Genomic DNA, 66,988 nt, shown 5'->3' on the forward strand with positions numbered 1-66,988 from the left:
TATACCCTTTAGTTCTATAATATATAGTAGCGCTTCTATAGGTTCCTAACTCAAATTATAACCGACTATAGGTCGGACTAGCTAAGTAGGTTCTAGACTATACTATATAAGGCGGTAGGGGTAGAGCAGCTCCTATCGACGTTTTACTATCCTTAGATAGATAGAGGGACAAAGTAGGTTAATTAAAAGGTATAAGCGATCCTCTAGATCTTCGTTTCCTTTATATAGTATAATTAGCCTAAATATCTCCTAGCCTACTAGTTTACATTTAATAATAAAGACTTGTCTATAACTAGAGTAAGTCTAAACTACCTCCTCTATAGGTTTGATATAAGTCCTATATAACTTATTATAATCCTAATAGCGTTTATAGCCTCCTTAGAAAGCTATATTACTAAATTCCTCCGCTATTTGAAGAAGGGAATAGAGTAGACCTAAGTAGCTATTGTATATACGTAGTAGCGGTAATAGGCAAATATAAACCACTTCTATCGCTTAGCTAAGCAGTTCTAGGTTAAGGACGAGGTATAGCTCTCCCTATATAATATAAAGACGAACCGCCCTAGTAAGAAGCTTAACTAGCTAAATACTAAGTATAAGGTAGTTATAGTGCCTACCTCTCTAACAATGACGTTCAATGTACTAAGTGGCCTATATTCGACCTTCTATATTAACCTAGTTAAGCGAATAGCCTTCGACCTACTCTCTTTATAGAAAGTTATAGATAAGCAACTAGACCCTATATAGGTTATATTAGAGGAGGGTGTTCCCTAGTAAGAGTATAGGGTAGAGGCGATCCTTAAAGCTTAGATTATAAGGGGGAAAGGGAATAACTACGACGTATATATCAAGTAGATAGATTATAATAAACTAATGTAGGAGCCTTTAGAGAACTTCTTAGATATTGCTATACTTAACGAGTTTAAGTAGGAATAGAGAGATATTTAGTACAACGATAGGCTAATATTGAACTAAAGGAGGAAGGGGAAACGTTATATTTATATATAAACTACTCTATAAAGACTAATAACTTAGATAAATATAACTACTTAGGTATAGAGAAACTATAATATACTTAAGTCCAGTTATCCTTTTAAAACTAAATAGAACGTAGCTATATATAAAAAGATAATAAGACGTATAAGTAGCACTACCTACTCTAGCTTTATAACAAGTCCTATATCTAGTAGGTCCTTCTCCTTATCTTTAAACGAGTATATAGGTAGGGTAGGTATATACAAGGGCGGAATAGGTATATAAGGGGTATAGGGCAAGGGCGGTATATATACTTAATAGGCGTATAAAACGTCCTCTATAGGGGAGGATAGGCGTTGTCTATAGTATAGGTCGTAAAGGGACGTATATATATAGGGTAAGTAGCAGGGGTATGACCTCTAAGGGGTATAGATGGGCGAAGGGGAGGTAAGTATAATAATATACTTTATAAAACGCGAATTCGTCTTAAGGACAGTTGCTTAAGACTACACTATAGTATAGATAGCCTCTATAATACGTTAGTTCTCCTATTAGGAGGAATTAAGATATTGCGCTATATATTTAATAAGGCGACTATAGTATTATATAGCGAGATTGTCCTAAGGAGCCTAGTACAGAACTAAGGCTCCTCGCTAGCTTAGGGTCGAAGGTATAGAGGAGGTAACTAAGGACGTGTTAGAGGCAAAGGCGAAGTGTACTAGGGATTAGTATACAAAGGCTATACTAATTACGCTATAGAAGCTATATATAAAGGCGATAAATAGCACCTTTAAGATAGTATAGTAGACTAGCTTAGTTTTAGTTTTCTTATAAATAAGCTCTATAATAGCTTTATTGTCAATATAGAATTTAATTAAGCGTTTTAAGCTAGTATATAAAGAGGGGTTAGTCGCCTAGAGTGCTAAATCCTAGCGGTATTTAGTATATAACTTAGTATACTCTATATAGCTCTCTCTATATCTTTGGACGTATTTAACGAAGTTACTATATATAAGCTACTTAATATAGTTTAGGCAGATATCCCCTTCCTCTTTAGGAAAGGCGTTATCCTTGTTGTCTAAGTTACTTTCGATAATATAGCCACTAATAGCGTAGTAAAAGGAGTTGTTACAATTGTTATAGTTCTATCTAAGACATTGTTAGCTTCTAGCCTAGGGCTAAAGCAGGCTCGACAAAGGATAACGTATATTATAGTCTTAGTTGTCGTCTCCTCTAGGACAACGTCCCTCTCTATTACTACTAAGCGAAGCGACTATAGCCAATATTCTAGAGGGTATAGACAAGAACGAAGTAGGTAAGTTCCAAAAATATATCGCTATTACAAAGAGAATAGAAAGCTACTATAGAGGTCGAAGCAAGTAGACGAGATATATATAGGACGTATATATAAAGGAAATAGTAGGAAGCTAAGTATATATAAGGAGAAAGAGTTATAAGAATAAACTAGGTATATAGCAGGTTCTTATTAGGTTTATATCGAAGTTGAAGTAGTAGTATCGTAGATATAGAATAGTCGTATAAAAAAACGACGAATATTGCTAATAGGGCGTAGAACGAATATACAACAAAAATAGTATAAGCGATATAGGCGTTGCTATATATAAGAAAGTTAGGAAATAGGTATAAGATAGAGACGAGGTAGGAAGAGCTAATATATAGAGAGGATAGAGGATAGAAATACAAAGGAGAGATAGAGGCGTGTAGTAGAAGCAAGAAGAAAATACAGGGTACAAAATTTATAGAGGAGGAGGGGGTTTTAATAGTATAAGAGGGGGCTAGGTTATATATAATTAGTAGGTATATCTAGTACAACGTAGTTATAATATATAAATGTACAAAGTAGAGAAGGGCCAATTAGCGACTTGCTAAAGTAATATAAATAAACAATTCGAGCCTAAGCAATAGGACGACTATAAATAGCAAAGCCTTAGTAGGCAACTACGCTAGGCTACTCTAATAACGAGGTAGGCGCTATATAACTAAGTAGTAAATACTAGCGTCTATTATAGCTAGCGCTACACTAGATCTAAACTACGTTTAATATAGCATTATATATACTTTAATTCAACCGCCTAATAGGGCGGGGGGGGGTATATTATAGACTAGGCTATACCTAGGCTAGGTATATAGGGCTACGCCTAGGATCTATAGCAGCCCTAGGACGGACCTATAGCGGGCTCGCCTTACACCTAGAATAACGTCGGTCTAAACCTACTTCGCAAGCCCTTAAAAAACTCTGCGTATAGGGACTATAGCCTATACTTCTCCTTTTTCCTTCCTTAAGGTAGTTAAATAGAACATTATACACTTATCTACAGACGCTATAAGGCTAGCACGTTACATAGTCCAACTATATTACGCTAAAGCTATATATAATCCTATATAGAGTCTCTCTAATCAGTGTCGGAGTATACTATACCGCTACCCTATATAAAAAGATACTTCTAATAACCTTTATATAGATCTTCTAAGCTTATATAATATATACTTTATACGTCTTTGCTATAAGCTTTATAAAGGCGAACTTCTATATAGCTATCTTCGCCTTTACCGCCTTCTTATATACTTTAAAGGAGAGCTTACGATCTAGCTATATACCTAGGAACCTCGTTGATTCTATTAGGGTGAGCCCTAGTTAGCCTTTACCTAAGATGTTAACGACCTCTATATATAGCCGCTATACCCTTATAAAGTAGATAAGCTTGCTTTTTACTAGTTTAAACTATATACTTTACTCTATTGCCTATTTCTTATATTTAATAAACCTCCTCTCTAATATATAGTAGTACACTAGTATATTCTATTTAAATATAAAGAGGTTAGTATTATCTATATACTTAACTATTAAGAGCCTAGTATACGCCTCGAAGGTATAAAATAGAGGGGTAATAAAAAGGATAAATAGCGTTAGCGACAGTAGCGAACCCTACAATATACTTTGCTATAGAGTTGTAGGCTTAGCTATAATCCTATTAAAATATAGGCGTATTATACGATCTTCGTCTTTAGAAGTATAATCAACTTCCTTTTGAAGCCTAGCTCTTAGAGCGTATATAGTAGCTAGATCTAATCGACCTAGTCAAAGGCGCCTTTCAAGTCTAGTTGCAATAGCAAGGTATAGGCGCTATACACCTATATTGTCTTCACTATATCGGTTACTACCTAGATCGCTACTTCTATAGACCTATACTATTAGAAGCCTATCTATATCTCTAGGAGTAGCTTATATACCTTAGCTATATATATTACTTAGTCTACAATAGCTATTTCGATAATTTTACCTACTACACTAAGTAGCGATATTAGGTAGTATACTCTTACTTCTATTAATTATTCTAAAGACTTCTCTAGCTTCCTAAGGACAACTACCTATATAGTATAGAATCTATATAGGAAGTGCTCTAGCTTAAAGTAAGTATATACGATCGCTATAAATATCTTCGATAGCTTACCCTCTTTGTTATAGGCTTTAAGAAACTTATTAGTAAAAAGGTCTTTACTAAACGCCTTATTCGATCCTATATAGCTTATAATCTTTATAATCTTAGTACTATAGACCTTCTAGTTGATAGGTATAGTATTACGAAAAGACCTTTTAGGCTAGTCTTAGTTAAGGATATTATTGTACTAAGTCTATAGTATAGGGAGGAAGCACTCTACTAGTGCCTTAGCCTTCTAAGCGTATATTATAGTGCTCTAGGGCTTGTTAGGCCCTAGCTAGAGTACTAGCAACGTTAAAGGCTTAGGTCGTTAATAGTTTCAAAGTTATATCTACTTCTTAATATCCTATATTAGCTTCTACTCCTTCGACACTTTAATAAAAGAGTAGCGCTAATATAGTGTCTACAACTAGCTAGTATAGCGCTTGAAACGCTATACCGCTTTATAGTAGTATATTTAGGAGCTTGCTATATAGTTTAATCGCTAGGTATATTTAGCCCTCTTTACTTTCTATATCGCTTTGTTAACTTTAAGGTTTTACTATAGTATATAGGATCTTTAATTAAACTTCTAGTATAACGCTACTATATCTACGATACTAGTTAGTTTATATATTAGGATATCTACTATATCTTTAAGCTCCTCTACTATATTAACCTCCTTTAATAGGGTAAAGAACTATACTTTAACTTTATACCTTTTATAGTCTAGTAGTATATAGCTATAACCTAGTAGAATAATAGCTTTGCTACTACTCCCTTTTAATAGTACTTTAGCTACCTAGGGTATATAGTCCAAGCCTACTAAGTCGAGCAGCCCTAGCCACTAGGTATCGCTACCCTATATTACCTAGATATAGTTGATTATATTATCTCTATTACCCTATTAAACCTAGATAGATATACTATAAGGTATATAAAGCTTGAGCTTCTATTCTACTACGATCTAGAGTAGTATATCTGTCGACTAAGAGGTTCTATTATACTTATCCTATATTAGGTAGTAGACATTAAAGTCACCTATAAGTATATTATATCCTTTTAGCTCCTACTCTATTAGGGTATAGAGTAGCGATCGCTACCTTAGCTTATAGTTAAGTAAGTAGATAGACTATACTATAAAGGGGTTTAACCCTTCCTTTTTAAATATTATTGCTACCTAGTCTTCTTTAGCTTTAGTAGATTATATTGTATAGTCAAGGCGTTTACTTATATATAACGCTACTCTACTAGCGCTATATATCATTTTATACTACTCGCCTCGCCTATAGGCTAGGGTAGATAGGGTTGTAGCTAGATAGATTAGTAGCTCTTAGATCGCTACTAGGTCGAACTTGTCTCTCCTATCTAGCGCCTAATTAAAGTAATGTCTACTATTATTAGTATTCTAGTAGAGTACCTTTAGCGTTATAGCTATATACTTAGTATAGAATAGAGGCCCTTAGTTATAATTATATTAAACTATAAAGCTAGCTCTATATTTATATTGTATAGGGATGCTATATAAATAGCGCTCTCGTTCTATACCCTAGCTCCCTAGAACGTTTATAAAAGTACTTTAAACTAGAATAGGTCTATACTATTAGAGCGCCCTACCCTCTAGATATTAGTAGACTAGTCTACCTTAGTAAGGTACTTCCTTAGGCGCTACTCTCTTAACTTATCCTCCTAGCTTCTACGCTATATACTTACCTCTACTGCTATTGTTGCCTAAAGCTAAGGTATATAAAACGTAAATAGATAGTTAAGGAACTATTTTCTTATATATTTATACTACTATTTTATAACCTTATAGTTTATATTGAAAGCTATATAGGTACCTTTATAATTAATATACTTTAGCCAATACCTAGCTAGGTCGGTCTTTATAGAGCATTATACCTTCTATTCTCTTATAGTACTACTATCGCTATATACTATATAGGTATAAACTAGGTAGTATACCTCTTTCTCTTTATAGAACATTGCCTTATACCTCTATTTCCTATATTTAAAGTATAGGATTGTATATTATTATTATTATTATTAATCTTACACCGAAGAGGCACTTAATGCCTCGCCACTAAGGGCAAGCGGTCCCTCCACCTCTATATACACCACTCACGCGCAACGCTCACACTGCGTTCCCGCTATAGGATTGTATATACTACGCCTTTAAAGTGTTTACAAAGATAGATAATATAATCAAGTAAAACCCCCTAGTCGATAAGCTTTGCGACTTCTTTAACTATATAGAGCTCGATTAATATATATATTGTCTACAGTCCCTAATTGCCTTTAACGCTACCCTATAGTATATATAGCCTTATATATATAATCTAGACCTTATTCTCCTTCGCTAGGTCTACTGTTAGGTGGTTAAGGCTATCTCTATACCTCGTTAAAGCAGCTAGCCGAACGCCCTTCGCTAGTACTACAAAGGTATAACGTTTAAGTATTGTAGTCGCTTTAAATATAGCAGTAACCTATACCTTATTATCCTCGTTAACGAACTATATTTAGCGATCCTCTTCAAATATAACTACAACGTTCCTACTCTTTAGTAGCTTCTATACTACAATAGCGCTACTTCTACTATTTCCTATAGTCGCTCCTATTATAATTATAGCTATATTGACCACCTAGACTATATCCTTTACACTTCTATTAATAATATCTATAGACGTTTACCTAAGGTCAACTATAAGCTTATAAAATAGCTTCTTTAGTATATATTATATATAGCTTTCAAATAGCTAGAGCACCGTCGTTGTAGCTATACTCTATCTTACTACCTAGGCCTAGGTCTTTGTCTAGATACCCCTAGCGCTAGCTTATAGCCTAACCTTATTCCTTATCTATATAACCTCCTCTTTTATATAGTCGACGCTCTTATATAGCTTATATATATTATAAAGGTAGTTTAGCTTCTTTTAAAACACCTTATAGTAGTATATATATATAGTAGCCTATATATATAGCTATATCTCTAACGGCACTAGGGCGTAGAACTCCTATAAAAGCCTTGATCGCTTATCGCTAGCACCTTTGGTATACGTATTCCAATCGTTCGTAGCTCCTATAGGAGGGAGCCTAAGTCTTCGGTCGCGTCGATCAAGGTGCTTACGTATATTAGCTATAGTATTGTAACTTATAGCGCCTGCTATCGGGCTACCGCTATCGCTAATGCGGCCTATATAGCCGCTACACCCCCTCTATAACATTGTAGATAGGGGTAATTAGGTGCGCTAAGAAAGCTCGCGTTGTCGGATTCGATTTTAGCTCAACGGTTCCTTCGCAATCAGCGTTTAAGTACAAAGAAGCCTCTGCTTTAGAAATATATATATTAAGGAGGCTAAGTGTTATATATAAACTAGGCTTATAACTGAGAAGAGTAGCGAAGTAGAGCTATATAAGATATAGAGATATATATATTAAGAGAGGTGCTCTTCTTATATAAAGTAGGAAGAGTACCGAAGTCTATATATATATATAGGCAAAGCTAGCATATACCTTCTAAGTATAGAAAGCTTAGCAGATAGAGTTACGTATACACTAGCATGCAATACCTAGCCTATAATAATTTGCTACTATATTATTTTAATAAGATAAAAATATTATTATTATTATTATTATTAATCTTATACCAAAGAGGCACTTAGCGCCTCGCCACTAAAGGCAAGTAGTCCCTCCACCTTTATATATACCATTTATACGTAGCGCCTACGCTACGTTCCCGCTATATAGGGTAGGCCTCCCTAGTTCCTTCTCTCCAACTCGCTAGAACTCACCTTTCTAGCCTAGTAGCGACGGAGATATAGTGGCCTATATAGCCCGTTGTACACCACTTATATACGTAATACGCTCCTAGCGTAGGTGCTATAGCTGCTAGGCGCGCTATATACTCGAGAGGAGCGGCTAGAGGCCGACCTTCCTACGCCTCCTCTTCTTCCTATTGCACCTTTCGCCTACGCCTTAGTCCTTATAGCTAGCCGCCCAAGGCTCCCCTACTACACTATCCTAGCTACTATGCTCTTGCTATATATTTATAGAGCTTTCTGCTAATCCCCTATATCCTACTTCGCTTTCGACGTTTAGCTCGAACGCTAGCTAGTACTTCTGTAGGCGCCTAGTACATATTAGCTATTTTATAAGCCTCTAGGCGCCTCTCCTACTCCTAAATAGCGTAAGTAGCGTATATTGATCTTAGACGCGAGGCTTTCCTATAGTAACTATAGGGTCCTTATAGTATATTGTAAGGTAGGCGATAGTCTTAGGTACTTCGCTATAGCGATAAAGTGGCGTAGGTGTATCTAGCATCCCCTTCTAGAATAGGAATTGCCTAAGGCTAATGGCCCTAGTTCACGCCTATATAAGAAAGGAGCTTTACACTTTACTAAGATCCTTATATATTCATAGCACTTAGGTAGAGGGTTCTAAAGTATATAGGTCCACTACTTCTTTATAGCGTACCTTCTCTAGCCTCCTAGCGTCTATATAGCGTATCTATAGCTCTTTATATACCTTCTACTCCTCTACTATAGCTATATCTACGTTGGTATATAGCTATAGCTCTCTAGGTCTCTAATTATCGTCTTCGTCGCTCTTGCCCTACACCTCTACTACTACTACTAGGCAGTGTATAAAGAGCTAGTCCTTAGCCTATAGTTGCCTCTACTCTATAGGAGACTCCCTTATAGCTAGTCCTGCTACTAGGGTACGATATATATAGCGCCGCTTCTTTAACTTTGACGCCACCTTTATATAGACATTGCGTAGGAGCTATATAAGCCTAGTTTTTTAGAGCCTCTACTCAATATACGCTACCTAGCGGTTAAGATATAGATCGATAGGGGGTACCTAAGTCTTACTTTCTAGGTTATAGACTAGTATAGCCTTATATACGCTAGCAACTATCTAGAGGTAGCCTAACTACGTTGCGCTAAAGCTATATATAATTCTATAGAAAGTCTCTCTAATTAGCGTTAGAGTATACTATACCGCTACCCTATATAAAAGGACGCTCCTAATAACCTTTATATAGATCTTCTAAGCTTATACGATATATACCCTATATATTTTCGCTATAAGTCTTATAAAGACAAACTTCTATATAGCTATCTTAGCCTTAACCACCTTCTTATATATCTAAAACGAGAGCTTATAGTCTAGCTATACGCCTAGAAACCTTATTAACTCTATAAATATAAGTCCTAGCTAACCTTCGCCAAGGATATTAACGACCTCTATATATAGCTACTACGCCTTTATAAAGTAGATAAGCTTGCTCTTCGCTAATTCGAACTATATCCCCTATTCTATAGCCTATTTCTTATACTTAGTAAACCCCCTCTCTAGCATATAGTAGTATACTAGTATATCCTATCTAAATATAAGAAGGTTAGTGTTATCTATATATTCGACTATTAGAAGCCTAGTATACGCCTTAAGGGCGTAGAACAGGGGGGTAATAAAGAGGATAAATAGCGCTAGCGATAATAGCGAGCCCTATAGCGTACTTTGCTATAGAGTCGTAGGCTTAGCTACAATCCTATTAAACTGTAGGCGCGCTATATAATCCTTAAAGTAGCTCTTTAGGAGTATAATTAGCTTCTTCTCGAAGCCTAGTTCCTAGAGTATATATAGTAGTTAGACCTAGTCGACCTAGTCGAAGGCGCCTTTTAGGTTTAATTGCAATAGCGAAGTGTAAACACTATACGCCTATACTATCTTCACTATATTAGTTACTATCTAGATTACTACCTTTATAGACCTATACTACTAAAAGCCTATCTATATCTCTAGGAGTAGCTTATACGCCTTAGCTATATATATTACTTAGTCTACAATAGCCGCCTCGATAATCTTACTTACTACGCTAAATAGCGATATTAGGCGATACGCCTCTACCTCCGTTAGCTGTTCTAGAGACTTCCCTAGCTTCCTAAGGACGACTACTTATATAGCGTAGAATCTATATAGGAAGTGCTCTAGCTTAAAATAGGTATATATAATCGCTATAAGCACCTCCGATAGCTTACCCTCTTTGTTATAGGCTTTAAAGAACTTATTAGTAAAGAGGTCTTTACTAAACGTTTTATTTAATCCTATATAGCTTATAATCTTTATAATCTCGGTTCTATAGACCTCCTAGTCGATAGGCGTAGTATTACGAAAAAACCCTTTAGACCAATCTTAGTTAAAGATACTGTTGTACTATGTCTATAGTATAGGAAAGAAGTGCTCTACTAGCGCCTTAGCCTTCTAGACGTATATTATAGTGCTCTAGAGCTTGCTAGGTCCTAGCTAGAGCACTAGTAGCGCTAGAGATTTAGGGCGTTAGTAGCTTCAAAGCTGTACTTACCTCTCGATATCCTATATTAGCTTCTACTCCTTCGACGCCCTAGCGAGTAAGTAGCGCTAGTATAGCGTCTACAATTAGTAGGTACAACACTTAAAATACTATACTGCCTTATAGTAATACGTTTAAAAGCTTGCTATATAGCTTAACCACTAAATGCGTTTAGCCCTCCTTGCTTCTTATATTGCCTCGTCGACTTTAAGATTCTACTATAGTATATAGGACCCCTAGTTAAGCTTATAGCGTAAGGCCGCTATATCTATAATACTAGTTAGCTTATATATAAAGGTATCTATTATATCTTTAAATTCCTCTACTATATTGATCTCCCTTAGTAAGGTTAAGAACTAGGCCTTAGCCTTATACCTTTTATAGTCTAGTAACGCCTAGCTATAGCCCTATAGTACAATAGCTCTACTACTACTCCTCCTTAGCGATACTTTAGCTACCTAGGGTATATAGTCTAAGCCTACTAAGTTAAAAGGTCCTAGCTACTAAGTACCGTTACCCTATATTGCCTAAATATAGTCGATTATACTATTTCTATTGCCTTACTATACTTAGGTAGGTATATTATATAGTATATAAAGCTTAAGCTCCTATTCTACTATAATCTAGAGTAGTATATTTACTAATCGAGAGGTCCTATTATATTTGTCCTACATTAGGTAATAGGTATTGAAGTCGTCTATAAGTATATTATACCTTCTTAGCTCCCGCTCTACTAGAGCGTAGAGTAGCGACCGTTACCCTAGCTCCTAATTAAACGAATAAATGGACTACACTATAAAGGGGTCCGATCCTTCTTTTTTAAATGTTATAGCTATCTAATCTTCCTCCGCCTTAGCCAACTATATTATATAGTTAAAGCACTTACTTATATATAGTGCCGCTCTACTAGCGTTATATACTATCTTATACTAGTCGCCTCGCCTATAAGGTAGGGCTAGGGGGGTTGTATCTAGGTAAATCGGCAGCTCCTAAATCGCTACTAGGTCGAACTCCTCTCTACCTTCTAGTACTTAGTTAAAGCGGTTTCTACTACTATTAATATTCCAATAGAGTACTCTTAGTATTATAGCTATATATTCGGTATAGGACAAGGGCCTTTAGTCATTACTATATTAGGTTACGAAGTTAGCTTTATATTTATACTATATAGGGGCACTATATAAGTAGCGCTCCTATTCTATACCTTAGCTCCTTAGAAGGTTTATAAAAGTACTCTAAATTAGAATAGGTCTATACCGTTAAAGCGCCTTGCCCTCTAGATATCGATAGGCTAGCCTACCTTAGCAAAGCGTTTCCTTAGACGCTATTCTCCTAACTTGTCCCCCTAGCTCCTACACTATATATTTACCCTTATCACTACTACTACTTAAGACTAGGGTATATAGAAAGTAAGTAGATAGTCGTTAAACTACTCCCTTATATACTAATGTTGCTCCTTCGCTATCTTATAGCTTACGTTAAAGGCTATATAGGCGCCTCTATAGTTAATATACTTTGGCCTATTCTTAGCTAGGTCGATCTTTACTAAGTATTTTACCTCTTATTCCCTTGCTATATCGCTATTGCTATACGCTATATAGACGTAGATTAGGTAATATACCTCTTCCTCTTTATAGAACGTCGCCTTATATCCCTACTTCCTATATTTAAAGTATAAGATTGTATATACTACGCTTTTAAAGCGTTTATAAGGGTAGACTATATAATTAAGTAGGACCCTTTAGTCGATAAGCCTCGCTATTTCCTTAATTATATATAGCTCAACTAGTATATATATCGTTTATAGCCTTTAACTATTCCTAGCGCTACCCTATAGCGCCTATAGCCTTGTATATATAATCTAAACCTTATTCTCCTTCGCTAGGTCTACCGCTAAACAGTCAATATTACCTCTATACTTTGTTAAAGTAGCTAGCTAAACGCCCTTTATAAGTACTATAAAAGTATAGCGCTTAAGTATTATAGTCGCTCTAAATATAGCTATAACCTATACTTTATTGTCCTTATTAGTAAACTACGTTTAATAGTCCTCCTTAAAGGTAACTACTATATTCCTACTCTTTAGTAGCTTCTATACTACGATTATACCGTTTCTACTACCCTCTATTATCGCTCCTATTATCGCTATAGCTATATTGACTACCTAGACTATATTACCTATACTCCTATTGACGATATCTATAGAGGCTTGCCTAAAGTCTACTATAAGCTTATAGAATAGTTTCTTCGATATATACTAAGTATAGCTTTTAAATAGCTAGGGCGCTACTATTATAGCTACGCCTTACCCTACTACCTATACCTAGGTCCTTGCTTATATACCTCTAACGCTCGTCTACGTCCTAACCTTATTCTTAATTTATATAACCTCCTCTTTAATATAGTCGATACTCCTATATAGCTTATATATATTGTAAAGGTAGTTTAACTTATCTTAGAACACCTTACAATAGTATATATATATAGCTATCTATATATATAGCTATATCTCTAGCGATACTAGGGTATAGAATTCCTATAGGAGCCTCGATCGCTTGTCGCTAACGCCCTCGGTATATATATTCCAATCGTTTATAGCTCCTATAGGAGGGAGCCAAAGTCTTCGGTCGCGTTGGTTAGGGTATTCGTATATATTAGCCACAGTGTCGCGACCTACAGTGCCCAACGCTAGGCTACCGCTATCGCTACTACGACCTGCGTAGCCGCTACGCCCCCTCTACGACATCGTAGATAGGGGTAATCAGGTGCACTGAAAACGCTTACGTCGTCGGATTCGGTTTTGGCTCAACGGTTCCTTCGCAATCGGCGTTTGAGTACGAAGAAGCTCTCAACTAGATAAAAATATCTCTTGCTTAACTTATTATAATATATTAGTATTATTATTATTGTTATTAATCTTATACTAATAGGGCTCTCAGTGCTCTACCTCGAAGGCAAGCGGTCTCTCAACCTCTATCTACACTACTTATGCGTAGCGCAAGCGCTGCGCCCTAATTAAAATATATATGCTACTATTTTTAAAGCTTTAAATTATTAAGAGATAAAACTTAGCCTAACAACTTTATATACTCTAGCCTTTCTCTAGCTCGCTAAAGAATACCTTAGGTTAAATGTAAATACCTCATAGTATGTAGCTTCTAGCTAGCACTCATCTTCATAATCACTCACTTCTAGAGTCCTAGCTCCTTTTCTTGCGGGTTTCAACCAGTCTTCCCTCCCAGGCGGCCAGTACACTCTGCCATCTGGCCCGCCCATGGCGTAATCCTCTGCTGAGACCTCTCTGGCGCCAATCACCTGATACTCGTCGTCTGCGCCAGCGCCAACATCGTTCAGCCCGATGGGGTCTTCGTCTGGTGCCCTTTTCCGTTTCAAGTTAGCCGCAGGCTTCTGTCTCTTCTTGGGCACTGTCGGCGCGGGGTGGGATTCGTCTTCGCGCTCGTGCGGGATCATGTCGTGGATCAGTCCGAATCCGGGGAGCCTGAAGGCGCGCATGAGCTCGAAGACGGCCTGCTCCTTGTCCTTGGCCTCGATCATCAGGTCCATATCGGGCGGGCATGGCGGCAGCGTTGTGACGCGGGGACTGTGCTTGCGCCGGTCTCGAGGCGTCACAGCGCCGGGGCAGGGCTCGCTGTAATGCATTTTCTGTCTGATGCCCTTGCGCGTCCACGTGGCGGCAATGCGTGCCTGAAGCTCCGGCTGGCTAATGTCGAGAGTCCCTTCTCTGCACTTTGTTTCGTCGAAGATGATGTTGTGGTGGTGGTAGTCGAGGACCAGGGGGATGTTGAGCTCCTCGCAGATCGGGAGCAGATCATGTACGCTCCAGCCCACGTCGTCGTTCTCCAGCACGAGACGGGCTTTGATGGAGGGTGAGAGCTCGGCGTAATTCTTGCGGAACCTGTCCAGGGTTGCTGCCTTGTCCCCAAAGATGCCGCCCATGTGCAGGATCATAACGGCGTCGCGGTCCTGCTGCTCGGGGAGCCGGAGGAGCGACAGCACCTCGTCGTGGTACTCCAGGTCCCGGACAGCCGCGGTGACAACCTCTTGCCTGGGTGAGCCGAGCTGGGTGAACTGGCCGGGATGCATGGTCAGGCGATGGCCGAGCTCCGCGGCCACCCTTCCAGCTTCGGCGAGCACCTCGGATGCGAAGGGCGCCAGCTTGTAACCGTGTTCCGGGTGGCTGGCAAAGGGAAACATCTCAGAACTGAGGCGCATGAACTTGATGCCGTACCTGTCGTTCCACCTCAGCATCTTGACGATGTCCCGAGCATTGGCCAAGCCGAGGTTTTGGAGGAACCTCTCACCGAGCTCTCTGCTGGGCTCTTTGGATCGATCCGGCCGGTTCTTGACCGCATGTTCTGGCTGAGACGGATCGCTCAGGGGATAGCGGTGCTCGATAATGGACGACATGCGACAGGTTCTCGAGCAAAAGACGGGAGTCTTGGCGGAGCGGAGATAGGTGTTGAGGCACGCATAGCCCAGGCGGCCCTTCCACGGCAGCGGCAGGTAGTCGCTGTTGACCGGCGGCGGTCTTGAAGCACCCCGTTCAGGAACGTCGGGTACCTCCTCTGGCACGTCTATTCTCCGAGCCTCCAGGTCCTGGTTCTTGCCCCCGCTGAGACCCCCGGCAAAGTCATCCTTGTCTTCCTCGTCCACCGTGGGCAGCAGCCCCAATCTTGCCAGCCCCGTACTCTTCAAGCTCGCTTTTCTTACCGAAGGCGAGCGGGTAACCTGCTGGCCGGCAGTCACGCGCGTTTCAGTGAGCCGAGTGTCCTCTTCAATCTGGAGCTTCTGCCTCTTTGTCGCACTGCGCAGCCGGTGCTCCATCCTGGCGAGGCCCTCGATGGCGAGCTGCACGTCACCCTTCACCATCTTCTTGCGGTCCTGCATCTCCTCAGACCCCAGACTCTCGCCGCGTTGCTGCCTGATGCCTAGTAGATTCTCGGGTATGGAAGGCGCGTTGCCGCCGGGCTGCATAGTCTTTGACAGGCGGCGACTCGATCGACGGAGGTGAACTTCAGGCCGAAGGGGCGTCTCAAAATCGTTGGTTGCCAGCTCCAGGCTCGGCGGGAAGTCGGTCGACTTCTCTGGATTTCGGGCCATGGACGAGAAGCGGCGGGTCGTGCGGCAAGCGGGAGCGGTGTATATGTGAGGAGCGGGCAGGTTCGTGGCGAGCGAGGCAGGCAAGCAACAGTTCGTTGGAACGGGCAGAAGGGTCAGCCGGGGCACAAAGCAAAGGCGGAGAGCGAACCGTTGCAGGCACTGATACCACAAGGCGGTCGCAGAGATGGAAGCTGAGACACGATGCGGCCTCTGGAAACGGCAGCGGGCAATTGGCCAACGGTTTAGGGCGGCAGATGCAGATGGCAGCGGAAGGGTGGCGGTAATGGATGTCATCATGCCTGGAACTTGCGTACCTTTCTTTGCCGCACTTACGTACCTATTCCCTGGTTTGTCACCAGGAATGCAGGAATGCTCCGGGCTGAGAAGAGTTTCCGGCTGGGTGGCGGTCCAGATTCCAGCGGACAGTTGCAACCGCGACAATGCAGCAGAGGGCATCTCGTTTTTGACGGAGCCTCGAGCTGGGCGAGGCCGGCCCTCGGCCCAGTTGCCTCACCACAGCCGCTCGCCCCATGTTTCGCCAGCCGGGGAAGACGTGTCGAGGTTGTGCGCAATAGCTGATCCCTGCATCCGCAAGAATCTTACGGCGGCAGCGAGCGCGGAGCAGGACGCAGCTCCGACGCAGGCAAAGAACAGAATGCACTGCGGAGCACACTGCTTCCTTCCCCAACGCACACTTCTCCCAACGTATCAGCACATGGCCGCGGATGGTGACGGGATGCCGGGCTACGCGAGTGTGGACGCATGAAGCCGTGGCTGAGCGGGACGAGTGGACCAGCTGCATCAGGGGCAAAGTGGATGAGGTCATCGATTTGGGTCTTGGGGAGGACAAGGTGGGGACCGTCCATTGGCCGTTGAAACTTGGGGAGCAGTGATGCAGCATGCTCTGTATTGACGCAGCTGTGGCGCCTCTTAGCTGTGAGAATTGGGCGGTTTGCTGCATTGAGCGCTCGATCTGAGCAGGCGCGGTGTCCTGTAGTATTGAACGCTGCTGTGATGCATAACAGGAGGAGTCCACTTTCGCGGCGGGAACGGAGGTTTGATGTTAAGTCGGGACACAAACAAGGGGCGGCTGTATATAGTAACTACCTTGCGTACCTACGTGCATGTATATACCTGGTACCTCCATCTACCCTGTGAAGAATGGCCTCGACGTACCTAGGTCAAGTAGGTAGGTACCTTGTCTTCCCCTGAACATCATAGTATGTTGTCCAACGCTTACTGGCCTACCTCGGTAGGTAGTGGCATTTCGTCCCCTTTCTTTCTTTCTTTTTTCTCCTTTTCCTTTCCTTTTCTTTCCGTTTCGTTTTCCTTTTCGGCTTACCTATCCATCGAGACGAGCACCCGTATCTTTTTAAGGCACGGGACGCGCTAGTCCTCGAGCGGGCAAGCTGCGACGGTAGCTGGACGATCCTCAGGGGCAGGCCACCCGCCTCCGATCGAGTGAATCATGTGGATTGACAATAATTGATTGGTGTGTGGTTGGCGTCATCGGCGTCTCTGTGGCCGTGCCGTAGGGGCTACTGTGATGTCCCATGGGCGATCATTGCTTCGCGCTGCTCCGTCAGTCAAGTTAATGGATGACAACACACGGGAGTCTGGATCTCTGCACCTGCCTGCCATTCGCCTTGCCACGGCCAGGCCGTTAGTTAACTAACACTCGCTCACCCGACTGGACGGGGAAGCCGACGCACAAGAATGATGCCTACGTGCGCGCACATCCTGCGGGCTCGAAGAGGTTGTCGATCGCTTTTCCTCCCTCCACACCCCTGGCAGCAGTGGGCACAGAGCCCAGCACAGGGACGTCGACGCGCCGACAGCGCCGCTGTCCGAAGGGGTTGTGGGTTGATTTGACAAGCTCGGGGTTGGCGGCTATGGAGCCTCTCACTCGGATCTTTCATCAATTATGTACTATGCAGCTGGCAGATGAGCAGGGAGCAAGGTCCAAGGAGAAAATTCCAGGTGGCAGTTCGGATTCGGCTTGTCGCCGAGACAGCGTGTGTTTATCTGGTCCATCCAGCACTCGAAGTTGTCGCTCGAGTGTGTCCAAGTTCGGGGGCTCGCATGCGTCGGCTGTGTATGGATTGATGGTGGTGTAGAAGCTTGGCGCCCGCCCCTCTCCTCCCCATTGTCATCCTGCCCGCTGTCGTCCCGCCCCTGCTCGCACAAGTGCCCACCTCACCCATCTGCAATCCACTGTGGTGACTGGCACCAAGTGACCTGTCACTGCCTGACAAGTGCCCTTGCTAATCACAGCTGCCCACCAACATTGTTCATCACGGCCGCCCTCGGTCCCCTGGCCCCTGCAATCCACTTGCCGTCCTCTCAAATCTTCCATTGACAAGACATTCTTCTCTCTGGCAGTCCAAGGCACTTGTTAAGGCGCTTTCACCGGGTGGTCCCGCGCGGGGGTCTGAGCTACAGACATACACATCTAAACAGCGACTATGGTGGCGTTCCGAAAGCCGTGAACAGGCAGAAGGTCGCTCAGTGTCGTGCGGAAACGGATTGAGCAGGCCTAAGTTGTGTGTGTGCATGTAAGGACAAAATACATGGGCGGTTCAAAGAGCACGTCGGACCAAATGAAAAGGTTGTCAACGAACCGGGTGGGAGAGCTGGGACTCGACAAGAAGGATGAGAGGAATGAGAGGTCGGTAGCGCTTCCACTGGTGTTTGGGGCCAATTGACTCTCGGCCACGTACAAGATAACTGTTGCCAGTGGCGTCTACCTGCCTGGGCCCGCCTACAGGATCCTGGGGAGGTGACAACAGCAGCGAAGCATGACTCCGGTATAGCCCTGCGCAACTCACCATCGCGCATCACGGCCCTGGTGGCAACAAGGATGCGAGGGCTGTTGAGCGAAATGAGAAACCCCGAACGAAAAGATTGTCTAGCAACCTCCACTGACAACCTCACAACTCTCACAAATGAACCTGCTTCAAGCAATCCATGCAACGTACATTGTGGCTTTGCTTCCTGTTTCACCTAGCGGGGCAAAGGATTGCGTGGATGTCGCTGTTTTTTCTGCTTTGCCATGTTCGGTCATCATTGTGTGTTGCCATTTTCCTGGCCATCGCGTGGCCTTGGGATGTAATCGGAGAACTGGGCTGACCTGCTCGGTCTTTCTCTCTGATAGGGGGCACCCCTTTTTCCCTTCCGGACACTTCCCGCAATGTTCTTTGGGGCAAGTCAATTTGACCACATCTAAGCCTCTTCATCAACCGCGGTCAGCAGTCCCTCGCTCCTCACACCGCGCCATATTGAGAATCCAGTAGCATCTCCTTTGGTGTAGACAGAACCAAAGCCCCTTAAGCAGACATGCAGGTGTGCCATCACAAACTTGGGAAAGCCAAGTCAAACCCAGATGCCGCCGGATGGATGAAGAGAAGAAAACGTAAAGATGTATAATGGCCGCCCACCCGCCCCCATGAAACTAAACGTACAAACAAACCACCCACCCGCCATTGAGCAACTATAATACAGGCCGCCCGCCCACCCTCGAACGAAAAAAAGAAGAAAAGGCAAAACAGAGAAGAGGGGAACACGTGATCATGGAGAAAGGGAAGACAACAACCAACCCAGCAACAGGGCAAACGCAGAATGAAAATAGAGAAGAGAAGAGAGAACAGAGAAGAGGGTAAAAAGTGATACAGGGGGAACGGAAGATAACAACAACCGCAGAGTAAGAATACAAGCCGCCCACCCACCCTCTTGGGGAAAAACAAGAAAAGAAAGAACAGGCCGCCCACCCACCCTCGAAGAGAAAAAAGAACCAGAGAAGAGGGGAATAAGTGATGCAGGGGGAAGGGAAGACAACAACCAACCTAACAACCCAACAACAACACAAATGCAGAGTGAGAATACAGGCCGCCGGCCCACCCTCGAAGACAAAAGAAGGAAAGAAAAAAACAGGCCGCCCACCCACCCTCAAAGGAAAAAAAGAACAAAACAAGATCGGGGGGATAAGTGATACAGTGAAAAAGGAAGACAACAACAAACGAAGCAAAACACAACGCAGAACAACAAGCCAAAACACAGAAAAGCCCACCAACCCGCCCCTTCATCCACCCATCCATCCATCCATACAATCCATCCATCCACCAAATCCACCAGATCCTCCAAACCAACCAAATCCGCCAATTCCACCACCACCCATCACACCTCGATGCGACCCAGATCGAGACCTTCCTCGGCAGCCAGTTCCTTCATGTGCCTAAAGACGGCGTTCTTGTCCTCGGTGTCTGGACCGTCAGGGAACCGGAGGAAGCTGTAATGGAGAAGCCGCTTCACAGTGGCGGCGGCTTCGTCGTGCTCAAACTCCAGTTCGTCGATGTTGGGGCCGAGTTCCTCGCCGACGTGGACGAGGGCGCTCTGCTGCCAGCGCTTGACCCAGGAGGGCGAGAGCTTGCCGCACTGGACAGCGGGAGACGCGTTCATGAAGGCCGCGCCCGCCACGATCAGGTCCTCGCACACGGAGCGGAGGATCTCGCCGGGCATCAGATCGTCCACGAATGCCGACGGTGCTTCAGGGGGAGTCGCGACGCGAGTAGGCTCGGCCTCGGGGGGAGGCGTGGAGGCTTTGCCCTTCCCCTTGTCCCTGGGCGACGAAGGCTGCTGCGGCGAGGCCGTAGCGGCCTCCGGCGCCTGCGAGGACTGGGGAGCGACGGACTGGGCGGCGACAAGGCGTGCAGCTCTGGCCGAGGCCGCGGCCGCGGATCGAGCCTGCTGGCGCCGCCCGGGTCGCGACTTGGACTTCGCGGCGCCACGAGTCTCGAGAGGCTCGCGCGCCTCGAAGCTGAAGCTGATGGTGGCCGGTTCCGCGGCCGGCGCGGTCGATTGCGTATGCGCCGGGGCCGTGAGGCCGAAGATAAACGGAGCCGGGCCATCATCGGTCGAGGTTGGCGTCGGGGCTGAAAAGGCGGCGGCGGAGAACTGGAAGGCTGCTGCTGGAAGGCTGGCCTGGTGCTGCGGCTGCGGCTGCTGCTGGTGCTGCTGCTGGGGCGCGGGCGGCGGCAGGACTTCTGGTTCCGGTGCGGGGGCAGGCTGTTCCACCATGGCGCAATTGTCGTCGGACAGGCGGGGTTCGGTCGGCGGGACGAGCGAGCTAGACGGGCGCGAACCAGAAGTTGCAACCGGGAGTTGTGCGTTGTCCTTCGGAGTGGGCGGCGGGACAAAAGCAGCAGCATCAGCGGCAGGGAGAGTCGGGAAGGTGAGCCTCGGCGGCTCTTGCTCCACCTCCATGGCTGCGTCTGCAAGATCGGTCGACACAGGAGAGAAGCAAGGAGGCAGAGCAGAGAGCGCCGGAGTCGGAGAGCCCTGGCAGAGGAGCGGCTCGTAGGGCTGCGGTGACAAAGAAAGCGGTCTTGTCAGTGGTTGCTACGGAGTCGGACAAGAACGGAAGTGTCGGGGGATGATTGAGTTGGAAGGAAAAAACGGGGAGAAACACTCACAGCGTCCACCATCTCAACATCTTCCACCACAGCGTCGGCCATCTCGATATCCACCATGGAGACATCCATCACCTCGTCCTCGTCCTCCACCCAGTCTGGTGCGTCCACCATGACAATGTCGACCGTCTCCGGCTCGGCCGGCGGGGCCAACACCGCATGCTGGAAGGGGATTGTCTCAGGGGCTGGCGCGGGAGCCGGGACCAAGGCCTCCTGAGGGCACCAGTGCTGCAGTGGCGGAAAGAGGGGACCGGGAGCGAAATTCGGCGCCACCTGGGGGTAGATGGGCTGAATCTCCCTCGCCGCCCGAGCAGCAGCGTGCAAGGGCAGTTCAGGAAGCTCCCGGCGGACCGGACGAGGCGAGCGACGGATGGGCGCACGAGGAAGCTCCACGCTCCACGGAGTCAGGTCTCGCCTGACCGCCGCAAAGCCTGAACACGGGGATGTCGGTGAGCAGATTGTTACATGCACACAAACATGGTTGAATGGCGCCGAGATGGCATGAAACTCACCTCGAGACAACCACGGCGCGGCCCTCTCCAGGCGTTCCTCGTACTCTTTCTTGGCCTCCTCGAGGCGAAGCCGCTTCTTGTGTACCTCGATTCGCCCGACGAGGTCCCGGACGACCTGCTGTTCCTTGTCGATTGCATCTGACAGTTGCCGAATGCCGGTAGCGTTTGCGAGAACAGCCGAGCGGAGTTGCTTGATCTTGGCGCACAGGAAGACGGTCTTCAGATCGGTGGCGTAGACTATGTAAACAAAGCAAACGGAGCCCCCTTGTCAGCAAGCGGACAAAAACAAAGAAGAAAGGGCAAGAGAGCAAGATTGGAGTGGTGAGGATGGTTGGATGCGAAGACAGAGTAAAGATGAAAAAAGGAAAAAATCGGGCGAGCCAGCGAGCGAGCGACAGATGGGTTTGTGTCTTGCGATCCAGGCCTTCGACACGGCAGCGACGGGAGGCTTACAGGCCATGTTGGGGCGAGCGACAGGGAAGAGAGGTAGGCGACAGAGGAAAAGAGGGAGACTTACACATCTTGACGATCGTGGGTGGCTCGGCCCACTCGGTGTCGCGGTACTCCGCGTCGACGACCTTGGGCTGCCTACCGGGCGCCGGAAACGCGAACGGGAATTCGCACCAGTGCCGGTAGTGCTCCTTGCAGACCTCGGCCAAGTCGGCGCGGAGAGTGGCGAGCCTCTGCTGCTGCGTCTTGTAGCTCCTCCGCAGCTTGGCATATTCCGGCTCGAGCACAGCGCGACGCCCCTCATCGCGGAGGAGGCTGTCGATGTACTCGGGGAACTGCCCTGCGCTGCGGAGGTAGTCAAGCGCTGGCGCAGCGAGACCCGCCGCCCACGACGCAAAGCGACCTGCCACCGTCAGCAGCATCAAAATTCCCGGAGGGGGGCGACTCCGGGCGAGGGCAAGGGAAAGGGGGACGGCGAGGAAGGGCAGCAGGGTCAGAACATTACCTGCGGCCTCCACCAGCTCAACAAGTCGCTTCGGGAGCTGGAGGATGACCGCGGCGAAGGCCAGACCGGCGAAGAGGTAGAGGCCGCTCGTCGACGACATTGCTGGGGCCGGGACCTTGACGATGTCGAGTCGGAGCGGAGAGCGCAGAGGAAAAAAGCGGCGAGCGAAGCAGGCTTGGGAGCGTTGATCAAATTGTGTTGCGGTTGCAAAACAGCTTGATGAGCGCAGAGATCGGCGTCTTCCGATGGGGAGAGAAAGGGAAGGGAAGAGAGCGGGAGGGGGGAGGGGAGGGAAGTATTTATTCTGCTCCCCAGACGGTCAATGCACACTGGCAAATTTGCAGGTGTGCATTGACCGTGTTGTTGTGCTGTTTATTTCATCTGATGTCGTTGTTGTTTACTTCGTGGCCCTCATTCCAGGAGGTGGTCCTTCCCGGAGCTGGGCGGGCAGGCAGGTCTCGCGGCCGCCAGAGCTCCTGGGTCACCCACACGGGTCGAGTCGCCATGGCAACAAACACAGTACAGACTCGTTGCCAACGCAGTGAGGATGAGCTCCAAGCTGCCTGACAGGTGTCATCACGGTGGAAGGACGGGCGCAGGATCTCGCTCATCTCTCTGTGACTCGTCTGGCACCGGGACTCCAAGCTAGGGAGAGGGTTGCCGTCCACGCAAACGCGCTTTCTCATGAACTTGCATTATCTGGCTGCTACTTATTTTATTCCCAGTCTTGCAATGCGCTTCCTGCTGTTTCCGCCACAGCGGTTTCACGGGGGTCACCCACTGCCTGCACCCCTGGACTTGCCAAGAGCCTCGCTCCAGCTCAAAGCAGAGAGGGCACTGTCAACACAGTAGCTTAATTAGGTGGCGAGCAAGCTCTCTTGAACAAGAATCAAACTGCCTTCAACTGCTCAGGCAATTGTTACTTGACGTATCTGAGAATCAATTGCGTGATGCCCATCTGGGATTGCCCAAGGGAGACCCAACAACTGACGCTCCCCGCCAGCTGCTGGTGGGGGATACCACAGAGAGACACAAATGTGTATCCAGACACCCGCCAGTAAATAGCAATTGCTTCAATTTGACCAGACCCGGGGAAATCTGCGGCAAAGTTGCCGTTCTTCCAGTACCTCGGAGATCGCTGCTGAACGCTGGTTGCGAGCCGCTGCTCAAAGCTCCCAGCACCACGGCAGCGCACGCAATTAGCTAGTTACCAACAAAGCCAGTCAGTTCTTCTCAGACTGCGATTCGCAGCCTGACCGAAAGATCGCATTGCGCGCGAGGGAGGGAGGTTGGGTACTTGGGTACCGTCGGTGTTCGGTAAGCGGCTCTTTGCACAAACGAATCGCCTCTGTCGCTTCAACGACCTTGTGGCTTCCAATTCGAAAACCTAAGCTTCCGTCCCACGCACACCAGACCTCAATCCGAAGGGAATTACGGCCTCTTCCAAGAGCCGCGACCTCTCTGCTTCATCAGGGGTACATGTTCACGCGAGACGACGTTGACTTAAGGTGGTATCCGTGCACGAGGCGCGGCGATCAGCGGGTCACGTGGGGGCCATGTCGTGCAGTGCCCCGGATCTGGATCTGCAACTTGGGAGGCCCCACCCAACACCCCCGGCAGTCGGTTGCCGCCGTTGTCCTCGAACCCCAGGTGGTCAAAACGTTGGGAATCGATATTTGTCTTTCTTTGACCCTGCAAAGCAATCATTTTTGGATTGTCTAAATCTTCCTTTCGTCTGTTTGTTTTTTTTTTTTCGTCTAAATGAACAATGCGATGTGTTGAAATGCCCGGGTGTTGGTTTTTCGGTTCGCGGTCACCGATCGGCAACCCGGCAGCCCGCGGAGCTGACCCGCCCGATCCACCCCCACGATCTGCTTCCCACCTCGATTGTCGCCGGTTACCCCGGTTACCCTGCGTCCCTTCAGGCTCTGTGCCCTTCCCAACACAATGTTATCACCTACCTGTTTTCTTACCTGGGTTCCTTGCCGTTCACCTGCGTCTTTCTTTTCTTTTTCTTTTCTTTCTCCCCCCCTTTCCTCCTTTATTTCTCCTTTTTTTTCCAGTTCCAGTTCGCCGGTTATATTGCGAATCCACCTCGGCGCCCCTCCCGTTTCTGGACCTCCCACACACATGGCTCGGTAGGTGGCTGTGCGTGTAAGTACCAGCTTTACTCCAGCTGTTACCTTGAGAGTGGCACAAATCTCTTCTTGTATTGTCACGGCTCAACCTTACGACTTATTTCACGGTCCTGTCTCGCCTCAATCCAGTGTCGCCAGGGTCAATGTCCAAGCCGCCAGTTAGGGGCTGGTTAACCACCACGGCGACCGCCGCCGCCTCGGCCTCGCCATCCTGCTTGCGGATGACCATGATCTTGCCGATCCTGACGTCGGTCCTTTACCCACAACTGCCCCTCGCGGTCAGCACGCCGGCCCTGTATCCGAACGTAACCAGCGTGGTCCCCAATTGCTGCAGACTGAGGCCGTGGTCGAGGCACAGCGTCCCCGCCGCCGTGCCGTCGACCCCGACGGGGACGAGCAGCTTCGAGCTGCTCGTGCACCTCGGCCGTCGTCATGCCGGACTTGACCCTGGCCGGGACGATGACGCCGTCGCCCAGGAAGAGCGGGATGTCCGTCAGCCCCTGGTCATCCACACGGACCGCCCCCCCCCCCCCCCCCCCCCCGCTCGCCTTGATGCTTGTGCGTGTAGAAGTTGTAGAAAACATCGCCGGGCAGGTAGTCGTCCACGCTGGTCATGCCTCCCTCCCTGACGGGGGCGACCAGGCGGCCGGGGCCGTAGAAGTATTGCAGCTCGATGCCAAACGTGTTGGCGCCGTCGGGGTAGACATGGAACATCGGCCGTGACTGCACCAACGTCACTGTTCGGGCAACCTGGTGAATGACGACTGGGACATGCCAACGGGGGGAGGAAGAACTCGGGTATACTGGAGTCGTATATGTTGTGGACGTTGTACTCAGCTAAACCGTTTGCGTGGATGACGTTCCGAGTTGACCGTCTTGTTGGAGATACCGCCATGCTCGGCGTTCCACGAGTCCCGGTGCGCTGCCTTGTTGTGGTGGCGTACTTGGGGAAGAGCAGATTGCGCCCCGGAAGACCCATCCACTTGCCATCTGAGAACTCGGAGCCGTTGCTGCGCTTGAGGAAGATGCCATTCTCGACGCCCGGTAGCAAGCCGCATTGTTCGCATACGCCACGGCCGGTTCCTGTAGCACTGATTGTTCTCGTGTAGGTGATTCAGGAGGCTGCGTATGAGTAGCAAGGGGAACATCTCGGGGTTGTTGGAAAAATGATTTGCGTATCGGTCAGCAAGGGCGCTTGACACTTGCAGATGCTCACCGGGCCTTGTCGCTGACCCTTCGCTTGTCTACGTAGTCTACGTCCGTGAAGGCGACCTCCAGAGGGATCTGAGCGACTCCGTAGTTGCTCACCATCTCGGCAACCTCGAACATGTCCCGGTAGCCGCACCGGCAGTTCTGAAACCCGAAATCCAAGTATGGAGTCATGGCAGGCCGGCCAAAAATCTCGTAATACTGTCGTGAGACGTCGCCGGGCTGAAGTAAAAGTCCATGACGCCGCCAAGGGTGTTGTATTTGAGGTACTACCCGGATTGCCCGTCCTTGTCGATCTTGATGTCCATCCCGCTGAGATCGAGGAGGAGGACGCCGTGGGTGCTATCATTGCAGTGTTCGAAGTAGATCAGGTGGTTGCTGTACAGGTTTGCACCACTAGGGGTGCGGATGTATGAGGTCGTCTTGAGGCGGTCCCTGCCAGAAAGACTTGGAGTCAGCGTTTGTGGGCGGACGGATCTCCATTTGAGATGCCCCTGACTTCGTATCGGTAGCCTACGGAGTCAGGAGGGAAGGTAGAGACAGCACTGACTGGACGTGTAGGTGACTTTCCTGGCGCAACTTCTCCAAGTCGGCGGCGTATGTGTTGCAAGGAGCGCCAGCAAGCTGCAGGTCAGCCGCGGGCCTCGTCGCATATTGTTTGACATTGGAGGCTTTGTAGCCTGGGCTCTTGCTCAACGGTCCTTCGATCGAGGAGGGCTCCAGTTGGGGGAGAGCAGTGCCCCGCCAGCAGAGCGAGACCTGCGAGACGGAAAGCAATCCTCTCCGAGAATCTGCAACCGCTTTTCCGTTAGGTTTCTTTCCTTCTCTGTTCTTCTATCCCCCCTTCACCCCATTTGCGTGCAGCGCTTGGTAAGGGAAGGGAAGAGAGGGCAACCGCTATTTATCCACTCAGCGACAGACGCATCGTTGAGCCAGGTAAGGTACCTTGCGTCCATGGTGGTCGACTTTGAACTCCCCCCTCCCCGTCTTTCAACAACTGGCGTGGCAATCCTTTGCATCGCTTCTTCCGATATTGGCAGGTTGGTGTACCAAGTCCATGCTTTGCACACAAGGTACGGACGGCAGCTGCATAGACCCACTTCATCGCTTACTGAACACCAGACCAGACCCGAATATTCTCTCCACCTGTTTGGTACCAGTCAACGCTTCCGAGTCGGCGGCTTTTATGGGGAACATTGCAGAGCGGGAACCCCCCGGGCCACGGTGAGTATGTGTAGCGGAGATGGGGGAAGCTCTTGAGGGGTTGGCCCGAGCCCTAGGCGAACCCCGGCTTCTTGGTACTCTTGTCATTGCTGAGGCCGACCTGGTGTGGGAAGCATGCGCGGAGATTGGTGTGTGTGCAATTATTGCAGTGGGATGGGCGGTAACTACCTGAAAGTCAGGGAAGGGAAGAGGTTCTTTGCTCCCTCCTGCAGCTCGTCCCTTTCCATTCCAGCGCCTGATCTTGGTCTCCTCCTTTTTATTGTTCGTTTTCCGTTCTCATTGTGTCTGGACGCAGAAGGGAAAAAAGAATCAACTACCTTCCTTACATGGACTGAGAGACAAATCCATCGAGCAACCGGACCGAGCAGTTGCCTTGATGGGATGTCTTTCTCTGCTTGCCCACATTTTAGCTGTCATCAGTTAGTTTCTTGATGCGCTGAAGTGGCTGCCCCCCCCCCCCCCCCCCACCTCTCAACCTCATGTGGTAGGTAGCATCTGATCTGGAACCAACCTTGGAACTGCTCCCTGCCCCAAGAATAACCCTCGGTTGCTCCCATGCACAGACAGAATGCCACTCAAAGTGCCGAATGCAGAGACAACAACCACCGGGCTGCTAAGGCGCCGCCGGGTTAGCGCCGATCGGCGCGCGGGGTGCGGGGCGACGGAGGAGCTGTGTTCTACGATACTCCGTAACCATGGATTGCGGACCCAAAATGGCCCGGCAATGTGGACTGCTATGCTTCATCAGTTCCTTCTTGGAACGCTCAATGGCACCAACTGCTAGCCGTCGATGATCAGTTGCTGATGAACCCGCGTAGTGTCCACCACCGCCACCACAATCGAGAAGCGGGCTAATAGATAACCTCCGTAGGAACAATCCAGAACAGACTGTGGGATGCCGGCTCTCGGAGTTCCAAACTTCCGAGCAGAAGGAGTATTACGAGGGGAGAAGGTCGAACCACTACCGCCACTGCCATCGTGTTGGCACATGAATTCCTTGCCGTGTTTGTCATGACTTTGACTCGCAGGTTTGCTCGAGCAGGATCACTGGGATTAACATCCCACCACAGAAAATGCACGTCTTCCTGAAAAAGGCGATGGATTTCTTGGCCGACAACGCAAGTCAGATCGGCCGCTGGCCCCAGTCTATGCAGAAGGTAACTACAACACGCTGGTCCATCATCGCCTTATGCCACGAGATCGGAGCTTTCTCTCCAATCCAGCCCGACGCTTGTACGCCATCCCAAATGCCAGCCTTACCCAGATGCGGTCGTAAAATCATGTCGTGACATCCATATGCTGAACTGAAAGCTGACAAGGTCCATTCCCACCAGGTCAATCCACATCCATATTGTCGGCGACCGGCGTCGGCATCGCAACTGTGATGGAAGGGTCATCGTCCTCTTCCGGCTTCTTCCCGCCGTCAGACAGGGCCTTGGAGAGACCGTTCGACTCCCGTTCGCTCCCGCCTGGCCCGTTCCCGGGGCAGAGTCTATACTCGCCCTCGCCGACTTTCTCAACGATGCCTTCGTCGAGCGCCCACTCCGCCAGCAGAGGGTCGACGCCCATCCGGCCGGCCTCGCCCTTCTCCATGTGGCGCCCAACATGCTCCGTCCACTCATCCCACGACCCAGGTCCCTCGAAGACGCTCTGGCAATCCGGCTTCGGACAAGCCGAGCGCTGAGGCGGCTGTCTCCTGGTGACGAGACAGGACGTTTGCATGTCCTTGACATGCGCGTCCCATTCCGCCTGCAGTTTGCTGTCGCCCTTGGCCGTTGCCTTTTTGATGGCAAACGGCGCATGCATGCGCCTGAGATGCTGCGTGAACAGGTCCTTGCGGTTGAATTCGTTGCCCTTGCCGTCCGCGGCGCTCTGCGGGCACGACGAGCAGCGGTAGTACTGCAGGCATAGGTGCTGCGAAGAAATGTGTCGCTTCCACTCGTTCTTGGACCCGAAGGTGCTGGTGCAGCCGGCAAACGAAAAGGCGCAGGGGAAGGGCCTCGTATGCGCAGCCGCGATGTGCTTACGGAGAGACGAGGAGTCCTTGAAAGGGGCATGACTGCAATGGTCGCACCGCACTTCTTGCCTCGGGGTGTGCTTCTGAAGCGGTTTCCTCGCCCTCGGCTTCGCAGAGGGAGTGCTGAATTCGGCGTCGTACAGAGCCGCGTCGGACGGTGAGCCGAAATCGCCGGCATGCCTAACAGCGATGCTATCGGCTACCCCTGTCGGCTGGCGTTCGAGTGTTGCCGGCGTGCTGTCGCCGATGTGTCGCACATGGCTTAACGCTTTCAACTGCTCTGCCGCTTCTTGCATCTCTACCGAGTCTTCCGCCTCATCCTTCGGATCAACGGAGGGGATCTTTCCCGGGCTCGCCTGAGAGAGCGGCGCGGGAACGTTCGCTGCCGCGGCATGGGCGATGTGGTTCCCCTGGGGCCGAGGAGTTTCCTTGTGGAGGGAAGGAGGATAGCGGCCCGGAGTTTCTGCGCCACGAACGGCGGATGAGCTATGATTCACGGCCCGGGCATCCTCGGTGGATTTCATGGCACCTGGTAACCCGTTGCCTCGCGTGTTGACGAGCCGTTGGTAAAGATGGATCATGTTGTGAGAGCTGATGTGCCCGAGAAAGCAGCAGACCTTGTCGTGCTGGACAATGTTCCAAACGTTGAGCGGCATAGAGATCAGCAGCATGGTGGGAGGACCGAGGAACATTCCCTCGACCGTGATCTTCGACGCGGTAGGCGGCATGTTGTGGAGCCACTGGTTGAAGAAAGCCATGTCGGGGCTGGCATCGCCGACGAAGGTGGTGCACACCAGGACCCTCTGCTCATCCAGAACCAGGTCAAGGACTTCTTCTGGGCTGAAAGGCCGGTCTTCGGGTTTGAGCTTCCAGGCATTCTGCGCGTCGGCGTCGTCAGCCGAGTCGGGCGGCGACTGGAGCTGGGCTGCTTTTGGATCTAGGGGAACCAAAACAATCCCGTGACCTTTTGCAGGAGTCAAGGTAAAAAATGCTGGCGATCTCTCGGCGACTGCAACTGGCTTGGCAGGCCCGTTGGCTAGCCTACCGACCGCCTGCGCGCTCTCTTGCTGTTTCTGCTGCCGTAGATGGTCATAGAGCTTCTGCGCGCTAAAAGGCTGGCATGGCGCGCTCAGGTTCTGGAGTGTCTCGGCCAAGGTGGCGGTAAAGGACCGCGGCCCGGGTTCCAGCGAGGCCTGGTCGGGTGTATAAGCAGCGATCGCTTGCTTCGCGCCATGGCTCCCGGCCAGAGGCGCATCGCGGACTGCGCACGAGTCGATCAGAAGCAGTATCTCGGACTGGGCATCTTCAAGCAAGCAGCGTACGCCGTCCCACTTCAGCTTGGCCGCGTTTTCGCGCGGATTGCTAAACGTCTCGAGTCAGCAGAGGCAAGCGAGATGCATGCACACCGGTCTGCACCCACCATGCCCAGTACAGCTGATTGTCCGGGCCGACATAGCCGTGACCGGCATAGTAGATGATCAGCAGGTGGTCTGGTCGGGCATTGTCGAGGAACGAAGCGATCTGAATGCCGAGCTTGGTGCTGGGATTCGGGACCGTCGGGATCGCCCACTTGACGGTGTGATAGTGGTATCGCTCACGGAACACTTTTTCGAGGGCGAGGAGATCCTGCTCGACCGAGGTGTCCTCTTCCCAGCGCAACATCAACACGGAAACGCTGGTGTGCTTGGGCCGTAGGGTCTGCTGCTGGATGTGGATGGCAGCATCTTGGAGATGGCGGGCGAAGGCCTCGAACTCGTCGCGCTCGGGAAGTCGCGGGGCCGGCTCGGCGTGCGGGTAGTGTTGCGGCGGCACCTGGGCGGGTTGTTAGCGGGCCACGAGCAACAGCGGCGGGCGCGCAGTAAAGGGGCAGCGGACCTGGTCCGGCGGGAAAGCGTGGGGCGGTGGAAGCTGAGCTTGCGCCTGAGGTGTTGGCGGAAGATCGGGCACCTTTGGGGCCAGCCGCCTCCGCTTCGAAGACGGCTCCATGGTCCGAGCCAGCAGTAGATGTCTTCCCAAGCGCGCAGCAAGAAGCCGGCGGGCGTTACGGGAGGGTGCTGAGAGGTTGGGCAAGCTCCGGCCCCTCCGCGCGGGGCAGTCAACAATGGGAGCGCGAAGTGGTCGAAGTGGTCGTTCGGCGACTCGGCAGCGAATGCGTGCAGGTTACTCGCCTGACAGCAAGCGGAAGAAGGCCGAACAGGAACCAGCACGAGAAATTGGCGCAGAAACAATGGCAGGTTGAGGTGAGGGAATGTGGCCGGGATGGGGGGCGGGGACCACGGCGGGCAAGAGAGCGTGCGGCAGCACCTGGGAGGCAGGCAGGTTGTCCTCTGCACAATAAGGCTGTGCTGGGCTGCGTTGAACCACTCGGCTCTGGATTAGCCTTGTGGCAGGGCGGTGGCGCCGTTTCATTGGCTGCGCTCAGCGACTCGGCTTTCGCTTCGCGCAGAGCGGAGGACCAGCCGACAGGGGGAGGCAAGGAGGGGAAGCGGGGCTGAACCTCTGCCTCGCGGCCACTCAGACGATGCCAAACGATGACAACGCACAGAGCCATGTTGCAGCTCTGCTGGGCAGGGTGAGTTCCATTGGCCCCGCTTGGCCAGAATGGATTGATCGATCCCCCTCCACTCCCCCGATTTGACTCCGGGATTTTTTTTTCTTTATTTATTGACCTATTTTATTTTCTGCCACACTACCCGAGGGCCAAAGGAAAAGTGGGTATTTTCGCAGCCCTCTCTTCTTCCAGAAGAGAGGGGCACAAAATTGCCGGACACCCTAAAAAAACCGGACACCTCCCCACCTAATTTTGTATACGAACGCATCCTAGCACGGGGGATCACAACCGCGTCAACCGCATCAATTTGAAGCTATTGCCGCTAGCCAACTTGTAAGTAGTAATGTTTTTTATAGTGTTTTGATATACCTAGATCTTTGAACCTCCTACTCGAACCGTACAATGTACGTACCGCCCACTAGCTTAACAACGTACTCGTACGCTACTATACCAACTACCTTCGAGGCAAGGCCAATGGCTATATAATGCCTTCTCTTCGCATTATAGCCAAGTGGTTTAGCTATAGCAAATCGTAGATCGCTATATATCTTAAGGCTCTTTATAATATTAGCTCGCTAGCACTAAATACCCGTTGTATCGCTAGGTGGCTATATACGCTTACTAATATAGAAGACAGTGCCCTCGATATATATATAGAGTAGCTATCTACCTCAGGATCCTTGCTCGCCTAGGATCTTATTGAAGGCGCTACGAATCGTCTATAGGCACGTTGTATTCCTCCTATAGGCCCTGTCAGCTACGCTTAGTAGGTACGTTAGCGGTTCGATTATCCTATATACTTTATAATGAGTAGGAAGCTAGTAGAGGCTATACAACTATCTACTTAGCAATAGATCGATACGCTAAACAAGTTCTTCGACTACTATAAAGATGCTATTAAAAAATATAATATTATAGTAGCTAGTTGTTAGAACGTCGACGAGATAGGCTATCGCCTAGCGATATTGAATAGGAAGTTTTAGATCCTAGCTATTAAAACGAAGAAGAATAGGAAGGTTAGAGGTTGTTCCTTAATATTGAGGGTCTACTATCTGTTTACTATACTATTTTCTTAGCTAGAGCTCCCTAACCTCTATAATAGAGAGTTGATAACCTTGATCGGCTATATTAATACTATTGGCAAGGCTATTCCTATATATAGCATCTTTAAACAGTGGCTAAACGAGAACTAGGACGTTGACGGCCTCGATAGCGATATATACTTCAACGCCTTAGAAATAGTGTTTAATAACTACGATATTATAGCCGACTAAATCTAGCACTTTAATAAGCACTCTTTCTAGTACTATCCTATCGTTTAGGCGTATAAGCTTATGTTCAAAGAGTAGTTTAGCTATAGCGTATACAACTTCTAGAGCCTTAACGATATAGTAGAATCTAAGCGGAATAATATATAGCCTAAGGATTGTATCTACCGCCTATTGGTGATAGATAGCTTCTTAGGGCACTATACGTTGAATATCTATAAATATTGCCTTATATACGACATTATTATTATCTTCCTACTACTATATTCAACGTATAAGACATAGCCAATGGATATAGGCGTGTTCCAATATATTAAGAGGGTATATTAAATGTATCTTCGCTAGGTAATTCGCTAAGGCGAGATAACCTTTATATATATATAGTTCGTTGAGAACCTCTAGGTTAGTTGCCTTGCCTAGAGCCAAACCTATTACCAGTTCTAATATATAACTAGAAAATGGTTTATATAGGCTTTATAGAGAATAGGATTATCTCTAGCTTCTCGAAGTCAGGGATATAGCTATTAAACCGTTCTATCTATATTACTTTGCTCGAAGATGCTGATATCCAAGTTAATAGTATAGTATATCCTTCGTTGCTTCTAAAGTAGGATCGCTAGGAGTTGGCTACTAAAGGCGTTAAATACCTTTAAACCAAGTACAATAATATATTCAGCTCCCTAACGCGCTATTATATTGAAGATATCGCTACTATAATATAAGAAGGTTAGCTTATATAGGAGCACCTTGCTATATTTATAGCTAAGAATAAACAATAGTTAGTATTATATACTATAAAGCGAGCTAGGGGTCGTTTAGTCTAGCTATCTAACGCTATTATTACTAGTATATCTATTGAAGATATCTACTATATATAAGCTACTTATAATCAGAGATATATAGAGGCTATTACTAAGAAATCTCGTAAGGCAGTGAAGAACATTGTATATACTAGGGAAAAGGAGCTTAAAAAGGAGTAGATAGAGTGGAAAAGGATATTAAGCAATAAGGTTATAAGCAATGGCCGCCTATAGATAGCAACCTTCGAAGAATTCTTCGAAAAGACTAGCTAGACCAACGACATTATACCTTTTGACTCTAATGACTATTTAATCTTTAATATATAGTATAGTAAGGATCCTTTATCTAAGCCCTTCTTCTTTATCGATATAATAGGCAAAGAACTAGATATCTATAGGCTAGAGCGACTGCTATACGATTTCCTAGTACTAGAGCTAGAGCTAACGTAGTGCTATATCTAGGTAGACGATAAATAGGAGCTATTTACCAACGAAGATAACGGCCTCTCCTAGATATAATCTAACGATAATAATGCCGACGATAATACTAACGATAATATTGATTCGCCTCTACTATATAGAAGCACTTACAACGGCGAAGGCGTTTACAATGGCGAAGGCGCTTACTAACCGACCTACAACAGGATCAACAAGCTTATTACGAAGTAGTAGGTATATAAGGCGAGGAAGTACATAGCGTAGGAAGCTTAATACTAAGAATCTATAGCTAGGGAGGATTGTAATAGTTTGCTATATATATAGATACGCCTAGATAGCAATAGCGAGCTAGTATCTATAGGTTTAGCCGCCTTATAGTAAGTAGGTAGTAGTCAAAGGCGTGTAATTAGGGGAGTAGTCGAGGCATATAGTCAGGGTATATAAGCTAGCCTTATATTATATAAGTATATTTCAATTTGATCTAGATTGAATTTTATTGCGTTTTTAAGCTTTTTAAGCTATCCTACGTATTTGCAGGGTAGTCGAATTGATATAGTTGCGAATTGCAATACCTTGTGCTAGGACGCGATCATATACAAAAATGGGTACGGAGGTGTCCGGTTTTTTTAGGGTGTCCAGCAATTTTGTGCCCTTCTCTTCTGGAAGAAGAGAGGGCTGCGAAAATACCCACTTTTCCTTTGGCCCTCGGGTATCTAGGAAAAAAAGAATTTTTTTTTTAAAAAAAAACATGGGGCAGGGCCATAGCACGGTCCCAATCTATGTCGCGTACTATGCAACTACGGCTCTTCTCTCCTGCTCGCCATCCTCACCGTGTCTTTCGTTAGCCTGAAGTTGCGTGAATGAACGGTGGCTGCGGCAGGCACCTAGGGCAGAGGAGTTCTTGGGCAATTGATGGGCGGCATCGCTCTCTTTCGCACCCCGCTCGCCCTGCCGGCTCTGCATTGCACCAAGACCGACGACGGCTGGTGTTCGGCCCAGGTGCAGACGGTCCCCGGCAACGCTCTTTCACCCTGAATCCGACCGCCAGTTGCATTGCATGCGTCACTGCGTCACTGCCCAACCCCGTCATCACCGTCCTGGCCCGTCCGTCCCATTTAGGCTCTCCGCTCAGTCTCGGGCCTCTCCCGTTTGGGACAGAGATGCCAGACCTAGATCAGCCCAGTGATGGGACTAATGACCTGACGCATGGCGAGCTCTGCCAGGAGCGAGTGAGGTGCACCAGTGCGGCGCCCCTGCTCACCCCATTGGAGATTGGCAGCCTTCTGCAAGCTGCCTGCAGCTGCCATTGGTACAGGTGCAGTCATGTTCACCACCGCGTCAACCACTGCTCCGCTCCGAGAGCAGGAAGTCGGGGAATCCTTGACCGCTCCGGGCAGAGTTTCCAAGCTATCACACACTTCTCCTCATTCTTCCTCAGCAAGGGGCCCAGTTGTTCGGTGTGTCCATGCACATGGTTATCCTGTCCGACGCGGGCCCTTGCTGTGTAAATGTGATCGGTCGTGCTCCCTGAATCCAGACTTTTTTTCCCGAGTACATACCGCCGATCGAGGTTCGCACGCTTCCCGGCCCTGACAATCGATCCGGGCAAGCCTGGTAGCCATTCATGTGTTCCGCTGCCTTCCAACAAGTACATCGTCACCGCTTGGAACACCTTCCACCTGACGCATCCTTCGCTTCGGCTTTCAGTACCCCGGCGACCCGGCTCAGTCTTGTATGGTTCACTCGTGGCTTTGGGCAGCAGCCAAGTAGTACTGACTAGAGTATAAAGGTAGGTGCTGTCGGCTGAGGAAAACCAGAGGGTTGCTCCGAAAACCTGTATCGCACAAAATAAAGGTGGTTGCCGTTGCAGCTTGCCGGGTCAGACGGGCAACGGACACCGCCGCCCTCCTTTCAATGCTACTTCGAGTAGTCAGGGTGACATTGGAGAAGCCCTTTGGCTCGGGCTGCCAAGTAACGAACAAACCATACAGTTCAAAGCGTGCGACAACTCGGCCTGCGCCTCGTCTCCTCTTCCGGCTCAGCTGTTTACTTGGATCAGATCAAAGCGTGCATGAGTGCACAAGACATGAGAGGAGTGAGTGGGTATTGAATTTTCCAACACGCCGCAGATTTACTCGAAAAACTCGAGGTCCGGGCTGTCGCACCGCGCAAGCCGCCTCTCCGTCCAGCAGCAAATGAGGCCAGGACCTCGGGCTCGCTTGACTATAAAGCCCTTTCTTTCCCCTTTTCCCTGTCGCCTCCCTTCTTCTTCCTCTCCTTCTTCCCTACTTTGCCTCGTCCGCCCTGCCCCCTGGCCCTCTGCCGTATTCCCGCCAACCCCATCCCAGCATCTTTCCCCCGCTCTTTTCACCCCCCCTCACTTCGGGCGGACCAGCCGCCGCCTCCTTACCGAGCGCCGCCGGCCAACCACCGCTGCAAGCTCAGCGCGGCCGCCATGACGGCGCTGCCGATCTCCCAGTTGTCCATGCCGATCTGGAACAGGGTGATGTTCATGACGGCCTTGACGAGCCGGTCGTGCGGCTGCGCCGCCTTGCCGCTCGGCAGGATCGGCAGCAGGATCCACGCGAGCACGCCCAGCAGCGAGCGCCACGTCGACAGCGGCACCCGCCACGCCGTCGTCCACAGCCGCAGGAACTCGCCCGGCAACACCACCTCGCTGAACGGCCGCCGCCGCATGATGGCCCGGCTGTACAGCAGCGCGGCGAGGCGCACCGCTTGGTAGACGTGGTCCGGCGGTTCTGCCGCCGCGGGCGGCGGGGACTGGCTATTATTATTCGGGCTTGCTTGTCTGCCGGGGTTAGGGGAGCCTTCCCGCAGGTGGTCTGTCCCTGCTTGGCCCGGTACCGGCATCGGCGGCCACCCGGACTGTTGCTGTGGTGTCAGTCCGCGAGGCCGACCGTGCCCGGCCTGTTGTTGGCCTTCTCGGATGTCCGTGACCGGAGAGTCTCTACTGGGGGTGGTTGAGCTCCCCGCGGACGGGCGTCGCGCGGCGGGGGACTCCTCCGGGAGGCTGGAGATGCGCTCGTGGATCCAGGCTGACGTCGTGTGCACCTTGTGCAGTTCTTTCGCTGACGGTGTTTCCGGCAGAGCGAGGACGGTGGCCAGGAGAAAGCGCATGTCGTCGAGGATGGACGCGACGGCTGGGTGTATGCGAAGCGCATCGTCGCAGGACGAAAAGGCCACGAGCGTGGAGATGAAGGGGGTGTTGAGCGCGAGGCGGAGAGGTATCTGCACATTGTCGCGGAACTCGAACTCGCTTCCTCCTTGCAGGAAAGGTGAGACCTCGAAGGATAGAGCGATAGCAACATCAGAGCTGGACCGAACGTTGTTAGTGCCTGTTGTAACCCGGGCTCAGCGGCATACGGGGCAAAATGGGTCGCGCTTCCTCACGTCATGGCAAGCTTGCTAATTAAGCCGTGCAGTCCGAGTGTGCGGAAGCCTCCTCGGAATCTGATCATCTCTTGAAGACCACGCAGGTGTGCCCGTAGATCGTTTGCGTCTCCCCAAAGCCTGCAAGTGCAACCGTCAGCGCTCCATTTTTTCCCTGACAGACCCTGCTACGTGCAACTAGGCAAGAAAAGGGTTGATCCTACGCACCACTCATCCACAACAAGCTGAACGACCCCGGCTATCGCCTCGTCGCTTGCCGATAGCTGTGACCGAATGTGTTCGTTCAGGAGCTTGATGACCCGTCCCTTGTGAGCCATGGCAACGGTCCTCTCGACATGGCCGGTGTCGGTGAGGAAGCAGGCCGCCGAGTAAATGGCCACGTGCACCAATAGCTGCGAGTTGACACAGAAGGGAACGTAGTACTTGAGGTAGGGGTTCGAGGCATCCGGGTGTCCGTCGAGCGAGGCCGTGAATTGCGACAGAAACTTGACGTCTGCTCACAGAAGCGCTTGGTTAGCACGCCGGTGGCCCGTAAAGATGACCCAGGAACGAGGACGCACGAGCGGTGCGACGTACAGATGGAGAGAATCTCTGAGTCCTGCATTTGCTGCGCCACCGGCACCGGAACGAGTTCCTGCGCCGGGCTCGCAGCCGGCCACGAGATGCCGCCAGCGCCCGGTGGCACCATCGGCACCAGAGTCCAGGCGCTATGCCCGGGGACCAGCCCGGCGCTGGCCCAGGGGCTCTGCATCGGCCGGCGTCCGCGGAGGAGCCTGATTGCTTCATGGACCTCGTCCGAGTGCAACGAGCAGCCATCCTCGCATGCGATGACGCACATGTAAAGGCTGTGCTGGTCGGTGCTCCAGGCATACTGCCCGGTTGCCGTTGGCGTTGCGGACTGGCCTAGGAAATCGGGTCCTGGCCAGTCTGCAAAGCCCTCGCCCAGAATTCGGCTGCTGCGCGGTTGATTCCAGGGAGACAAGAGAGACGGGTGTGTTGGAAGGGTTAGTCGGCCGAGCGCTTCGGCACCAAAGACCTCGCTTTGCGTCGAGGCTGTCAAGGTTGGCGGGGACAAGGAGACGGCGAAGGCCGGTCGTTGTGGAACTGCTGCAGCGCTTGTGCGCCTTTGATTCCGTACCGGTCAGCTACCTGGGGCTGTTGATTCTGCGGGCTGTGGGGGAGAGATCGGGATCTGACACACCTGCTGCTCGGCTTGTACTCGCAGACCGGCTGGGGGAATCGCCTGGCACAGTTACTGCACGGCCGCCCCTGGTTGCACTTCAGGGCGCGGAGCGGGTATCAGCATCATGAAGTCTCGGGCACACACCGGGGCACACCGGCGACGTGGCTGCCGTGTCTCAAGGGGCTTGATCCGAGCGCAATCTAGGGGCAAGGAGGGGTGTGGGAATGAGGGAGGCCAGAGGGTTTACATTACCTTTTGCTTCCTTCTCCTGCACTCTCCACACGATGTCGTCGTTCTCTCGGCTCGGTGTGGTCGCGGGACAGGGCCCTGCATTGGTTTGGACATTGCTCTGTTTGCGATCGCGAGCTTGCCGTTCGTATCCAGGGTACCAACCAGGATAATCTCATGCACCGAACAGGGACCGTAGGGCTGACTTATAATAATACAGACTCCGGTTTGGGGTGCAGACGGGAACAACGATACCAGGCCAGTGCATGCAAAGCTTCGGATTAAGAACCTCTTGGTACTAGCGTGTCAGTAGGCCGCCAGTTCTGGCCTGCTGGAGGAGCTGCCCGCGATCGCAATGGGGTAACCGACGGAGTGTTGTGGCTTGCTGTAGCTCGAGCCAAGACTTAAGAGTGAAATAAATGAAACGCTTGGCTTCTGGCCGCACAGAAGGGTCGCTGTGAAGCCAGAAGAAGAGGACCGACAGCGGGCTGGGAATCTGACAACTCCTTTAACTCCACTCTCCGTCCTATGGAGCATATGTTTGGAGCGGGTGAGGTCAAGGGTTTATAAGCTGGCAAGCTGGCACTAGCGAAATGTTCTTGCCATGACAGAAGACACAAGCGACCCCAGCTGGCACGAGGGTTACCGCACTGGTGTTGAGGGCGGTGCCCCTCGTTAGTTCGCCTCTTGTCATCTTGGCTCGGTCCCAGGCGGTGAGTGGCTGTCTTGCGAGCGGCACCACCCGGGAGGGCAGCAAACCCATCAGCATTTCGCACCGGCGCAGAGCAGTGACGGAGGACTATCGTTTCTCGACCCCCCCAGAAGCCCAAGTTCTACAGCGCTCGGTCAACTGGATCATGGGACATGCATAGGACAAAAGTCCGCCGATGCCAGGCACGAAAATCAGCTGTCGGCGAGAGGTGACGGGGGCAGCACAGTAGTGTACCTAGGTATGTACCCACAGCGACAGGGTACCGAGGCCTTCTAAGACCCATCTAGTATATAGTGTACTACAACTGAATGCGGGCATGGTAGTACATACCAAGTATACAGCTTGAGTCCTTTCCTGCGCACCGAGTGGCTGGGTCCCCCTCCCTTGGAGAAGTCTCGCGGAGGATCCCGTCTTTGGGCCCCAGGCGCGAGCGGTGGCGCCGAGACCGAGACAGACGTGGTGAGCAGTGCGCCCCCCTGGAACGGTGTCCAAGAGGTCGTCGTTAAAGAGGTCCCGCCAAGACTAATTTCCAGCCCCTGTCAACGCCACCCCCCCACTACAACTCGAAGTACTATAGCAGTACCGGCAGGGGGTCTTCGCGTATATTCCAGGGTATAGCGCGCTTAAAGGTAGGTAACAGCGCGCTTACGCTATAGGCTAGCTATAGGCTATCGCTATGTCTACGCTATATTAGTTAAGTCCGCGTAGTAGATGATATAACCTACTTCAGAGCTACTACTATCTTACTATATAAGAATAGGTTATATATAGAGGCTATAGCTAGGCTAGGGAAGTATAAAACTATATTTGACCTAGGTAGAGCCTAGCTAGCTACTAGGTAGTAGTAGAAACGTATTAAAATAAAAGAATTGAACTTAAGTATCCACTTTACCTCTATCTTTATCTTTATTTTCATTACCCTTCCTACCTTAAATTTCCCTATACTATACTAATTAGCTACTAGCTAGCTATAAAGTAGAGGTATAGTATATTTATAATATTCTATTCGATATTTATAAGGTATCTATATATCTAGGTTAGGGCTTTAGTATATCGCTTAGCCTCCTCTAGAGTATCTCGAGCTAGCTAGGCTAACTCCTTAGCAGTGGTAGCTAGCTACTTAGTAGCTATAGCCTAGTGCTCCGCCGCTAGAGCGACTCTCTCCTCAATGCTCTACTAGGGCTTAGCCTTAGCGAGTAAGAGGTGAGCTATAGAGGCGACGAGAGCGCTAGATATAAATATACTAGTGCTAGCTAAGGGTAGGGCAATGATAGTCTCCTTATATATTATATCTTTTAGTATTAGTTAGTTAGGTATAAATATAAAGTAGCTATAGAGCTATATAGCTTACGAATAGTTGTAACTAAATGCTTATTCTATACTTTAAAGTCGATAGGTAGAGGCTCGTCCTTATCGACTTTAAGGACTTACTTATACCATTTGATAATCTCTAGCTAAATTATAGAGGGTAGCTACTAGTAGCTTATTAACATTGGACTAGTAGTCGTTCATTAGTTAATATTATTTATAAAAACGTAGAACTTAGTATAGCCCTACTTAGTATACTTTTAGTATATATTGCCTAGATCTATATACTAGTTAGTGAATATAAACCTAATATATTAAAAAATATAATACTATATTTACTCTTTTAGAAGTAGTAGGCCTATATATCCCTATTATAGATATATATAATATAGACTATATATAGTATCGCCTATACCTTACTATAGTTGGGCTCCTCCTTCTTTTTCTTAGCCTACTTAACGTTAGCTAGCTATTGACTAGCACCTAAATAGTACTCTTTACCGAAGACTTTATACCTAAGGACCTAGCTAGGCGCTTCCAAGGGTTGTTAGGTATAACTAGCTTAGACTTGCCTTTGTTAGCGAGGGTAGTAGGGGTAATAGGGGCGGCGAGGGCGAGGGGGGTAGGGGGGGCTAGCTACTTACTAGTAGCATTCTTACTACTAGTACTAGTGTTGGTAATAGTAGTAAGCGTAGAGCGTATATAGGAGCGCTACTACTACTAGCTAGGGGCAGTGAGGGCTAGGAGGGCGGGGGGGGCTAGCTACTTACTAGTAGTGTTCTTACTACTAGTGCTAGTATTAGTGGTAGTAGTAGGCGTAGAATATATAGGGCGAGCGTAGAAGCGCTACTATTACTGGCTAAGGGTGGTGGGAGGGGTGGCGGCTAGGGCGGGGGGGGCGGTGGGAGCTAGCTACTCGCTAGTAGCACCTTTGTTGATAGTAGTAATAATAGTGGTAGTAGTAGTAGTGGTAGATATAGGGTATATAGAGCGTATAGGGTAGGGCTAGAGGCGCTACTACTACTAGTCGGGGGCGATAAGAGGGTTAGTAGTAGAGGCTAGGGGGGCGATAGGAGCTAGCTACTTGCTAGTAGTAGGAGCGTCGTTGTTAGTGGCGATAGGGGGGTTGTTCTCCTTATATAGCTCTATATCGTTGTATTTGAAGTTGCTATATAACTCAATTAGCTACTACTAATTACAATACTACTATAATTTCAACCGATTTTTCGACTTAACCGACTTATAGAGTATATAAAAAGTATAGATTAAAGCTATAATGTAGCTAATTAGCTTCTTAGCGATAGCAACGATAGAAATAGCTTTAAATCAACTTATATAATAGTAGCGTAGGTAGGCGGGTAGGCGGCAATAGCTATAGCTATAAGGTTAGAAGAAGGAAAGGAAGAAGAAGTAGGTAGAAAGCTCTAAGGCAATAGAAAAAGCTATAGCCTATATACCTATATAGTTCTTAAAGAATCAAAAGTTTCAATATCAACTATATAGAGTAAATATTATTTATTTTTTAGAATCTATTTAACTATAAAATATCTAGACTAGTAGTAGAACAATAGCTAGCTAGTACCTCTTTTATACTTATATTCCTTCCTTAGTTTCTCTATAAAGCTAAGCTTAGGGGTTAGGATAAAATTTCTATTTGTCTACGATTTTATATAGTATTAAGCCCGCTTTTAGAAACTTCGATTAACTCTATAAAGTTTGTCCTAGGGCTAAGACTTAGACTACTAGTAACACTTACTATATTTTAGTATTATAGAAACTCCTTTCTAAGTATACTAATTGGTTAGGAACTAAGTAACTCGTTTATAGTCTAGTAGCTAGCTAGCTACTAATCCTCTAACTTCTAGCTATTAATTATTACGAAGTTCCTTGAAGTTGGAGGTAGGAATAAGGACGTAAGGTAGTACGATCTAGTGGCTAGCTAGTACTCAATTAGAGAATTATATATTACTACTTATTGCTAAGATATAAATAAAGGAATATCTAACCTTTAAACCTATTATAGATCCTTCTAAACTCTACCTAATAGCTTCCTTAGAATATAGTCGAGATCCTCTTATAAGCTATATATTGCCTATATATTATCCTAGATCCTATATATCGTAGTTTATAGCAACTATATTAGCTCCTAGACCTATAGGAATAGCTACTGATTGATAGAGACCTCGTCTAAGCTAGTAAGATCTACTAGCTATAGAACGACGCTATAGTATATCCTAAACCCCCTTCGCTTCTAAGATACTAACTAGCTACTAGAAATGCTTTAGCTACAACGAGTTCGTTAACAAGTAATAATGTTAAATATATAAGTAGGGGAGCAACCAGCTTTTAAACTATATATACCTATAGCGAGGAATACTAACTAGCTCTAGAATTAGAGTATCCTATAAGAGCTAAGCAACTTGATTCGCCTAGTTGACTACGTTGTAGTAGTCTAGGTTACGATATTCGTCTAGAGTAGCCTACCTAAGCGTAGAGACCTTGGTAGCAATGTCGATAGTACCTTAGGCAGTTAGCTATAATAGCTAGATAGCTACTATACTGCTCTACCATTGCCTATCGTTATACTATAGACTAGGGAACTAGTCCAATATAAAAACGCTATTAAAGTCGAGAGGCTCGTTAATATCGAACCGCTTATATACTATCGATAGCTTATATATAATTAGTGCTTAAGCCTACTTAGGTAGCCTATTAAAGCCCTAGCCGTTAAACCGCTCTATATATATAGCTAGGAGTATATAATTGAGACTTCTAAACTTAGCTCGGATTACCTTATTTCGATAGTCTTATATATAGTGATCAAGGTAAATGATTAAACTAGTAAGAGGGAAGGTGCTAGCTATCTGCTACTTTAGTGTAGGCTCAGCGTTCTTAACCTTCGAGTACTATCCTTCGACTATATTTATTATAGTAATCTAGTAGAGTAGGGGGGTCGTATCTTATACCCAATATACCTACGGTCGAGTATTACTTAGCCAATTGTTCTTTAAATACTACTTAAGCCTATCAATGCTAGTATAAACAATAGTAGCTTTAATAGACTCTATATAGCCTTTTTCTAAACAACGGCTTAGAAGAGTAGCTACTATATAGCTAAGGTACTCTTTATTAATACTAATCTAGCGCTTCAAAGTCTCTTAGCAATGCTTTATATAAAGGAGATATTATATATATAGGAGGCTATACTTATTATAGCTAAATGCCTCCTAGACAGTAAGTTGTTTAACTATAGAGTTGTCGGTAATTATATATTTTAGGAGCTAGCCCCTATTAGCTACTCCCCTATACTACTCTAGTAGTATATCTAAGTATATTACAATACTATTAGCAATCTACCTCTCTATAAAGAAGTAAGTAGAAGGGAGCTAGTAGTCGTTGAAGTCCTAAACTATAATTATAAATAGGTGCCAACTACTATAGATAGTCTTATAAGTAGTATCTATAATCGCTAGTTGACTATACTTTTTCAATATATCTAATAGGTCTCTATATATAAAGACCAATGTAGAGGAGTTCTCGCTAGGCACAGTCAATGCCTTATACTTATATCGATCACTATAGGCCAATAGCTAAGTAACGGCTTCTACGAATTCTACCTTTTTAAAAACCTTATAGGACTATACCTTACGATTATTATATTTATAGAGCTTAAGAGATCTATAAAGGTTACAAATCTCCTAGATCGTAATGTATTGGCCACCTATATAGTAAAGACGTGCCCTAGCCTTAGGAGTTTCAGCGTAGCTACGTAGCTAGTATTCTATAGCGCTATCGCTATATCTAGTAGTAAGGAGGTAGGCAATATACTCTACAATAGTATATAGGCGTTTAACTATCTCGATATCTTCTATTGAGTAATTGTACCTATAGCGAATTACAATGTCAATAGTATCGTCGTTGTACTAAACTTTATAGAAAGTATAGCGGTATAGCTCTATATTCTATAGCACCCTATTGCGTTTACCTTACCCTTTGGTCTTTTATAGCGTTTTCTAGAGGCGGCAATAGAATATAGTCTTCATTTGCCATTGCTTTAGAGCGTTTCTTCTACTATAGAAATACAATACCTAGCGCTATTCGGCTTATTAGGCTATATATAGGAGGGTAAACTCACCCTCTTTGAACCAACGTTCCTAGATCTTCTAAATATTGTTAGGAATTGCAAGGCTACTATTTAACGCCCTAGGCTCTAGTTAAGATAGGCGAATTAGAGATATATACTTATATCTATGTCTAGAAGCTAGTTCCTCTATAGAGGAACTGTCTCCTTTATCGGACAGTTTATTGGACAGTGTAGAGCTATCTAGTAGCTAAGCAAAGGCTAGAGTAGGACTAGGAATATCGCTCGATTATAACGATTATACGATTAGAGGCTTAGGGATAGGGAGGAGCTAGGATAGTATTTACTAAGTAGCTAGATTAAGGTTAGGTTTAGTAGGTATATATTCTAGGACTAGGGAGCTTACTATAGGTATAGCATTAGCAATTCAACGCTAATAATCAAATTCGCTATTTAACTAAATAGCATTTATATATTTAGGGGGACCAAAGGCGCTAATAGGCTACAGATACTATATCGTTTTATTACTAGCTATATAGCACGTCGTTTTATTGCTAGCTATATAGTATATCGTTTTATTATTAGTTATATAGTATATCGTTTTACTACTAGCTATATAGTACATTATTTTATTACTAACTATATAAATCAAGCTAGTCTATAGCTAGATCAATACTAAGCAACTACTAATCGATAGGTAGTAAAACAATAGAACTTACCTAATACGTCTTTTAGTTACTAGCTATATAAAGCGAACTAGTCTATAGTAGGATGCTAGTCTATAGCTAAATCAATACTTAGCAACTACTAATATACGCTAGTAGCAAACTAGTTGACCAACTTACTAATAGGATCCATTGGATATAGGCTAAATATATAGTTCTATAGCGATACAACGTTGTAATATAGGTCGAAGTATAATAGAGGGTAGGTATAGACGCGGATTAGTTAGGGAAACGTAGGTAGGATGCAAACCAGCAGCTAGGCAGCTACTGACGCGACGCGGGCATAAGGACCACCACGTAGAAATTGTTAAGCGACGGCAAAAGGAGTGACTTCTAAGCGCGGGACCCACGGGTATCTGTAGGGACTATGGAAATTAGGCTTGGCGGGACCTCTTGAACGTCTACCGTCCAAGAAGCAGCCATCATCGGCCTGCTAAATGATCGGCCAATGGTTGCGAAGGGAAGGGTGCATCGCGAAAGCGAGGCCAAGGGCCGCCGAAGGGCTGACTGTTAACTAAACGTACCTGATGCAGGAAAGCAACAGGCTCCATCTCGCGCGGCTCCTCTGATCTGTTCGCGGTAGCGAAGCCCTGGCTCGACGAGGCTGCCTTCGGCGCCGCGCTGGCCATCATCGCCTTCTGAGTTCCCTCCAAGGGATCCCGCAGGCAGCGAGTGCCCAGGCTCACTCGGAGGCGGGCATGCAATGTCCAATGGCTTGCCCCTGCCACCCTGCCGCCCTCTCCTCGATACTGTACGGAGTGTAAGCCAAGACGAATTCAGGCAGCCAGCATAATGGGTTCGCTTCCCCGCCGCGAACTGTGTCTGTCAAAATAAAGTTGTGGGTTGGGCCCAAATCGGCATGTTGAAACGACACCGACAGTTTGGGGAGCTTGCCCTGCAAGGCCCACCTACAGGGGCTTTCCGCTGTGGTCATTGGCTGGCACACGAGGCCTAGACCGGTCGGCAGGCATGGGGAGATGTATCACAGTAGCCCACCGTTGATTACGCTCGCTTGCCCACAGAGGAAGGTTGTGCACTAAGTTAGCCAAGTACCGGGCGTTGACGCCGAAGCCCACCTAGCAGAGAACGACGCCAATCGACAACCTTGAGTGAACTACGGATTACGGTGTATGAGAGACACAACACAAAGAGAAAAACCGGTGGCACGAAATCGCCCGTCCAGCTCAGATGACAAGCCCTACCCAGCCGCCGCCCATCCACTATATTTGGTATCCCTTCGCGCCATCCGGATCGTCATGCCCATTCAACGCCACAGTCCCAATACTCCAGGTTCCCTGTACTTCCCTCGCACCTTGGCCGGACATACACATACATCGCAAGCATCTCCTGGATCATGTGTCTAGAGAATTCGTTAAAAGGAAACACGGTCGCAGCCAGGCCTTTCCCAGCCACCGCCACCGCAACACACACGCTCATTTCAACCCGCAGTTCCAACGCCCAGTCGGACTACCAGCCGCTGTAATTCGGCTTCCTCGCCATGTTGACCACCGGGGGAGCTTCGTCATCAAGAGGGTACGGCGCTACGGGCCCAGACCGTCGACCGTAAGCTGCCTGGTGCTCTGGGAGCGGCGTCTTGGGCGGCAACGGCGGCGGCTCAGGCCGCGGCGGCGCTGGCTGCATCAGCGGATCTTGGAAGCGCCTAGGACTTGCGTCTGGCCCCGCAACTACGATCTTGTCCATCCCCGCTGCGATTCGGTACTGCGCGGGGGTCGGGGCACTGACCACCAGGCGATCCGACTCGTCAGCCGTCCTCTCGTTTCGGGTTGGGCTCGTAACCGCGGGGGGCTTGGCAGGACGATCCGGCGGCGTTGGCGGAGCGCCGGTGGCTGGTGCAGCGGGAAACGGCAGCTGGTTCAGCTGCGGCGAGTGTCGTGGCGGCTCGACGGAGCTCCTTGGCGACGGCGTTGAGGCGCGCACGGGCAGCACGTCGCTTCCCGAGTCGTAAGACTGCCGGCTTGGCGAAGGGTTGGATTGAGGAGGAGACGTGGGCATGTCTCCCGGGAGCTCGACCGCCAGAGGCATTACGATATCGGGGACAGGCTGTACCGCCCCTGTACCTGACACGCTGAGGCGCTCCCACCGCTGCTTCGCAAAGTGGATCTTGGCGAGCTTGGCCGACGCGCTCTGGACCATCTGCCGCTCCTCCTCCCTGGCGAGGTATCTCTTCGTGTTTGTGCTGATATCGGCCAGGCGGTTCCACTCGTTCATGCCGAACTCGCCCACGCCAACCTCGACGTTCAGCCTGTAGTAGTTCTCGATGTTGACGCCGCGCTTGGGCAGATGCTCACGCTTCATCTGCTCGTGGATCTTTTCGCAACCCTCGATCTTCGCAATCAACTTCCTCCTCGCCTCGGCGAACTCGCCCAGGAAGCCCTCGTACCACAGCGCCGAATTCGCGTCGCTACCTTTCGGTCGCTTGCCGGTCCCCACGCTGACGAAGACGCCGACCTCGCGACCGGGCCACTCGTTCACCACCGCCTCGTCCAGCGCCGTCACGGACGGGTTGAAATTCCCCGCGCCATCGTCGTGAAACACGGACTGGCCGATCTGGATCGGCTTGAACGCGAGCCCGATGGCGCAAGTCGCCCTCCCAGCCTGCCAGATGGTGCAGTCAAACTCGGGCGCCGGCTCCCGTCGGGAGTCATAGGAGCGCAGCAAGGCGGGCGGGCCTCCCTTCGGAGTGCCCTTGTAAATCGCCGTAACAGCGCTGGTGGAGATCGTTAGCTCCGCGTGGGCGAAAAAGAAAAGAAAAAAAAAAAAAAAAAAGTATCGACGGAGACTCACGTCTTGGTTCGGTCTTCCCGCTCATCGTACAGACGGGCGTTTGGGTTCCCCCCACGGGAGAAGACAGGCCTGGCAGCCTGGGCAGTGGGGCTCCGCGCGCTGAAGCTCACAACACTGGCGTTGCTGGAATGCCTCCTCGGGGATGCGGCGCTGGAGCGCGAAACCGGGCTCAGCGGACTGACGCTTGGCGCGTCGGAGCCGTCATTGCCTTCCTTCTCGTAGACCGTATGCTCTCTGACGCATTCCTTGATCGCCTCTTCCAGCTTCGTCGCCTTGAACAAGGTGGAGCGATACGGGATGCCGGCGATGGTCTTGTCCGTCTCGAAGACCATGCGGGTCAGCCGGACATAGAGTTCCTTGCACGTCTCAATGTCGAGGCGCAGCCGGCCAAGCATCAAGGCGATGAGCCCGCCGGTGCCGGTGCCGACTATCAGGTCGAAGTGATCGCATGGTTTGGGGATCTCGTGGCGTCGCGGCGCTCGGCCTTCGATTTCGACAAAGGTCCGGTACATGAGGTCCTGGAGGATCAGAAACATGGAATAGCCACGCACGCCTCCCCCATCTGCCCAAGAGTTAGCGACTGAAACCTTTCGCCGCCGTAACCCGGCGCTCCGCGACTGTGCGCGCGCGACACCTACCGAGAGACAAGATGCGTAGCGGTGGACCCTTTGTTGTGTCCTTGCGTTTTAACCCGTTGGCGTCCATATCTGGCGAGAACGGCAAAATGTGCCGCCGAGAAGGACGGCGGTCTGGTAGCAGAGCCTGAAAGTTGTTGGACACTAAGGCTCTTTACTTGCGATGATGGCGAGGACTCGGATTGCTGAGGCTGCCTTTTCGCGGGGCAGGCTTGGCAAGGCCGCAGCGGGAGTCGAGAGTGGCAGGGCAGTGGTGCTGTGACGCAGGAGAGCTCGGTTGGTGGGAAAACGGCAGCGATCAGCCTTAACTGACGAAAAATGTCACCGCAGGACGCCACTTCGCACATGCAATCTGTTCACCGTACTTTGCAGGAAGCAAATGGCAAGCAGCGCCAACCAAGCCAGCTCGCCCAGGAGTTGTGAAGTGGGAAAAGTGGCAGTGCCCGAACGCCGAGACCGCGAGGACAGTCCGGACGGATGACAGAGTACGAATACGCGCGCGATCCTCATGGCCGGTTTCTTGCCCATCTTGACGTGACTGCCCCACCGACCGCTGCCAGCTTCCGTCGCTGATTCACAGGCTCTGTCAGCATTTTCGACGGCCGCGTCTAAAAGACTCGGCAGCAACGGAACATTGAGCGCGGCACCGAGTACTCACTGTGTAAGCAACCAACAACCCACCCATGTACGTGCCAACTTGCCGTGCTTCCGTTAGGTGGTGCCTCGGGGTTCATAGGTTCTCTCATATCTTCTCCAAGCATACGCGGTGCGGATTACATCGTTACCGTAAGTAATTACAGAGAGCAAACCGCACAGCGCTCCAGTCACAAGGGGGACGTCACCGGGCGCAGGCAGCTGTGCTGTGATTGGATGCCGCGCGAGATCTCCGCCTGAATGTGGCTGTGTGGAGGGACCCAACACCACCGCCACCAACAGGGAAGCAATGTGCATGGCAAATGTTCTTTCCTGAGCTTTCGTGACATTGGCTCGCCCATGGAGCTTCCAGGATGCAAGGTTCAAGGTTATGATACCATCCAGCTCCAAGCCGGAGATGTTCTGTTCTTCCACGCCTGAAGCTGCACGGCAGCTTTCAGGGCTGCTGGTTGGTAATTTCCATGTCCGGGTAACATCTTGCCAGCTTTGGACGTTCTCCCCATCTCCCCGCCGCGGCTTGGCAGGCCGGGCCCTCTCGCGGGCGGTCACGACGTCATCATTACCTGCCATGATTACCTGCGTCATCATGACCTGCCTTTCCAGCTTCCTGAACTCCCTCATCACCAGGTCAGTGCAGAGGCGCCCGACTGAGATGGCACCCGCTAGCAGCATTCAACTGCCCGCTTGGGACCTTCTTCCGCCGTAGGTGGCTGCCCGCGCCATCACCCTTCAAAAAAAATAGCACCCTGCCAACTTCCCTTTGGCCCTCGCATTTTGACCGAGTCTGGTCGATAAAGGCTGGAAAGCGCCAGACTCCTTGTCGCCATGTTCTCGTCGTGCTTCGGGTCCGGCCGGCGCCGGCGGTCCGAGGAGCAGGAACCGCTGCTGCCTCAGTACAATCATGACACGGCCATCCAGCGGCGACTGCACCAGAAGCTGCACACGTACCAGATGCTCCGCGCTCTGTCCAAGGGCTTCATGCCGTCCAACGAGCAGGCGATCGTCAGCCTCCGTACGCTGCTTGCTGCCGACCTGCTCAATCCGGACAACACCCAGCTCAGTGACTCGGGCCAGGCCCTCGTGCACTACACGAAGCAATGGATAAAGCAGCTCATTGAGCTCCTGCAGCACAAGAATGCCGGCGACCAGATCCAGGACTTCATCTGGTACCTATCCAAGGCGAAGGTGTCGGTTGACATGGAGCACGTCGCCGAGCGAGCCAGCAAGGCAAAGACCAAGGCCGACACGGCGGCAGGTACGCAGCTGTAGCAAAGTGCGTGGCGGTGCGGTCGGGCGCTGACTGGCAGCTTAGTCTATCGGAGTCTGCAAACCGTGGGCTCCTTGCTCCTTACCAACTCCAACTTCCGACTGTTTCTGGGGGACCTAAACGTAGTGGCCCGAGAAGTCTTCAGAGACACGGCGTTTTCTCTTTCCGAGGCTTCCCGGGAGGCCGGCAAGCGCCTCGAGCCCTCGGCAGAAGAGCAGGATTCAGCACGACAGCCAGGCGGCGACTCGCACACGCCGCCCTCGCAGCACGACTTGATGGACCAAGCTGCCGAGGTCTCCAGGGTCCTGAGCGGGACCGCCTCCACCGTCGTCGACGAGGCCGAGAGCAGCATTACCCAGAAGCTGGGCGGCCCGGAGAAGGACACGATGATCCATCGCCTGAAGGAGGCCGTGCTAGACCTCCGTCGACGAAAGGACTATTCGGATTCCGTCTCCACATTGTCGCTGCTTCTCAGACGCTATGCCACGGTCTACTCTCGCATGGCGCGGGATACGCTGCAGGCTGCCGACCAGGACGTGAACTGGAACCCAGAGACCGACCGCGGTCTGACAAATTTCTGGGGATTTTTGAAATCCTTTGGTGAGGCCAGAGAATGGGAGGAGCTGGAGAAACGCGCCCAGGCAGTCATGGAGCATGGCCGTGAAGATCCCCAGTTCGAGGAGCTCGTCAGCCAGTTAGGGGACGCCCTTCAAGAGATGTGCATGGACCCGTCTTTCTTCGACCATGCTGAGCAGCGATTCCAAGAGCTCCGAGCCAAGTCCAAAGCGCTCTCAGCTCGCTCTTCTCTGCGGGACGATATCGATGAGCTCATGACACAGCTGCAGCGCACCTTCCACTCGATCCTGAGGGACAAGGACGTATGCGCGATCATGAACACTACCCGGACGATCGGAAGGATCTTGTCGCCAAAACACCAGTATACGAATCCGGATCTCGTGGGCGACGCTCTCAACGTGTTTGTGCCGCTGCTCATCCAGTCCATTCACTACATCCCCATCCCGAGACTCGAGGTGTCTACTCCAGAGGTCGACCTCCTGCTTGAGAACCTCATCCTCGAGCCCGGGATTACGGTCAACAACTCGTCCTTCTTCCCGTACAAGCTTCGGGTCGAGACCCTCAACGACATCGAGATTCGCAAGGCCAGATTCCGCACAACATCGGCCGTCAAGACTTTGATGCGGATCAGAATCGACGGCCTTTCTATTCGCGGAGAGGAAATCGGGTACTGGCTCAGGGCCCATACGGGCCTGCTGCGACTGGCAGACGAGGGCATTGCCTCGTTTGCGCTGGATGAAAGGGGTCTCGACATCCAACTTGACGTCGAGGTCGGCAGAGACAGGCTTGAGAAGGTCCTATCGCTTAGGGGCGTCCGAGTCCGCATTCACAAGCTGAACTGGAAGCTGCGGAGGAGCAAGTTCAGCCTCCTAGCTTGGCTCTTCAAGCCCTTCCTCAGGCCGATCATCCGGAAGACTATCGAGGCGAAGATCGCATCTGCGATTGGCGAGGCTCTGCATTTCGCAAACCGCGAGCTGCTCTACGCCCGCGAGCGCCTCCGGGCCACCCGCATCGCTGACCCGGACGACCTGAAGACCTTCTTCAAGGCCGTCTTGGCCAGACTCACGCCCCCCGAAGACCCGGACCTCTACACTCGTGTCGGTGTCAGTGCGCCCGGGTATGGCGTCTTTGAGGGTGTTTACGCGCCCGGGAGTATCGCCAAGTTGTGGCGGGACGAGGCCGCGCAGGCTCCGCAGAGGATCCGGGAGAACGAGAGAGATGGCTGGCGCAATAGCATTTTTGATGTCCAGGCGGCGACGCCAGCTTGAGGCGATGTGCGGGGCATGCCGCGTGTTGCAAAGTTGCGAGTCGACGCCGTAGTTCTCTGTACATAGTTACCAGCGGATCAGTTTGTCCAGGATCTACCGCTGTGCTGCACGCTTGCAGGCAAATCAAACTGACTAGCCCCCGGCTCGTATTCTCCCCCCCCCCCCCCCCCCCATCCAGTTTGGATGATCAGATAGTGGCAGTACCTAAACCTCCGGGCATCAAAGAGTTAAGCGAAAACAGCTGGATTACGATCACGGTGGTGGTTGGTGGAGCATGACATCATCCGGCCAACCTCGGGGTCTCGGCCGCAGCCAGTGGGACGCTTCTAGACCATGCAGCGTTCTGTGTTTGAGTGGCTGCCACACACGTGTACCACAGTAAGTGTCCAGGGGGTTGTTCAGGAGGGAAACAGGAAGAAAGCTACCAGGCGTCAGCGATCAATTGGGGCGTTGGCCGGCACGGCAACCTTCGGCATGCCGTCCGTTCAGGATCTTGCTGCCACGCACGAGATGCTATGAAAACGAAGGGCGTGTGACTCGCTGTGCTGTCGTGGTTGTGGAACGCTGGATATAGCCCAGCTCAGTGCTCCTCTGCTCTCGGGGAAGCTCAACGCATCACCAACACCCCAACATTGGATCTACTGCAACTCGCATCGTAACCTGTCATAATCGATCCTCGAGCAAAGACGCCGTAACCAGCAACGTGAACATAAAAGAAGCGTGCGCCCTACAGCGAGAGCCAGTGAACAGCCGTTCGCCGACGCCCATGATTCTCGCAGATCTCTTCTCCATGATCCTCCGCCTCGCAGAGCTGGCCTTTGGCGCCATCGTGGCAGGCCTGAACGGCGACTACCTGCACGCGGCGCAGCACGCCGACTCGTGGCAGCTCCACCGCTTCATCTACGCCGAGGTGGTCGCGGGGGTCTCCATCTTCTTCGCCGTCGTCGGGCTGTTTCCCTTCAGCGGTTGCTTCATCCACTGGCCAGTCGACTTCATCATCAGCGTGGCCTGGTTTGTGGCCTTCGGGCTGCTTGTTGACTGGCTAAGCGGTAACTGCGGGTGAGTGCACGGCTCCGGCATGTCTCTCTGCCCTGATCCCGGGGAGGGGGCCAGACGGATGAACGGTGTGCTAACTGGCTGGCACCAGGTATGTCTTCGACTGGGACGGCCTGGCGTTCGATGGCTCCGCCTCTTGCGCCCAGTGGAAGGCTACGATCGGCTTTTCGTTCTTGAGTGCCATTTGCTGGCTCGTCAGCGCCATGCTGGGGTAAGCGCTTGAAGTCTTTGTTTCTGCTTCCTGCAGCAGAGTCAGTGTCATGCTGAACCGAGGGCGCGCAGCATCTACTGGGTTCACCGTCACACCGCTCCTGTCGGCGGGTCCTACTCCCGGCGCCCCTGGTACCGCTTGCGCATCTAGTTTGGTCCTCCACCGTTTGCGCAGGAAAGCTCCCTCTTCAAATCGCCCCATGAGCGATACAGGCTTGACGTGCAGCCGGCCTAGGCTCTCTCGACAGATACCCCTGGTTTATTTTGATGATGAATACCCCAACGCTTCAAGCCACGTTTCAGTTTGGAAGTCATCTGGCGCCCTACTTCCCTTTTAAGTAGATCAGCATTCCGTATTCTTTTCGATTCTCTTCTCTTGAGCAGACCAAGGTTGAACGCGAACAATGGACTTCAGATATTCCTGAGAGGGGAGGAGTTTGCTGTCCGTGGTACCGTACCCGCAAATGCCGGCCCCGGCCGGGTTGTGCCTGGCATAAACACACAAAAAGCTCGTGGAACATGTTTGCTGGGACAGAGATCCGTACCCCGTGAAGCGTACCCTGTGAAGCAATCGCAAAAGCCCCAGGTAAGTTGGTTCAAGTTGGTTCTGGTGTGCCCGTCCCGTCAGGGTTCAAGACTCAACGGCCTACCAAATCGATGACATCACGGATTCCATGTATTCCTTACACAGTAGGTAACTTACAACGCGCAGGTTTTGTGGGGCCAGATGATGAAGGATAGGTACCTGGTATTCTGTAGCGTAGCACCAATCCAGCAAGTAACTGAGCTCAGCTTGAACCCGCTGCCTGGCCAGAGGCACCTATTCCTTCGCTCCGTGTATGGCGCGTCGTTCGTGGTACCCCTAAGTCGTCCGATGAGCAGGTCAGCGTTCATTTGCTTTGTGGACCGCGACGTCACCAGCCACAGTTCACTTCTTTTACACTCGTCTCCCTATGACGCGTTGCCCCGCGATATACGGACTACAAGACCTATCACAGCGGCCGCCTCGAACAGCAGGTGCTTGTCGCTTCCATCCATTCGAGTTTTGTCGATTCCAAATCCGGCAACTGTTTGCGGCAATCCCCTACCGGGTTGCTTTCTTTCACCAATGTTGGGCTCCGGTATGCAGGTATGACGTTGTTGACTTAATGAGTTCCTTGCGTAGTTCGTCTCATGGGCCCTGACTCCTGGCATTGCGTTGGCAGGAAGAGTCTTGGACTCGACGGCCAAGGCGTACGGTGTCCTGCCCCTCCCCTTCCGCCCTTTGATGAAACCGGCCAGCATGATGCAATTGACGACATTACCCTACTATTAGGGCAGCGGCGGACGGCCGATGCCCGCCGCGTGTGTCATCGAGGGATGGCCAAAAACAGGGAAGCTGAGCCCTCCACAGAGGAATATAAGTCCCCCTTCTTCTTCCTCCTTGGGGGACTCGCCTCTGGACCTCGCCATCACTGCAACAACAACACTTGACCACAAGCCACCAATCAACAAAGAACACCAATTCATCAACAACAACTCGACAGCAGCACAATAAGCCATCAGCATGTCCGGCATCGTGCACAAGATCAAGGAGGCCGTCCACAGCGACAAGGGCCAGCAGGGAGCCCCGGAGGGCACCTACGGTCCCCACAGCAGCCGTACCGCCAACGCCGCTGACCCCCGTGTCGACTCTGACCGCGACAACTCGACCACTCTCGGTACCGGCCGCACCGCCGGCCAGGGAGAATATGGTAGCACTGGCTACGGCACCGGTACTGGTTACGGCACCGGCACCGGCACCGGCACCGCCGAGGGTACCTATGGCCCTCACAGCTCTCGTGTGGCCAACGCCGCCGACCCCCGTGTTGACTCTGACCGCGATAACTCGGCCACTATTGGGACCGGCCGCACCGCCGGCCAGGGAGAATATGGTAGCACTGGCTACGGCACCGGTACTGGCTACGGCACTGGCACCGGCACCGGCACCGCCGAGGGTACCTATGGCCCTCACAGCTCTCGTGTGGCCAACGCCGCCGACCCCCGTGTTGACTCTGACCGCGATAACTCGGCCACTATCGGCACTGGCTATGGCAGCACCGGCAGCACCGGCACGACCGGCTACGGATCGGGCCAATACGCCAGCGGCGGTGCCGGCTCTGGCGTCACCGGCGTGACCGGCACTCACGGTGCGGCCGAGGGCACCTACGGCCCTCACAGCAGCCGCATTGCCAACGCGGCCGACCCGCGCGTCGATTCGGACCGTGACGGCCGCGGTGCCATCGGCACCGGTCCCGGCCCGGCCCCCAACACGGCCGGCCCGCACAAGAGCGACGTGGTGAACAAGATGGACCCCCGCGTTGACTCGGATCTCGACGGCAGCCGGACCGTCGGGGGCAACAGGACCTTCCAGTAAGTAAGTAATTGCCGCCTGCTCTGCGCATGGCAACTCACCCCACCCCACCTCTCGTAAATTGTTGAATGCTAACCTGCTCTGACCAGATCCGGCGCGGCCTCGACATACCGCGACCCCACTGATGCCGCCCAGGTCCCTCCTTCAGTGCTGAGGCGGCACATCGGGGACCCGTCGATCGAGCACGGCGATGTCGCGCACCATCGAGAGAGGCGCAACAGCGTCAAGACGTACCAGGAGACCTTCAGCGGTATCTGATCTCGTCTTCTTGTTTTGCTCGGATGGACTGGAATCAACGGGCAGAGTGCATCACCTTTCCTTTTTCCTTTCTCCCTTGGTTTGAGTTTGTTGCACGATGCTGCAACATTATCTGTCAGATACCAGACAACTCCGCTGGTGCTATTTCGAAGAGGCTTTCCAAATCCACATGGCGGTGAACTTGCCCTGTCTTACGTCAGTGTGGCTGGCGGGCTCATGACCGCCCATTTGATTGTGCAACTGGTGTATATATGTGCGGCTCAGGAGAACGTAACCTGGCGGCCCATCAGGCTACGAAAAGCATCGTCAAGGACCTTCCGCTTTTTTGCTCGGGCTGCTGACGCATCCTCTTCGTCCTTGCTCTCCGCTTCGTCATCTGCGCCTTCGAGCCGTGGGAGCCAGGCCCGGATCTGCCCGTCCGAATGCCCGCTGTAGACACCCCCTGGGGCGTTGCTGCCTCCCATAACCATACCGCTGGAACCGCCGCCGCCGCCGGCTCCTCTCCATGCGACTGCTCATAATGTCAGGGTTACTTGAAAAATGTCTGTAGGGAGGAGCAATATGTTTCGAACACGTACTGCACGTTACCCGGTTCCTGACCGTCCTCTCCCCGCCTCGCCGGGTCCCGACGGCGGCCACGGCCGGTCCCATACCGCGCAACCTTGTGACGGTGGAACCTTCGTGCAGGTCCATGACCAGTATTTCGGTTTCGTTGGGGAAGAACAGGAGTTCCCTGCCCGGCGGCGTGAGACCGACGGGGGAGACGAACATGGTCAGTGTTCCCATCTGGCTGTTTCGGATACTGGGGCCGAAGTTCGCGAGCGTGTTCGCGCCGGTTGCGGCGTCCCAGACGCGGATGCGGCCGTCATGGCCCGCGGAGACAAGGTACGCGCCGTCGTCGGTCCAGGTGAGGCCGTTGACCGGGCCGGCATGGGCTTTTGCCGACAGACGCGGCGCGCGTGGCGTCTCCGCGTCGACGATGCCGACGGTATCCTCCTGGTCGAGCAGCGCAACTAGGCCGTTGGCCTTCCTCACGTCCCAGATGCGCACCCGGCCGTCCACCGAGCCGGCGGCCAGCACGTGTTCGTGGGCCGGCGACCAGGCGACCGCCAGCGTGGCGCCGGCGGAACCGCCAAGCTGGCCCGGGGACACCAGCGACTGTACGGCGGCAGAGGAGCGCAGATCGACGAGGCGCACGGCGGGATGTTGCGTCCCGCAGGCGACGAGCAGATGGGCAGCGATCGGGGAGATGGCGTGCGCGTACGCCTTCGCCCCGAGGTCAAAAGACCCCGAAACCGAGGCCCTCTCGGTGGACCACAGTTTCAGCGTCTGGTCGTAGGAAGACGACAAAAAAGCAGCGCTGTCGAACGGGTAGAAGCACAAATGGGTGATGCCGAAGCGATGCCCACCTACGGAGCCGGGGCCGGGGCCGGGGCCGGATGGGGCCCGGGGAACCACAGCCACGGGGTGGTAAGTATGGGGTTTCCAGGGATTCGCACACTGTTCGAGATCCCAGAGCTTGATGGCCGCGTCGGAGCCGCCCGAGATCATTCTAGTCATCGTGACATGGTCAGTCAGAGCAGGAGGGCCTGCGTGCCTGGCTTGGGATGTTGTTCTCTTCCTCACTCACATCCGTCCCTCGAACCGCTCAAGGGCCAGGGCGCTCACACCGGCCTGGTGCGCCCAAAGAGAAACCCTCCAGACATCAGGCCCTTGACCAGAAGGCAAGACACTGCTGCTACCTGCTGGCTGGCCTGCGGCGTCCTCGACAGGGCGTTCGCCGCCGTCGAAGCGGAAGCGCGGGGCTGCCGAGAAGGACGCAAGCAGCCCCGCCGTCTGGAGCCGGGCGAATGCGTTCGGCCCCAGGATCCCCGAAGACCGATCGAACAGGAGCGCATTCATGCCATTGGGCTCTGATCTCGGGGACGGGACGGAGTCGGGCTTGTTCGTTAGAAAACACCGCCGTGCCTGGAGTTCGGGTCCGGCTGGCGGCTGTTGGGTTCGGTAGCTCCCGTCTGATGCCCTGATGGTTTCCAATGGTGTTCAGTTGCCACGCACTTACTGAGTGGCACTGAATGGGAAGGCGGGGCGGGGTGCTTGCCTCAGCCCAACCCCCGCTGGGGGTTAGCGTTAGTTGCCTTACCCTTACCCTGAAGGTGCCGAAAACCCCAACAACCCTCGACTCAACTTGATGGAAAGGCTCAAAGCTTCCAGGTTTTATTCAAAGCGAAGCGCTTTCACACACGGTAGTTTGGCCAAACCGGAATCGCCTTGGTTGTGTGTAATCAAGTGAACTGTCGGCTCGATCACGGATTTATGACCGGACAACGCAGCGTATTGGATGGAGTCGTCCCGAAACCCAAAATCTCCGAGCCCGGCTGAGACCGCACCTCCATCATCTGTGTCCTCGTCGACCACGTCGCTTGACCATGTTAAGAGACTCAGAGGGCGGGATGCCAACGTCTACGATGCCGTTGCAGGTGCGTTCTTTTGCCATACGTACCCAGCGCAGCAACGCGCATGCTCACCGCTGCCAGGTCGCATCACTCTGAACGAAGCCTTGAGCGACGCGGAGACCGCCAACGGCAGAGGCAGGCGGCGCTTAAAGTCGACCGCCGGCCGCTATTCGTCACGGAATCCGAAGCTCGCGCCAGAGGAGGCCCTCTTCCGGCGCAAGAATGCCCCGGTCCGCTACGCCGAGCAGGACATCTACTGGGCCAACGAGGACCTCCCCGATGGCGGCCTTGGCTATCTGCCCGACAGCGGGCTGCTGAAGTCAGTCCATGGCTACGCCAGCAGGTTCTACGAGGCAGCGGCGGCCCGGCTGGGTCCCAAGTGCGTTGTCGGAACTAGGATTGTCGACGAAAGAAGCATGGATGAAACGGCTCTGCTGGCGTTTGGGATCCTGCTCGAGGAGGCCAGCCGCGACGCTCTGGGTAAGAGGGACGATTTGGTGTTTACCGAGGCATCAATGGAGCCAAAAGCCGTGACTGGTGTTGCAGCAGTCCAGGAGACTCCCAGGATGGCGTCCGCTGAAGCGCCCGGCTTGGTCGGTGAGGCTTCAGCTGCACACCAGACTCGCAAAGTGAAACGGAGAAAGGTGGCAAAAGAGGAGTCTTTAGACGACAAGTAACATTTGGCCGGACGGCTTGGCTATCGGACGTTTCGCTCGAGCGGGGTCGTCGCTGTTCCCGAGAAGAAGCATCTTCGGTAGCTCGCGGGTTGAGGCTGGAGGAGAAGCAAACGGCCCCTTTTTGTGCGCGCCCCCCCACGTACTCAAGCTGCAGAAAACCAACAAAAGAAACAGCCAACTGCGTGAGGGCAGAACGGGTGAGAGTCGCGAGTTTGCCATCATCTTCTGCCGGAAGACGTGACAGGTAGAGTGGCACGGAAACTCGACTGAGGGAGAAAAGCAAGTTGGCTGCATTGCAGGATCGGGCAGGGGTCGGCGTCGATCGCGGCATATTTGCCGCTACGGCCCAACTGCTGCTCGTGGTGCTGGAGTCAGTGGTAACTTGGAACTCACAGGAGAGCTCTCTTGTTGTTGCCTGTGTGTACGGAGTTCGTGGATGCTGTGGCCGAGCGAGTACCGATTGACCGTGCAGCAGCCGGAGAGGCTTACAACTGCATCTCTACCTCGTACAGGCTCTTCAGGAACCAAGAACCGTTGCTGAAGCAGGCAGGGATCTCCGCGTACCGTTAACTCGAGCGCATGGAACTTGCCGTGGCGGCGACCTGAACAATGAGCGTGGCGTTTAACATACGTCTGTTCCCCGGAAGTTAATTCGAACTCATCAACACAACCTGGAACAATCAACGCCGCAAGCCCCGAGACAAATCGGCGGGGTTACTTGCACCCACCGCGATCCAATCACGACACCCCCAAGGCAATCCCAGACAAACACACCGGGCTTGATCCAACCTGGAACAAGTGTGCAGAGTGGGCATCGCGCGTTTACCGATCGGGCGTCTTGGACCCGCACGCGGTATCCGTAGTGGACTGCGTAGTGTAGAGGTGTACTGTGTACGTGATCACACACCTCGGGATGCTGCTGGCGGTCAGAGAAGCGTGGGGGCGCGCACGGGAACTTTTGGATGTCCATGCATCTTCCCGCCTGCAGCTGGGTGGCAGAAGTGGAAATCCGTTTGGGATCAACGACAACGGAGCGACCCGGGGACGGCCGCATGAAACAAGTGCCATACGGGGCACAAGCTACACTACAGTGTACATACCCTACACGTGTGTTTACTGACTACGCGTTAGGCCATGCGTCGCGTGCCACCCGGGCTAACGAACGTGAGGACGGAACAATGGATTTGTGAGCAGTTGATTCAGTTCTCTCTGACCTCCACAGGACTGTGTGAGCTGACAAGCCACCCCCGCTCCCCTCACAATCCCCTCAGCAACTAAGACACCGCAGATCATGCTGCCAAAAACATCCAACAATCCCAACGGGTTGCCCCAAACAGGAAGCTGACCAGCCAGCCTGTCATTGAGGCCGGCCAAACACAGTAATCTGTACAATCGGTACCGCGGATACGCCGTTTCACTGTATATCTCCGTGTGATCGTCGTCGCAAGTGTGTAATCAACTACACCACTACGCACTGTGGATGTGGTTTCGGTTTTTCGGAGGGTGGGATAACTCGGCCTTCGGGGGTTCAGGTGCTTGCGCCTGTCGCGTATTCCACATACAAAAGCGGACACGGAAGCCCTCGGCGGACGAGCCAAAGGAGTGGGTGGGGACGAATCGGCCCAAAGTTCACTAGTCAACGTTACTCTCTGCGCCTTGCTTTCCCCAGCCGTGGACTCGCCCGCGTGTCTGGACCCTCGTCCTCACCGAATGATTGGACGAACCGCTGGATCGGCTGTTCCATGACCGTGTCAGCGGGCCGGCAGTGGACTCTGGAGCGAGCTCAAACGGGGCTCTCTCGGGTAAAGGACATCATGGATACGCTAACTAGTGGAGTGGACAGAACTTTCGAGTTCACGTTGACAGGAGCGGTCAAAAAAGTGGTGGGTATGTGCGAACTTTTGTGCGTCAAATGCTGCCCTCAACCGACGGTAAGTGAGGCAAAGCTGGGCCATCACGGTCGAAAAAATGACTGGGGAGCCTCGTGAAGTAGTGTACCGATGCGGACAATTCGGCCCTGTGGCAAGTGGGCGGTTAACTCTCGTGAGGTGCAGCAGCTCAGCATCAGCGCCAGGCCCTGAGTGCGGGGCACCCAATAACTGTCCTCTTATCCATGTGCTTCACTTCCCTGTCAAATGGATGTCCCTTCACTGTGTAGCAATCCTTGAGGCTGGTCACGTCACAGCCACGAGGGGCTACCACTGGTTGAGGTGCACCCATTTGGATGAGCCGCCGTGGAACGGGAGAGCGGGAGAGCGAGCACCTTCCATTTGGGAACCCGAGGCACCCGTGCTCTGTCCCTTGATCCCTGAACCTGGTCACTCCCAACCTGTCACACGCTTTGGCAGGAACTTCCCACGTTTTCGGTAACCACCGAAGGCTCCAGTGGCCTCGGAAAGCTCTCAGAACACTTGAACCGACCGCGACTGCCCACCTACCTTTTTGTTTCACGGGGAAGTCTTGCGTCGTGAGGCGTGTGCCGACAAGCAACTCTCCGCGTTTCGCTGTCTTGCCTGCTTGCTTCTTCATGTAGCGGAATGCGCATGGACGGGAATGAATCGAGGTGCTCCCGCGCCACAGATGCCCGAGACCAGAACCTTGTTGTTTGCTGTGCATCTGTAGTGTATTCCGTGCGCCTGAACGTTCCCGTGGTAGTGCACAGTAACGATGTCACCACATCGGGCAACGGCGGCAGGGTCTTTCGCTGCCGGATCGGTCGTCGCATGGTTCTGGCAAGCTCCGGTCCCAAGTCAGCCGGCCAAGGCTAACGACGGCTGCAAGGAGCCCGTCAACTTGGGATTGCATGGTCGCTCACTGCGTCCCGCCCCCGGCCTGCTGCACCCTGCCCACCACGCGCGTCATGCATGGCACGTTCCCCCAAGAGCTCAGTCCCTGTAGTTATTCCGGACATATTCACACACAAGATGTGTATGCGCAGCTAACGTTATGTTCTTCCACAGGAGCGTACATCGGGCCATACGGTTACGTTCAAAGCAGTTCCTCGAATTCGCGCCGCTGAGCTGCTAACGTTAAGTATTTTGCATGCTAACCAAACGTGAGAACTCGGCGGCAAGGAAAACACTCGCGCCTCGCACTGCGCAACACGCTAACGTCAGTTGCACTAGTTAGTCTCCCGTGCGTTTTGGGGTTCTCCTGGGCCGATAGTTATACTCCTCGGTATCTGCACAATGGACTGCGTATTCTGGACCGCGGTCGACAGAGCGTCAGCTGGCAACAGCCTGGGTGGTGAGGTGCCAGGGGCCTGGGTAGCCATGGACTGATTGCCCGGCTGCCAGCTGTGTGGGCCCAAGAATCAAATCTCCGCCTCGCTTGGAGTGGATCAGCCGCCACCAAAAAAGAAACGCGAAGGCCTCGAAGGGGAAACGAAGGTGAACTTTCGGGCTTAGAGTGTACTAAGGTACACCACACAAGCTCTTCCGCACCTTCGTTGACTCAGCATCCAACACTCAAGTTACACACTCTCCACCATGTCGGTGGTGCTGCTGGCGACCTCACTGTGTACCTTAGGTACCTGCGTAACATGTATGTACCCACATACACAGTAGCCACCGCGATTTGTTAATCTCTTTCTGCAGCAAACGGGCGGGTGGTGAGATCGGGGAGCTACACAACACTAGGGAAGGAAGAAGAGGCTAAAACGCTGTGCCGATGCCCGTTCCTCCAAGCTCGCCCACATGCCTTGCCAATGACCCGAGCGTCGGGCTCTGTGGAAAGTCGCTTTACCCTAAAGAGTGTAGCAGAGGGAACCGAACCCGGCCCGGATGGGCGGTTGAAGCCCACCCGTTTGCGCGCCTTTGATTGTTCAGAGAACCAAACGTCCCCGGGCCCCCCTGCCCACCCCCGGCTCTCCACCACCCTGGCTCCGCCCAGGATCCTTGAGACGCGCTCGACAGGGTTGGACAACCCGAGCTTTCGATTTGTTTTCTCCCCAAAGGCCCAGACACCGCTCGCACTCTTGCCATTGACCGTCTTTTGCGGCTGGCCTGTCCCGCCGCTGCGCGCACACACCAGCCTCTGTGCGTGTCCCGACACCCCCTCGCCCACTTTGGGGCCTGCAAGGTGTGGACGAAGAAGGTCAGCGAGCTGCAGGGCTGCCGAATCCCGTCCACACGCCGGACCGCATTTCTGGACCGAGCGTCCTCCCCACTCCGCCTCCAAGACGCGAGCGCGCTACACAAACCCGCACCCGCATCTTGCTGCCCAACTAGGTAAACGGCGGCCACTACTAACTTCCTTACTCGCCCGAACCGCTGTTGAGCGTGCTCATCGGTGGCAAGGCGGGAAGGGCCAAACAAATCGAAGCTGCTCAGCTAGCACACAGGTTGGCCAAAGAGTGGCTTGCCGCACGCAAATCCCCCCTTCCCCCCTCCACCCCGCCCCGCCCGCCGGACGGCCCTGCGCAGGCTGGTTGCTTCTCGAGCCCTCAGACTCGCTCATCGACTGTGACTGAGGCTCGCAGTCACGGGGTCTGCCAGCTGCCCCTGCTTGGTCTGTCTTTCCCCCGGCCGTGGGCTCACTCCCCACTTGTGCTCCATGCTACCGCGGCAAGCTTGGTGCTTGCCCCGTTGCTTGACTCCGCCTCTGGCCGCCCGCCTCGTGTCAACAGCGTTCATGTGCATGCACGTATAAAATTCCCCTAGCCATGGACCAAGGCCCGCCCGAGACCAAGCGGCCGCGGCTGTCGACTGGCCCATCATGGCCGGTGGGCGCTTCACACCACGGTGTATCATTGCTGCATCCCACTCCGTCCCCAACGGCCGGCCAGCTGCCTCACCACCCCCCGCCGTCCGCTCAATATCAACAGCACTCACCGCTTTCCTACGCCCGCCCTTCCGGCCCCGGCGACCCGCCTCCGCCTCCGCCTCCGCCTCCGCCTCCGCCTCCTCCCACGTCGCAGGCTCCCGTCGATGACCGACGACAGCATGAACCCGACAGGTTTCCGCCGATGCAAGAACACAGGCAGCCTCCGCACTCACCGGCACACCCCTCCTTTCTGCCCTATCCTACCAGGGATCCGATGATCAAGGCCGACCCTGCCGATGACCCCCTGCCGCAGCTGCGCAGGCCGCTGTCGACCGGCGGCAGCATACCGGACAGCATGACGCCAGTGACGCCGCATTCCGCTGTACCCCCCCCGCCACCGCCGCATCCTCCACACTCCCAGGCCTACGGCGAAGACCGGCGGCATGTGAGCTTCGACAACGGCTCACAGCCAGGAGGAATGTATAGCAGACAGCCGAGCTACCAACCCCCGACCCCGCTACCGCACCCTCAACCCTACGATTACCCGCCGCAGTACGCCTCGCATGGCGAGCTCCCGTACCCGATCCAAGTCGCGGCCGCGACGGGGAAGCGCAAGGCGCAGCGAGCGTCGCAGGTTTGTCGGCCCAGCCGAGTCGGAAAGATCTGCGACCGCGAGGGGCCAGGCTAACTATGGAGCGCGCTTCTTGTAGGCCTGCGACATGTGCCGCCAGCTGAAGGCTAAGTGTGACGAGCTCAAACCTTGTAAGAGCTGCAAGGAGAAGAACGTCGAATGCAAGTATCGAGAGGCCGTTCCGAAGCAGTGAGTCTTCCCTGTCCGCGGCCCGAGCAGCAAACCCTGGCTAACCTCGGATACGTAGGCAAGACAAGATGGCGGCAGACATACTGGATGCGCTCTTAACGCTGCAGAGCAAGTTCGAGACGTTCGAGCAGCGCATGGACAGGCTCGAGCATATGGTGGCCCTCAACCGGCCCTCGGCTGCCCCTACCGCCGAGCCCGCGCGGGACGAGGACGAGCGGCCCGAATCGGCCGAATCAGCAGCCCCCGTGGCCGGGGACGGCGACCCAGGGTCGCCCGGGGAAGCGGCACCAACGCAGGCGCCCATAGACATCGTCCAGGCAAGGGCTATCACGCGCGACATGGAGGAAGAGAAGGAGGTCGAGCCCGGCCCCGTAGTGCCGCCCGGCGTCCCCTCGATTCCACCCAACCACACCACGCTAGCGGCTTTTCTCCTCAAGTGGCGGCCCATCGCGGTCCTCGTCCGTGACATCCTGGAAGCCGAGAACGTCAAGTACGTCGGCGAGTTCCCGATCCGGCAGGAAGAGAAGCGTGGTCTGCTGCGAGTCTGGGGCCGTGGCGAGGGCCTGGAGAGCAGCCTTCGGTTCGACAAAGCCGACAGGGAGGCCATCCGCGACGCCGGCGCGATGGAGGTGGTGCAGGACGATGTTTCGGATGCCGGCGGCGCTCCCTCGCCCGCCGATTGCTGGGGCGGCATCAGCGGCTCGCCCGCGCCCATCGATGGCAAGCCAGTCATCGGGCTGCAGACGCCCGACTTCAGCGAGTCACTTGTATGGAAGTACGTCAAGAGCTACCAGGACAACATCCAGAACATGCACCCGCTCATCATCCCCTTCGAATTGAACGCTATGGTGAAGCTCTTCTTGGACACCGTCCAACAGAGCCTCGGCAGGCAGTCTCGAAGCAGCGGCATCGCCAAGTTTGCCGTGACCCCGTCTCCGCAATCCGAGACCGGATCGAAGAGGAAGCGGTCTCCGGGTCCCGAGGGTGCGGGCGGCGAGTCGCCGTCGGGGTCGCCCAAGTCGGCCAAGCCCGTGTTT

At 51.6% G+C, this 66,988-nt stretch overlaps 13 protein-coding genes across 13 annotated transcripts in view; 5 read left to right on the plus strand and 8 right to left on the minus strand.

Moving 5' to 3' along the window:
* Positions 1-13,777: 13,777 nt before the first annotated feature.
* THITE_2106178 (uncharacterized protein) lies at positions 13,778-16,786 on the minus strand. Its single transcript, XM_003648519.1, has one exon. It carries the CDS (start codon positions 16,183-16,185, stop codon positions 13,930-13,932), a length of 2,256 nt encoding a protein of 751 aa, XP_003648567.1. The 5' UTR covers positions 16,186-16,786; the 3' UTR covers positions 13,778-13,929.
* A 3,275-nt stretch (positions 16,787-20,061) lies between these two features.
* On the minus strand, positions 20,062-22,091 carry THITE_2039153 (uncharacterized protein; the record flags this gene model as incomplete). The annotated part of the gene is made up of 4 exons (XM_003648520.1): positions 20,062-20,865; positions 20,926-21,246; positions 21,387-21,768; positions 21,877-22,091. Coding segments are annotated over 4 exons (1,722 nt in total), but the record flags the coding sequence as incomplete, so codon positions are not given.
* A 3,782-nt stretch (positions 22,092-25,873) lies between these two features.
* THITE_2106179 (glycoside hydrolase family 31 protein) lies at positions 25,874-26,625 on the minus strand. Its single transcript, XM_003648521.1, has one exon. It carries the CDS (start codon positions 26,339-26,341, stop codon positions 26,171-26,173), a length of 171 nt encoding a protein of 56 aa, XP_003648569.1. The 5' UTR covers positions 26,342-26,625; the 3' UTR covers positions 25,874-26,170.
* Positions 26,626-28,603: 1,978 nt separating this feature from the next.
* On the minus strand, positions 28,604-31,530 carry THITE_2106180 (uncharacterized protein). The gene is made up of 3 exons (XM_003648522.1): positions 31,284-31,530; positions 30,829-31,220; positions 28,604-30,770 (listed from the first exon to the last, which is right to left on the minus strand). The coding sequence occupies exons 1-3, from the start codon at positions 31,392-31,394 to the stop codon at positions 28,727-28,729; spliced, it is 2,547 nt and encodes an 848-aa protein (XP_003648570.1). The 5' UTR covers positions 31,395-31,530; the 3' UTR covers positions 28,604-28,726.
* A 5,237-nt stretch (positions 31,531-36,767) lies between these two features.
* On the minus strand, positions 36,768-39,465 carry THITE_2106184 (uncharacterized protein). The gene is made up of 6 exons (XM_003648523.1): positions 39,312-39,465; positions 39,078-39,154; positions 38,453-39,000; positions 38,084-38,369; positions 37,877-37,996; positions 36,768-37,799 (listed from the first exon to the last, which is right to left on the minus strand). The coding sequence occupies exons 3-6, from the start codon at positions 38,625-38,627 to the stop codon at positions 36,872-36,874; spliced, it is 1,509 nt and encodes a 502-aa protein (XP_003648571.1). The 5' UTR covers positions 38,628-39,000; positions 39,078-39,154; positions 39,312-39,465; the 3' UTR covers positions 36,768-36,871.
* An 8,063-nt stretch (positions 39,466-47,528) lies between these two features.
* THITE_2106186 (uncharacterized protein) lies at positions 47,529-49,748 on the minus strand. The gene is made up of 3 exons (XM_003648524.1): positions 49,557-49,748; positions 48,919-49,480; positions 47,529-48,841 (listed from the first exon to the last, which is right to left on the minus strand). The coding sequence occupies exons 1-3, from the start codon at positions 49,621-49,623 to the stop codon at positions 47,581-47,583; spliced, it is 1,890 nt and encodes a 629-aa protein (XP_003648572.1). The 5' UTR covers positions 49,624-49,748; the 3' UTR covers positions 47,529-47,580.
* A 977-nt stretch (positions 49,749-50,725) lies between these two features.
* Positions 50,726-53,478, plus strand: THITE_2106190 (uncharacterized protein). The gene is made up of 2 exons (XM_003648525.1): positions 50,726-51,462; positions 51,520-53,478. The coding sequence occupies exons 1-2, from the start codon at positions 51,033-51,035 to the stop codon at positions 53,316-53,318; spliced, it is 2,229 nt and encodes a 742-aa protein (XP_003648573.1). The 5' UTR covers positions 50,726-51,032; the 3' UTR covers positions 53,319-53,478.
* Positions 53,479-54,084: 606 nt separating this feature from the next.
* On the plus strand, positions 54,085-54,735 carry THITE_2040977 (uncharacterized protein; the record flags this gene model as incomplete). The annotated part of the gene is made up of 3 exons (XM_003648526.1): positions 54,085-54,377; positions 54,466-54,585; positions 54,657-54,735. The coding sequence occupies 3 exons, from the start codon at positions 54,085-54,087 to the stop codon at positions 54,733-54,735; spliced, it is 492 nt and encodes a 163-aa protein (XP_003648574.1).
* Positions 54,736-55,922: 1,187 nt separating this feature from the next.
* On the plus strand, positions 55,923-57,377 carry THITE_2106193 (uncharacterized protein). The gene is made up of 2 exons (XM_003648527.1): positions 55,923-56,975; positions 57,066-57,377. Exons 1-2 carry the CDS (start codon positions 56,131-56,133, stop codon positions 57,232-57,234), a joined length of 1,014 nt encoding a protein of 337 aa, XP_003648575.1. The 5' UTR covers positions 55,923-56,130; the 3' UTR covers positions 57,235-57,377.
* A 117-nt stretch (positions 57,378-57,494) lies between these two features.
* On the minus strand, positions 57,495-58,785 carry THITE_2037150 (uncharacterized protein; the record flags this gene model as incomplete). The annotated part of the gene is made up of 2 exons (XM_003648528.1): positions 57,495-57,745; positions 57,813-58,785. 2 exons carry the CDS (start codon positions 58,783-58,785, stop codon positions 57,495-57,497), a joined length of 1,224 nt encoding a protein of 407 aa, XP_003648576.1.
* A 12-nt stretch (positions 58,786-58,797) lies between these two features.
* On the minus strand, positions 58,798-59,281 carry THITE_2106195 (uncharacterized protein). The gene has a single exon (XM_003648529.1). The coding sequence runs from the start codon at positions 59,134-59,136 to the stop codon at positions 58,861-58,863; it is 276 nt and encodes a 91-aa protein (XP_003648577.1). The 5' UTR covers positions 59,137-59,281; the 3' UTR covers positions 58,798-58,860.
* Positions 59,282-59,406: 125 nt separating this feature from the next.
* THITE_2106197 (uncharacterized protein) lies at positions 59,407-60,723 on the plus strand. The gene is made up of 3 exons (XM_003648530.1): positions 59,407-59,714; positions 59,772-60,490; positions 60,542-60,723. The coding sequence occupies exons 1-2, from the start codon at positions 59,576-59,578 to the stop codon at positions 60,365-60,367; spliced, it is 735 nt and encodes a 244-aa protein (XP_003648578.1). The 5' UTR covers positions 59,407-59,575; the 3' UTR covers positions 60,368-60,490; positions 60,542-60,723.
* Positions 60,724-65,486: 4,763 nt separating this feature from the next.
* THITE_40970 (uncharacterized protein) overlaps positions 65,487-66,988 on the plus strand; it is a gene marked incomplete at both ends in the record, with an annotated part of 3,551 nt that continues 2,049 nt past the window's right edge. The window contains 3 exons of the mRNA XM_003648531.1: positions 65,487-65,765; positions 65,842-65,951; positions 66,010-66,988. The exon at positions 66,010-66,988 is cut by the window's right edge and continues 500 nt beyond it. Coding sequence (XP_003648579.1) covers positions 65,487-65,765; positions 65,842-65,951; positions 66,010-66,988 — 1,368 coding nt within the window. The remainder of the gene's footprint in view (positions 65,766-65,841; positions 65,952-66,009) is intronic.

The sequence above is a fragment of the Thermothielavioides terrestris genome, chromosome 1 (assembly GCF_000226115.1).
Source record: "Thermothielavioides terrestris NRRL 8126 chromosome 1, complete sequence".
Lineage (NCBI taxonomy): Eukaryota > Fungi > Ascomycota > Sordariomycetes > Sordariales > Chaetomiaceae > Thermothielavioides > Thermothielavioides terrestris.

Bases quoted from the DNA above. Each gene is read 5' to 3' on its own strand.
- THITE_2106178 (XM_003648519.1), bottom strand. From the start codon at position 16,185: ATGATGACATCCATTACCGCCACCCTTCCGCTGCCATCTGCATCTGCC.
- THITE_2106179 (XM_003648521.1), bottom strand. From the start codon at position 26,341: ATGACTCCATACTTGGATTTCGGGTTTCAGAACTGCCGGTGCGGCTAC.
- THITE_2106180 (XM_003648522.1), bottom strand. From the start codon at position 31,394: ATGGAGCCGTCTTCGAAGCGGAGGCGGCTGGCCCCAAAGGTGCCCGAT. The intron at 31,221-31,283 runs GTCCGCTGCCCC...CAACCCGCCCAG, and splicing joins ACGCTTTCCCGCCGGACCAG to GTGCCGCCGCAACACTACCC. The intron at 30,771-30,828 runs GTGGGTGCAGAC...CGAGACGTTTAG, and splicing joins AATCAGCTGTACTGGGCATG to CAATCCGCGCGAAAACGCGG.
- THITE_2106184 (XM_003648523.1), bottom strand. From the start codon at position 38,627: ATGCAGAGCCCCTGGGCCAGCGCCGGGCTGGTCCCCGGGCATAGCGCC. The intron at 38,370-38,452 runs GTACGTCGCACC...TTCTGTGAGCAG, and splicing joins CTCAGAGATTCTCTCCATCT to ACGTCAAGTTTCTGTCGCAA. The intron at 37,997-38,083 runs GTGCGTAGGATC...TTGCACTTGCAG, and splicing joins CAGCTTGTTGTGGATGAGTG to GCTTTGGGGAGACGCAAACG.
- THITE_2106186 (XM_003648524.1), bottom strand. From the start codon at position 49,623: ATGGACGCCAACGGGTTAAAACGCAAGGACACAACAAAGGGTCCACCG. The intron at 49,481-49,556 runs GTAGGTGTCGCG...ACTCTTGGGCAG, and splicing joins GCTACGCATCTTGTCTCTCG to ATGGGGGAGGCGTGCGTGGC. The intron at 48,842-48,918 runs GTGAGTCTCCGT...GATCTCCACCAG, and splicing joins CGGGAAGACCGAACCAAGAC to CGCTGTTACGGCGATTTACA.
- THITE_2106190 (XM_003648525.1), top strand. From the start codon at position 51,033: ATGTTCTCGTCGTGCTTCGGGTCCGGCCGGCGCCGGCGGTCCGAGGAG. The intron at 51,463-51,519 runs GTACGCAGCTGT...CTGGCAGCTTAG, and splicing joins CAAGGCCGACACGGCGGCAG to TCTATCGGAGTCTGCAAACC.
- THITE_2106193 (XM_003648527.1), top strand. From the start codon at position 56,131: ATGTCCGGCATCGTGCACAAGATCAAGGAGGCCGTCCACAGCGACAAG. The intron at 56,976-57,065 runs GTAAGTAAGTAA...TGCTCTGACCAG, and splicing joins GGGGGCAACAGGACCTTCCA to ATCCGGCGCGGCCTCGACAT.
- THITE_2106195 (XM_003648529.1), bottom strand. From the start codon at position 59,136: ATGAATGCGCTCCTGTTCGATCGGTCTTCGGGGATCCTGGGGCCGAAC.
- THITE_2106197 (XM_003648530.1), top strand. From the start codon at position 59,576: ATGGAGTCGTCCCGAAACCCAAAATCTCCGAGCCCGGCTGAGACCGCA. The intron at 59,715-59,771 runs GTGCGTTCTTTT...CACCGCTGCCAG, and splicing joins CGTCTACGATGCCGTTGCAG to GTCGCATCACTCTGAACGAA.